Consider the following 60948-nt stretch of genomic DNA (forward strand, 5'->3'; position numbering starts at 1 on the left):
CTATATACATGTATAGAGCCATGATAGGTCCACTTTAGTTATCATGATATAAAATAATGGATGTGGGGGCATTTTGGTGGGCGTAATTTTTTTTTGGGGGGGCAGCATTTCATTCTTGGTACCAGGCAGCACAATGTCTTGGGCCGGCACTGTGTAGAAGTTATAGTGTACGGACCAATGAATCTTGGGGCAAACTTCAGAGAAGGAACTCAGAGCTTGATGTTCCTAGTGGAGTGCCAGACTTTGTCCCCTGGCTGAAAAGAAGGCGGTTTGCACCTGCGGCGGTCGGCAAAGCCTTTGAATTTGTCAGCAGCTGGTCGGAGGGAATCATGAACGTCACCCCAAATAGAATTGAAAGACTCCTGAGCCGTAGCCAAAGCTGGAATATCTGGAGAACAGATCATGGGAAGAGGAAGTTGAGGGTGTTTTTCATAAACTGTGAAAAAAGGGTGTCTTCTGCGAACTGGTATTACATGATCGTTATGAGAGAATTCTGCCCATGAGAGTAGAGAGGACCAATCGTCATGATAAGCAGAGACTAAGGTGCAAAGGAAGACCTCTAACTCCTGATCAACCCTCTTAGTCTGTCCATTGGATTGAGGGTGGTAAGAAGAGGAAAAATCCAAGACAATATTGAGGGATTTGCAAAAGGTTCTCCAAAAACGAGATGTAAATTGAACACCCTAGTCGGAAACAATATGAGGAGAAACCCCATGGAGGCGGAAAATTTCTCGAACAAAAATGGGAACCGAGGCAGGAGCAGAAAGAAGGCCAGGAACAGGAACAAAATGAGCCATCTTGGAGAACCGATTGATTACCACCTAAATGACGTATTATTCTCTGACAGTGGAAGATCTGTGATAAAATCCATGGCAATGTGAGACCAGGGCTCCTTAGGAATGGGCAAGGGCATGAGAAGACCAGCAGGGGTTTGGGTGGAGGATTTAGACTGAGCACAGACATGACAAGCCTTAACGTAGACTTTGACATCCGAGCAGAGATTAGGCCACCAGTAGTGACGACTGATGGGCAGGAAGGATCGGAGGAACCCAGCATGACCTGCCACCTTGGAGTCATGTCCCCAACGAAGGATCTTAGCTCTTAGCTCAGTGGGGACAAAGGTCTTGCCAGGAGACATTTTTGACTCCAGGGTGGTAGAATGGGCAACAATGCATGAGGTCAGGACAATCGGCTCAAGTTCAGGGGTGAACTCCTCGTCCAAAGAGCCAATTGACCTAGAGAGCGCATCAGCCAGACCGTTGCAGGAACCAGGTTTGTACATAATCGTGAAATTAAAACGGGAAAAGAAAAGAATCCACCTCAGTGTCCATTCGTGCCACCTCATCAGTGCCTACCAGTACAGCCTATTAGTGTCAATCGGTGTCCATCAGTGCCACCTCATCAGTGCTCACCAGTTCAGCCTATAAGTGCCACCTCATCAGTGCCCACCAGTGCAGCCCATCAGTGTCCATCAGTGCAGCCTATCAGTGCCCATCATTGCAGCCCAATCAGTGTCCATCAGTGCATCCTATCAGTGTCCCTCAGTGCAACCTCATCAGTGCCAACCAGTGCCACCTCATCAGTGCCTACCAGCACAGCCCATCAGTGCAGCCTGTCAGTGTCCATGAGTGCCACCTTATCAGTGCCTACCAGTGCAGCCTATCAGTGTCAATCAGTGTCCATCAGTGCCACCTCATCAGTGCCCACCAGTGCAGCCTATCAGTGCTCACCAGTTCATCTTATAAGTGCCACCTCATCAGTGCCCACCAGTGCAGCACATCAGTGTTTTTCAGTGCAGCCTATCAGTGCCCATCAATGCAGCCCCATCCGTTTCCATCAGTGCAGCCCATCAGTGTCCATCAGTGCAGCCTATCAGTGTCCATTATTGCCACCTCATCAGTGCCCACCAGTGCAGCCCATCAGTGCCACCTAATCAGTGCCCACCAGTGCAGCCCATCAGTGCCACCTAATCAGTGCCTACCAATGCAGCCCATCAGTGGAGCCTATCAGTGTCCGTCAGTGCACATCAGTGCAGCCTATCAGTACCTATCAATGCCACCTCATCAGTGCCCACCAGTGCAGCCTAACAGTGTCCATCAGTGCAGCCTAACAGTGTCCATCAGTGCCACCTTATCAGTGCTCACCAGTGCAGCCCATCAGTGTCCATGAGTGAAGCCTATCAGTGTCCATCAGTGCCCACTAGCTCAGCCTATCAGTGCCACCTCAACAGTGCAGCCCATCATCGCAGCATATCAGTGTCCATCAGTGCAGCCTAACAGTGTCCATTAGTGCCACCTCATCAGTGCTCACCATTGCATCCCATCAGTGTCCATGAGTGCAGCCTATGAGTGTCAATCAGTGTCCAGGAGTGCCACCTTATCAGTGCCCACCAGTGCAGCCTATCAGTGCCCACCAGTGCAGCCCATCAGTGTCTTTCAGTGACACCTATCAGTGTCCACCAGTGGAGTGCTCCCGGCTCCGTCCTGACCCCTTTCCTGGCCACAGACAGAAGACAGAGCAGTCCGAGTGGCTGTACTCTATTTGGCCACTTGGGCTGCTCTGTCTTCTGTCTGTTGCCAGGGGAGGGGACGGAGCCGGGAGATTGCCCAGAACTCGCGGTTGTCTGGGAGCCCATAGCCAAATGTGGGAGACTTGGGATGCCTGCAAAGAACTTGGGTCTGTAAAGCACATGTGGGGTTTTTAGTAACACTACTCCAAGGGGTTAACTCAGCCAGGACAAGAAGAGGAGTGTAGTTGCTATGGGTAACCAAGTAAAGGAACAAGCTACAAGAAACCAGTTGCTAGGCGTGGTAACTGGTAGGTGACAGATCTTCTGGTTCAGATCTTCTGGCTCAATGTTCTGATTCCCTCCCTAGCTTTCGGTATCCAATATCAACCGGATCTGAACCTGCGTTATGGAGATCGAGGAGTAAGATAAGTGATGTACAATGCACTATTTACATTTAATTCTTGCCTGCAGTTGGGCTACTTGGTGTCTGGGCCGCCCACAATGTACCCATACGTCGCTGCCTACTTCCGGGTTTGGGGCACGTATGCCCCCCCCCCCCCCCCCCCGGCCACCATTGTGATTGTGTACACAGCGGACAATGATTCAGAGGAACTGCTGATCGGCTGTGTACAATCACAGCCCAGAGCTCTGTGTTGGTAAACAACACAGAGCTTTGTAGAGTGGGAGCGATCTGTCAGTTTCTCATCCTTGCAAAGCAGCACACTATACAATTACACATAGTTATGCACATATTTAACCACTTGATTGTCTTAGATGTTAACCCCTTACAAGCCAGTATCATTAGTACAGTGACAGTGTATAATATTATCACTGATCACTGTATTAATGTCACTGGTTATATCAGTGGCAGTTAGTCAGTTTCCCCAGGGTCAGTTAGTGTCAGCTTGGCCGTGGCACTATCACAGTCCCATTATAAGTCGCTGATCGCTGTTATTAGTAGAATTAAAAAGTAAAAATCCCAGTATATATTCTTTAGTTTGTAGATGCTATAACTTTCACCCAAACCAATTAACTTACACTTATTAGGATTTTCTTTAAATACAAAGGGCCAGATTCACAGATGAAATACGCCGGCGTATCTACTGATACGCCGGCGTATTTTCAAATTTCCCACGTCGTATCTTTAGTTTGAATCCTCAAACCAAGATACGACGGCATTTGGGTAAGATCCGACAGGCGTACGGCTTCGTACGCCTTCGGATCTTAGGATGCAATACTTCGGCGTCCGCTGGGTGGAGTTTGCGTCGTTTTCCGCGTTGGGTATGCTAATTAGCTGTTTACGGCGATCCACGAAGGTACGCGCGGTCGTCGCATTCTCTTACGTCGTCGCTAGTTGGCTTTTCCCGGCGTAAAGTTACGGATGCTATTTCAATGGCTTATATTTAGACTAGCCATGTTAAAGTATGGCCGTCGTTCCCGCGTCGAATTTCAATATTTTTTTTTTTTGCGTAAGTCGTCTGTGAATAGGAAAGGACGTAACGCACTTTGCCGTTCAAAAAATTACGTTGGTGCGACGTCATTTCGCGCAAATCACGGCGGGAAATTTCAAAACGGAGCACGTTCGGCGCGGGAACGCGCCTAATTTAAATGATACACGCCCCATTTGAATTAGGCGGGCTTGCGCCGGACGGATTTACGTTACGCCGCCGCAAGTTTACAGGCAAGTGCTTTGTGAATCAAGCACTTGCCCGTAAAACTTGCGGCGGTGTAACGTAAATGTGATACGTTGCGCCGTCGCGGATTTACGCGATTCTACCTGAATCTGGCCCAAAATATGTAGCAATATTGGCCAAAATGTATTAAGAAATTCGTTTTTTTTTTTCATATGCTTTATAGCAGAAAGTAAACAAATATATATATATTTTTTTAATGTTTGGTATTTTTTTGTTTATATCACAAAAAAAATAAAAAACCCAGTGATGATCAAATACAGTAAAACCTTGGTTTGAGAGTAACTTGGTTTGAGAGTGTTTTGCAAGACAAGCAACATTTTTAAATACATTTTGACTTGATATAAGAGTAACATCATGTAACAACTGAGTATAAAAGAGAAGAGAGGCGCCTCTAAGTGTAGAAATATAAAATTACATTTAATGCAGGTACAACATCTTGCAACATATTGCTACACTTAGACGCACCTCTCTTTATACTCTGTAGCGCCTACTGGATTTTGCTTCTAATTCCCTTGTGGAGGCTTCCATTTATGGATGGACATTTTATGGTTACACAACCTATCACATTGCTATAATTTTTTGATATGGACAATAAACTGAAGGACTTATGAACAAATGGTTGTGGAGCGAATCATTTGAAATTACATTATTTCTTATGGGGAAATTCGTTTTGATATACAAGTGCTTTGGATTACAAGCATGTTTCTGGAACGAAATATACTCGCAATCCAAGGTTTTACTGTACCACCAAAAGAAAGCTCTATTGGTGTGAAAAAAATGAAATAGATTTAGTTTGGGTATAGCAACGCATGACCACGCAAATACTAGTTAAAGTAGCGCAGTGCCGAGAAGCAAAAAATGGCCTGGACATGAAGAGGTAAAATCTTCTGGAGCTCAGGTGGTTAAAGAGAAGTATGTTTTTTTGTCCATTCATACTTACCTAGGTGGATGCAGCATCGCTCCAATGCTGCATCTGTCCCCCCGGACCTCTACACTGAGAACGGGGCAATCGAATACCGCTCGCTCGTTTCTCACAGATCCCCGAGCGGAGAGCTGCTGACTGTAAATACACAGCTCTCTTCTCTGTTCCTCCACGCTCACTGGAGCGCAGATTCTTCTCTGCTGTTTACTTTCAATTTCTAAGGACTACACATCCCATGGTACCTTGCTGCCTGCAGGCAATGATTCCTGTAATGACTCAGCCTCCTGAAACTTAGAAGGCAGGTGTTCTGTCAGATTAGGGAACCCATCAGATCAGCGAACGGAAGTGACGTTCTATCAGCTGACTGACCAAAAATACTCACTGTACATACGTTTCATTGCTAGCAGGTTTGCTAATCTGACAAAACACCTGCAGTCAGAAGGCGACAGAGTGACACAACAACACCTATTCAAAGGGCATGGTAATTATGTGTCGCACTTCAAGGAAGTAAATGTATAGGGATCTTTACAAAGTAAGTTTACAAACTTTAAGATTGTTAACATTAATAGGAGTGGGCCAGAAATAATTGAAATACAATGTAAAAATCAATATATAATTTTACATTTTGATCCATAGATACACTTTAATTACTTCCTTGACTTCTGGCTAAAGGGACATCTAGTGGCCAAAATAGGAATTACTATGGGCTACCTCTGTGTCCTACCTTACACTTTTATTCACAGATTTATATATTTATACAGCTGCAGCATGTCTGCTGTACATATATATTGTGTAAAACATGTCTTGTCATGGCCTGTCAACCTGCTGCTAACCTTTGATTTGCTGGATGACTATTTTGTATCACCCAGGATGCAATACACGGTTGGCTGCCTTGGCCCCTGCATTTTATCAGATTACTTTCGGTTTTAATCTTTGTTTTTTGTTTTCTTTTTCAGTCAGTTTCAGTTTGACAGCTGTTGTGACTCAGTAATGCTTATCGGATCCAAGAACCTGGTATATGTCCTGTGAGCACCTATGTAATAGACAAAGGGCCAGATTCTCAAAGGAGATACGACGGCGTATCTCCAGATACGCCGTCGTATCTCTGAGTCTGGGCGGTCGTATCTATGCGCCTGATTCTTAGAATCAGTTACGCATAGATTTCTATTAGATCTGACTGGCGTAAGTCTGTTACGCCATCGGATCTTAACTGCATATTTACGCTGGCCGCTAGTGGCGTGTACGCTGATTTACGCCTAGAAATATATAAATCAGCTAGATACGCGAATTCACGAACGTACGCCCGGCCGACGCAGTACAGTTACACCGTTTACGTTAGGCTTTTCCCGGCGTAAAGTTACCCCTGCTATATGGTGGCGTACATGCGGCGTTCCAATGTTAAGTATGGACGTCGTTCCCGCGTCGAATTTTGAATATTTGACGTCGTTTGCGTAAGTCATCCGTGAATGGGGCTGGACGTCATTTACGTTCACGTGGAAACCAATATGTCCTTGCGGTGTACTTTGGAGCAATGCACACTGGGATATTCCACAGACAGCGCATGCGCCGTTCGTAAAAAAACGTTGATCCCGTCGGGTCACAAGTTATTAACATAAAACACGCCCCCTGTTCCAAGTTTAAATTAGGCGGGCTTACGCCGGCCTATTTACGCTACACCGCCGCAACTTACGGAGCAAGTGCTTTGAGAATACAGCACTTGCCCATCTAAGTTGCGGAGGCGTAACGTAAATCGGATACGTTAAGCCCGCGCAAAGATACGCCGATCTACGAGAATCTGGCCCATAGTATTTTAAGCATGCAGGAAAAGTGTCTGCTAAACACTGAATGCCACAACTGTGATATAATAAATTCAGAATTTTAAGACTACCTGGAAAGCTCCAGGTCTGGCTCTTGAAAAACTCATGTTGGTAAACAAGTATAGTGCAGAACAGAACATAAAACTACAGTGCAAACTTCCTACCTATGATTCTAAGCATTCTCTGTTTCTCTTTTCATCTTTGCTATTAACCTTAAAAAAATCTTGTTCCTTTAATTCCCCGTACACACGATCAGTCTTTTGCCTGGCCAAACTCACATCAGAATTCCAACAGAATTATATCGGAGTAAAAGAGAACATGTGCTCTGTCTAAACTCTGATGGAATTCCTCAGAATATCAGATGGAAAAACTCAGATGAGGCATACACACGATCGGAATTTCCGATGGAAAAAGTCAGTCCCTATATGAACTGATGATGGTAATCATGGCTGCTGATCCATGATACCATGGTCAGTTTATGTGCCTCCGTCTTACCCCTGTCTTAGTCTCTCCTCTCTCCCCCTCCCTCCCTGCCTGTCAGTTCCTAGTGTGTGAGCAATCTCCAAACCTGCCCCTCCCCTCCTGCTGCTATTTCATGTTGCAGTAAAGTCAGTAAATAGCATTAATGCCAGTGCCAGCCCCTCTGTTATAACAAGGTATAAACAAAAAATAGCAAAAAAAAAAAGGACAGTGAAATACCAGAGAAAGCACCCTCTGTTATAATAAGGTATATTACACACTGTCAATGTTCTTTTAAAAATTATGCCACTAAATACCTTATTTCAGAGCGCCACTGTGCTGTCACGTGACCACCCACAGATTTCTTCCCCCGATGCAAGGACTACAGCGGGAGGGGCTAAGCAGGAAACACAGCGGTCACGTGACCTCCTGGCTGATGTCAGAGGGAATCTCAGCCCCTCCTGCTATAGTCCTTAGATCAGGGGAGGAGAGTGGCGGAATGTCATGTGACTGTACAGCGGCGCTCTGAAATAAGGTGTTTTAGCAGCATAATTTTTAAAAACATCGAAACTGTGTATTATACCTTGTTATAACAGAGGGTGCTTTCCCTGGTTTTTCACTTTCCTTTTTTTTCTATTTTTTGTTTAGTACTTTTGGAAGCACTTTGTTTTAAATGTTTTTTGTGTTTTTTGTCACTGTAGCCAGTGTTTTCTTGGCAGAACTTTAAAATGACATTGAGGGATATTGTAAAGCCTTATTGTTTGGAGGGGGGTGAGAAGATGGAGAACAGCAGTAGCAGTGAGTGTTGATAGTCGATGAACCTCCAAAACCCAAAAATAATTTCTGGTAGCTGTGTTCGACAATACAATATCCTTTAGCTGGAGCAGTTTTGTGTGATCTGAGCTGTCATAGAAAGATTTTGTCAATGTCTGGTCAGGGTTCCCTTTACAATTGTCACATAATAACAGGCTCACCTATCTGCACACAAAACTAGGGTCCCTTGAGTAGAGATAGCATGGTTTTCCAAGGTTTGCTACTACATTAATTACGTAGGGCAGTGATGGAGAACCTTGGAACCCCAGATGTTTTGGAACTACATTTCCCATGATGCTCATGCACTCTGCAGTGTGGTTGAGCATCATGTGAAATGTAGTTCCAAAACATCTGGGGTGCCAAGGTTCGCCATCACTGACGTAGGGGGTAGCTCTGGTTTACAGTGGGTGGGGTACCATCATCCCTAATTCCCATCTATTTTTCTTCTTCTGTAACAATAAATATTATATTTTTTTTGCATACACCTTAGACGTCCGCTCTTATAGTGCCCTTATAGTCCCATCCCTAGAGGGTTTTCTTCTGTTTCTACATTAATAACAGGCCTGGCAAAAAGAACACTAAAGTGGTTGCCTTAGGTGGCTGGCTACTGGAATATTCACATTGGGGAATAAAGAAGTTCTTGGAAAATGTAGAGATTTGCAACCTCATCGCCGAGGTAGATTGAAATAGACCATGTCCTATGGAACAGTGGTGTCTATGCCTTCTAGAATAGGGTGACCAGACATCCCCGGTTTCCAGGGACAGTCACCGGATTTAGGGGGGTGCAAAATCATTACTGTGCCCCCTCCCAAGTGTGCTGTGTTGCCCCCCCACCCAGGAACTCCTATGGTCCAGCCTGTCTCCCATGATCCCTCGGGTGCGGGTGTCCCGTGTGTGTTTGAACGGTGGAGGGGAGGGGCAGTGCAGAGCATACGGCGGCTATTGGAGAAGCTCCTGGCAGGGGATACTGAGGAGCGTCTGGGTGTCAGGAACAGTACCTGGTGCTGGGGAGAGCCCTGCTCCGATGGATGATCATAGAGGCCATCGAGAGGTGAGCAAAATCAACCGATCTACACTGTTCATGTAGGGGGTATGAGTAGTGCAGGAATCAGGTAGGTCAGTGAAGTGGTCAGTATAGAACTCAGGTAGGTCAGTCAGTGTAGTGGTCAGTATAGGAATCAGGTAGGTCAGTGTAGTAGTTAGTGTAGGGATCAGGTAGATCAGTGTAGGAATCAGGTAGGTTAGTGTAGTGGATAGTGGATGAATTAAGTAGGCCCAGTGTAGTGGTTAGTGTAGGGATCAGGTAGATCAGTGTAGGAATTTAGGTAGGTTAGTGTAGTGGATAGTGTATGAATTAAGTAGGTCAGTGTAGGAAATCGGGTAGGTCAGTGTAGTGGTCAGTGTAGGAATCAGCTAGGTTAGTACAGTGGTCAGGTAGGTCAGTGTAGGAATCAACTTGGTCAGTACTACTGTACTAGTGGAAGGGACTCAGGGAGTGCTAAAAGTCTGGCGGGGGGTGCAAATTTCTTGCCTTGTCCCGGGCGCTGACTACCCACTACACCACTGACTGCATATATAATTTGAGGAAAATATACGTATAAAATAGTTTACCATTTGCCAATCAAAAAAAAAAATGTCCCCGGATTTAATTTTAAAAATCTGGTCACCAAATTCTAGAAAAAGACAAAGGTGAAGGGTAGATAGGATGTACCATGGTGTCAATAGAACAGACTGATAGTGAAATGCGATTTTTTTGTTGCAGAACCATGCTGCCTGATTGTTTACGGGACTAACATGTACATAGTACTGTCTAGGGAGTGGGAACTCATACTGCAGGTGCTCCTGGACATTCATGAGGGAGCAAACCATTGGGAGGCTGAAAAAACTGTTAATTGAGCCTGGGAATTCATATATTGCTTAATTAAACCTCAATGGTGAAAAGTGAAAGCACGTGCCCACATATTTCCTATTTGTTCTTTATCTTGGCTCCTAATTCTTGCACACAATTACAATGCAACAGCTGAATGTTTATCCAGCTTGAGCCATATTATGGTTGGCTTTTGTACACTTAGAGGTTATAATCTCCAGCTAACTACATTTCCAGACAGGCAGTGGCATTCATGTGCTTCTCCATAGATTACAGAAAAAGGCACATGGTCCCTTTCCAGCTTATATTGCTGTCTATATTAGTTTGCTAAGCTATTTCCCCAGTGGTTATGTCTAGCTGTTTCATGTTTGAAAGAATGCTCATAAAACAGGTTTAGTGCACAAGTCTGCTTTCTAGTCAGTACTATTACCAATAATATTTCATTTATAAAATAAGAGAAATACTAGACCCTGCCTTCTAGATCAGTGTTTCTCAACTCCAGTCCTCAAGGAGCCCCAACGGGTCATGTTTTCAGGATTTCCCTCAGATGAAACAGCTGTGGTAATTACTAAGGCAGTGAAACTGATCACATCACCTGTGCAAAATAATGGAAAGCCTGAAAACATGACCTGTTGGGGCGCCTTGAGGACTGGAATTGAGAAACACTGTTCTTGTAAGCTCTACCGAGCAGGGCCTTCTGAGTGCTATATTGAATTGTATTGTAGCTGTATTGTCTACTCTCATGTTGTAAAGTGCTGTGCAAACTGTTGGCGCTAAAGCCTGTATAATAATAGTGTAATGCATAGCAATCAAGCAGGATGTGTTCATGATCTAATCCAGTGATCTCCAAACTCCGGCCCTTGGGGTGCTTTTTTATTCATTGGCACCAATGATGGGGCAGAATTCCTCCCAATGACCCCAATGATGGGGTAGAATTCCTCCCAATGACACCAATGATGGGGCAGAATTCCTCCCAGTGATGGGGCAGAATTCCTCCCAATGGTGGGGCAGAATTCCTCCCAATGATGGGGCAGAATTCCCCCCAACGATGGGGCAGAATTCCTCCCAATGATGGGGCATACTTCCTCCCAATGATGGGGCAGAATTCCTCCCAATAATACCAATGATGGAGCAGAATTCCTCCCAATAACACCAATGATGGGGCAGAATTCCTCCCAATGACACCAATGATAGGGAAGAATTCCTCCCAATGATGAGGCAGAATTTCCCCCAATGATGGGGCAGAATTCCTCCCAATGGTGAGGCAGACTTCCTCCCAATGATGGGGCAGAATTCCTCCCAATGATGGGGCAGATTTACTCCCAATGATGGGGCAGATTTACTCCCAATGACACTAATGATGGGGCAGAATTCCTCCCAATGATGGGGCAGAATTCCTCCCAATAACACCAATGATATGGCAGAATTCCTCCCAATGACACCAATGGTACGGAAGAATTCCTCCCAGTGATGGGGCAGAATTCCCCCCAATGATGGGGCAGAATTCCTCCCAATGATGGGGAAGACTTCCTCCCAATGATGGGGCAGAATTCCTCCCAATAACACCAATGATGGGGCAGAATTCCTCCCAATGATGGGGCAGAATTCCTCCCAATAACACCAATGATGGGGTAGAATTCCTCCCAATGACACCAATGATAGGGAAGAATTCCTCCCAGTGATGGGGCAGAATTCCTCCAAGTGATGGGGCAGAATTTCTTCCAAAGACACCAATGATGGGGTCCAATGACACCAATGATGGGGTCCAATGACACCAATAATGGGGGATTTTGTACATCTAATGGCCACAGTCCGGCCCCCTTAAAGTCTGGAGGACAGTAATCCGGGCCTTTGTTCAGAAAGTTTGGAGACTCCTGATCTAATCGGACAAGTGGAATGTATCTCTTATTTAGCTTTGAATTTCACTTGTCTGTATAGTCTAAAAAGTTTTAAGTGGAGTTCCAGGCAAAAAGACAACTCGGTTTTAAACAATTGTACACCCCACCCCCCTCAATTTTGGATATATATAATTATTATTATTTTTTTTTTGCTTTCTAATACATTTTTCTGCGTTTTTTTTCTGGACTTCCGTCCTATGTCGTCGTGGCAAGGTATGTCATTTTGACACAACACATCATGCCCTCCTCCTTCCCCCCCTACTGCCCTTTGGGACCTGTGTGTCCCAGAAGACGACGGAACCATTCAGAAAGCGCTGCGTGACTCGTGCATGCGCACTAGGAAACCGGCTGTGAAGCCTTAAGGCTTCACTGCTGGGTTCCCTTACTAGCAATGACGGCCCCTGCACCCGGAGCGGATGGCTTGGGTTTCCGACATTATGGGCTCCCTGGAAAGATAAGTATCCTTATATTAAAAGTCAGCAGCTACAGTATTTGTAGCTGCTGACTTTTATAAAAAAAAATCCCCAGGCTGGAACACCGCTTTAATTTTAGCTCTTTTTGAATTCCCATAGATATCTGCTTCCTCACGCTCATGGGCATGTATAGGATAGGATAATATACAGTATGTGAACATCAGGTGTATACCATATTAGCAGGTTATTGAAAAATTATGAGCTAGAAGCTTCTTGTTTCAGCAATTAGCTGAAGCATGGAGAAATACATTGCATGCCTTTTATCATCATGGAACAGGAAGAGAACACAAACGAGTGCATTGAGCATAGATAGACAAAACATCCTGTTATATCATAGAATATAAGAACTATACACTATAATACCACAGCGCCACCTGCTGCATAGATAGGTATAATGCATACAGTATTGTCAGTTTATTAACAACTTTACATTACATGTTGTTGTTCTTCCAACATACCAGACACAGTAAAAATCTAATTAGCAATGATAGCTAAAGTTTTCCAGGCACTACTTAAAGTGTAACTAAAGCCAAAACTTGGTTTTGGAAAAAGTGGGAGAGGGTTATAATTTTTTGCTGTGTCCCTGCTGGGGAGATTCTTGTTATTTGTTATGGTGACCATTGCCCAAAATCACTGGAACAAGTATAGAGAAATCTTCTAATGTGGACATTTGTTCTGGTAACAGCTGTCTAAGGCCCCATACACACGGGAGGATTTATCCGCGGATACGGTCCAGCGGACCGTTTCCACGGATAAATCCTCTCGAGGATTTCCGCGGATTTCTATGCGATGGCGTGTACACACCATCACATTGAAATCCGCGCCGAAATCCTCTGGCGATGACGTGTCGCGCCGTCGCCGCGATTATGACGCGGCGACGTGCGCGACGCTGTCATATAAAGAATTCCACGCATGCATCGAATCATTACGACGCATGCGGGGGATCCCTTCGGACGGATGGATCCGGTGTGTCTATACAGACCAGCGGATCCATCCGTTGGGATGGATTCCAGCAGATGGATTTGTTTGGCATGTCAGCAAATATTCGATCTGCTGGAATCCATCCCAGGGGATAAATATCCGCGGAAACAGATCCGCTGGAGTGTACACACCATAGGATCTATCCGCTGAAACCCATTTGCTGGGATTTTTCAGCGGATGGATTCTATCGTGTGTACGGGGCCTACGAGAGGGTTTCCTTCAGTTTGGAGAGATTTCCTCTCACTTTCTGAAGAGCCTGTCAGGAAGCATACTAGCACAGTATGACTTAAACTGCCCAATGCTTATTTTTTATTTATTTTTTGATTCGGTTTACTACCACTTTAAGTAAAGTGGTCTGTAAATATAACCACACCGTTTATTCATTGACAGGCTGTTCAAACTACTATGTTATGTTCGACCTTGCTTTTCGGGGTCCTATGGTCCACAGAGCCTACAAAAGAATTTGGACACACTCTGACTTCCTAGATTTTTAAATTGGAATGATGTGCCGGAAGACAGTACAGAGCCTAATAGGATGCAATTCCCCTGGAAGACCCAACTACTGTGGCGATCTCCTCCCCAAATGCTACCAGAGTACTGCAGTTTCAGTGCAGTAACCCTTTGTGCTTTAATCCTTCCAGCCATTCACCTGTGTTACCAGAGCTGCCCTGGAATTTACCAAGTAGAATGCTGTTTATAAGGATAATCACAAGCAGCTCTTTGTGTTCTCTACACTTTTACTGAAGTAGTGATTCTTAGGGGATTATTTACTAAAGCTGAAGAGTGCAAAATGTGGTGCAGCTCTGCATAGAAATCAATCAACTTCCAGGGTTTATTGCCAAAGCTTAATTGAACAAGCTGAACTTAGAAGCTGATTGACTACCATGTACAGCTGCAGCAGATTGTGAGTGCACCAGTTTTAGTAAATCTCCCCCTTAGTGTCACTCTCTGTTGTTGTGGAGTCTTAGGCCGCGTACACACGGCCAGACATGTCCGCTGAAACTGGTCCGCGGACATGTCCGACCGTGTGTACGGCCTACCGGACAGGTTTTCAGCGGACAAAAGTTTCTTAGCATGCTAAGAAACTTGTCCGGTGGAAACCTGTCCGTCGGACATGTCCGATGGTTAGTACACCTAACCATCGGACCGAAATCCCCCGCATGCGTTGAAGTGATTCGACGCATGCGTGGAAGCATTGAACTTCCTGGTTCGCGCACGTCGCCGCGTCATCGTCGCCGCCACGTCACCGCGTTTTCTGTCCGCGGGGAATTTGGTCTGATGGTGTGTACACACATCAGACCAAAAGCTCCCAGCAGACATGTCCGATGAATACGGTCCGCGGACCGTTTTCATTAGACATGTCTGATCGTGTGTACAGGGCCTCATAGAGACTATGCTATGTTGCACTGATTTAATCAGGAAGACTTTTCTACAAAGGTTCAATGTTTGTGCAGCTTTCACATGTTTGTGCAGGTTTCATGATGTGTTTTGTATTTTACCGCAGTGTATTAATTTTTTTTGTACCATCCTGAATCTGTTTAGCATCACTGCTCCTAACTTTGCACCTCCTTAGTAAACTGCAAGTTCGTTTCTCTCTCTCTGATCAATTGTCTGATTATCTGTTATGTTTAAAGGGTCTAAGAACCTGAACTGATTTTTTGCATGGCATGCAATCAAAGTGGGCCGCTGCTGCCGCCAGGGATGGTGAATAAGCAGTGGACGGGTGGTTTCAGCCTAGGATAGGGTGACCAGACATCCCCAGTTTCAGGGGACAGTCCCCTTATTGAGGACACTGTCCCTGGACCAAGTCTGTCCCTGGTTTTGTCCCCGGATTGGATTTAATAAGGGGCAGGGGCAATTTCAAAGACAGTCAGTGCAGAATTCAAATAAAAAAAAATTGAATTACACCCCCCCGCTCCGCCGTGCCTACTAGCATAGGGGGGGGGGATGTATTTTTCCCATTATCTGTGCCCCTTTCTGATGATCATGTGCTGGTCGGAGCGGAGGGAATATTTCTTCAGTTTCGGGCGCATGTTCTTCTGCCTTGGCTCAAATCCTGGCCAGCCACCTGCCTATCTCCTTGCTTTCCCTGGCGGAGTGATCTTCCTTTTGGGCCCGGAGAGTAAGACTTGAGAGGCTGTGAGGCGGGCGGCGACAGGCAGAGAGTCGCTGATTGTTGCCATTACTAGTAAAGAAAAAATATGTCCCCGGAATTTCATTTTAAAAATCTGGTCACCTTAGCCTAGGATAGTTTAGGGGATGGGCCAAATTAACTTGGATTTTATCTTCTACTACAGTACTTCCTGTCCAGATGGGTGGAGGAGACAGAACACAAAGAAACCAAAAATCTCTATGGAGAAAAAGACATTTAAAACCTGACAGGAAATCTAAACCTTCCAATTCTGTCCAAAAGCGAAATAAAAGTTTTGACTGGGGTTGTTCTCGAAATGGGGAAGGATATGCATTGAGATTGTATGTTCTCTCCGTGCTTAAATGGGTTACCTCACAAACTGCAAAGACATGCTGGTAGGTTAATTGGCTCTTGTAAAGTGGCCCTAGGTGTGTTTATGCATATGACATATGGACCTTAGATTGTAAGCTCTTTGAGGGTAGAAACTGATGGGAATGCACAATTTATGTGCCGTATACATTTCCGGCTCTATTTAAATACCTGTAATAATAATGAATACAATAATGTACACAAATGCATCGTATTGGCTGAGTCTACATGTTTTTGGACTGAACGTACTCCCCTGAGGTCTCCCAAAGTCAAGAAACCATAGTGATCCTCCTGAAAACCTCATGATTAAATGATTGATGAAGTGTGTCTGCTGATCCTGCCATGATTATTAAAGTTAAAGCTGGATACCTAAGTACTACATACTTTATGGATGATAATAGCTTAGCTGTGTGATTCAAAGCTACCTCCATTCCCCTGTGTTTGATTGCAGGCTTTGCAGCAAATGTCAGTGAATAGGACTGCTGCTCAGGTCACTGAGACCTGCAATTATTTAAAAGTGATTGTGCAGTATCATAGTTATTCCAAATTTATTGCAAGTTCCAGCAATCTGTATAGAGGTCATATTCATTGATTCATTCATCATTCATTGACCTGCTGTATGCCACAAAACCACGGAAGAGTGCCAGTGATTACTGATTATACAGAATCACATAATTTTTCAGGTTCTGAAAAACGAAAAAAAAAAAATTCGACCATGCTCACCCATACACGTCACTGGGTGACCCCGGCTTTTCCACTTGTGTCAGAGGAGGGGCGGGGTCACGTGACAGGTGGCCCCGCCCTCAGCTACATTAGAGCTGTCAGACTGAAGCGCGTCATTCGTTGGGTGCCTCCCGTGGAGGCAGGATCGTGTGTGTCGTATCCTCCCTGGAGATTGAGAATGGATTACATTGCTGGAGATTGTGAATGGATTACATCGCTGGAATCTTGTTTTTTTTTCTATAAAGGACTTGTCCCAAGCTGTCTCCTGTGGTTTTAACGTTTTACCCCGTTACCAATTCACATGGGGGGGGGCTGGGATCTGGAGATCCACTTTGTTAAAGGTGGCTTCCAGATTCCAATAAGCCCCCCGCCCACAGACCCCCACAACCACCGGGCAAGGGTTGTGGGGATGTGGCCCTTGTCCCCATCAACATGGGGACATCCTCCCCATGTTGAGGGCATGTGGCCTGGTACGGTTCAGGAGGGGGGGCGCTCTCTCGTCCCCCTCTTCTCCTGAGGCCTGCCAGGTTGCGTGCTCGGAAAAGGATCTGGTATGGATTTTGGAGGGGAACCCCACGCCATTTTTTTTTTTTTTTGGGGCAGGGTTCCCCTTTAAATCCTTACAAGACGTAAAGGGTCTGGGATGGATTTTGAGGGGGACCCCGAGCCATTTTTTTTAATTGCCGCAGGGTTCCCCTTAATATCCATACCAGACCTGAAGGGCCTAATATGGAATTTGGGGGGGACCCCCACGCATTTTTTTTTTTTTAATTTTGTTTCCTGGTTTCCCTTAATATTCATACCAGACCCAAAGGGCCTGGTAATGGACTAAGGGGGGACCCCATGCTGTTTTTTTTCCAATGACTTTTATCTGTATTGCCGAGACCTGTCAATTCATTATAGCCGTGAGTAGTTTTAAATGACTTTTTTTTCCTTTAGAAATGTCATTTTGTGCAGGGACTGTTATAAACATGGGAAACATGTGCTACTTTACAGGCATACTATAGACATCCCCCAGGTACGAAATTTAAAGGAAACTTTTATTGTTTCACTTTAAGCATTATTAAAATCACTGCTCCCAAAAAAAAACGGCCGTTATTAAAAGTCATGTTCGACTCTGACATAAAGCTCATCCCTACTGGAGAATATGGAAGTGCCTGTGTGAGCGGCCTGTGAGAGCGGTGGCAAACATAATTTGGTGAGTCTGCCATAATGTGCTAAAATATGGTGCATAAAGCTACTGGGGTCCATTTAATAAAAGAAAATGGCAAAGTTTACATCTACTGTAATGCCACGTAAAAACGTAGTTTTTCAGCATGTCGAAAAAACAAAGTTTTCCCAACTTCATCATTAAAACGATGTTGCCTACACACCATCGTTTTTAAAAAATGATCTAGCAAAGCGCGGTGACGTACAACACATACGACGGCACTATAAAGGGGAAGTTTCATTCGCCTTTGGGCTGCTTTAGCTGATTCCGTGTTAGTAAAAGACGATTCGCGCTTTTTTGTCTGTTACAGCGTGATGAATGCGCTTACTCCATTATGATCGGTAGTTTTACCAGAACGAGCGCTCCCGTCTCATAACTTGCTTCTGAGCATGCGCAGGTTTTTTCCGTTGTTTTAGCCCACACACGATCATTTTTTACAACCCGAAAAACGACATAGTTTAAAACGACGTTAAAAAATGCAGCATGGTCGAATTTTTTTTTTTTCGTTTTTCAGAACCTGAAAAATTATGTGAAGCCCACACACGATCATTTTAAATGACGTTTTTGAAAAACAAAGTTTCTTTCATGCCGAAAAATTATCGTGTGTACGCGGCATAAGCCTTAAAAGCAGTGGGCGGACATATATGCAGAGGCTGTAATGCAAAAATGATCTCCCCTGACACACTTGGAAGGCAGTACCACCTACAGAACATTACCTATTCACCTGAATAGCGCCATGCCACAACCACCCTGAAACCAGTGTTGCCAACCGCATGTAAATTTCCAGGCATCTCGTAAATTTAAATCTCTGGGCTGCCTGTAAATGCCTGTTACGGACAGCAGCCACCAGTGAAAAATATGTCTGTGGGCCGACATTGGAACTCCGTACGTCCCCATCCGTCCATGGCGGATCGGATCTGGTGAGATCTGATGAAAACGGACATGCTGTCTGTTTTCATCAGATCTCTTCATAGAAATCAGCGGCGTTGCACAAGCCCCTCCCCGCTCAGTGAGCAGAGAGGGGCTTGTTATCCGCCGGCTCAGCGGAAATCTGGCGGACTCTGTAGCGACAGAGTCCACCTAGTGTGAAAGGAGCCTAAGGTAAAGCCATGCTTCCATCATTCTTAAAGCGGTGGTTCACCCTCCATAGCAACATTTTAGCATAAAATTAGGCATAGTAGCGCGAGCTACAGTATGCCTGTCTTGATATTTTTAGCCCGGTACTCACAGTGCAATCGTACATTGAAGATTCCGACTCCCCGCGGGGAATGGGCGTTCCTATCCAGACGGAGGATGATTGACGGCCGGCTCTGGCACGTCACGCTCCCCGAAGACAGCCGGAGTAGGTCTCGGCTCTTTGCGGCGCTATACGGCGCCTGCGCACAGACTATGCGCAGGCGCCGTGAAGAGCCAAGCCTATTTCGCCTATTTCCGGAGAAGCGTGACGTGCCAGAGCCGGCCGTCAATCATCCTCCGTCTGGATAGGAACGTCCATTCCCCGCGGGGAGTCGGTATCTTCAATGTACGATTGCACTGTGAGTACCGGGCTAAAAAAATCAAGACAGGCATAATGTAGCTCGCGCTACTATGCCTAATTTTATGCTAGAAGAAAAAAAAAAATGTTTTTGTTTATAGGGTGAACCCCCGCTTTAAGGTGGTTGTAAAGTGGTTGTAAACACAGAGATTAAACAAATCCTCCTAAATAAGTTACATCTGTCTATCTGCAGTATTCTCTTCTCTGCAGGGGTCAAGTCCTGGTGTAAAAAGTGTGGGAACTCCCACCCAAGATCCACTCCCCCACCAAAAAAAAGAAATTATACGCTCATATGCATAATTACTAAACTGCATGTTTTTTTTTTCTTTTTTCCGATTCACTGTACCTTAGTAATCTTTTATGCTACTGGGCGCTTCCTGTATATGGATTCATCGGGTAGTGCGTGGGTATTCCTCGATCGAGGAAGTGATGGAATACCCGCACACTACCCGATGAATCCATATACAGGAAGCGGCCAGTAACATAAAGGATTACTAAGGCCTAGTACACACGAGAGGATTTATCCGCGGATACGGTCCAGCGGACCGTTTCCGCGGATAAATCCTCTCGGGGATTTCAGCGGATTTGGATCCGATGGAGTGTACTCACCATAGGATCGAAATCCGCGCCGAAATCCCCTCACGATGACGTGTCGCGCCATCGCCGCGATGATGACGCGGCGACGAGCGCGACGCTGTCATATAAGGAATTCCACGCATGCGTCGAATCATTACGACGCATGCTGGGGATTCCTTCGGACGGATTGATCCGGTGAGTCTGTACAGACCAGCGGATCAATCCGTTGGGATCGATTAAAGCGGATAGATTTGTAGACATGTCTACAAATTTTTATCTGCTGGAATCGTGAAATTCCCACGGATAAATATCCGCAGGAATGTACACACCATAGAATCTATCCGCTGAAACCGATCCGCTGAGATTTTTCAGCGGATGGATTCTATGGTGTGTACGGGGCCTTAGGTTCGCCTGCCCCTGACAGTGACTCGAGCTGGGCATCGCCGATTAGTGAAGGATTGGCTCGGGCGGCTCGGCTGCTCTAGTCCTGCAAAGGGAACTGAGTTCCTGCTGTGAAAAAAATGCAGGAACTCCGTTCCCACGCGTTCCCGCAGGACTTGAGCCCTGCTTCTCTGCATCTAAATTATAAAGCTTGTGTGAGTTTGCAGAAAAAAGGGGGGCAGGGAGCTGAAGTTACACTCTGCAGAACACAGTGACGAGAGCTCTGAGAGTTAATTGGAGGGAAAGGACACACCCCCTTCACACAGCTCACAGGAACAGAGCTAAGGCTGTCAATCAGCTGGAGGTCCTTACCCTGTCACCATTTTTCTTTTGGTGTCAGTAAAACTTGTCAGAGGTGACACATGCTGAGGAACAAAAGTGACACTCTTTCACACTGAGGCGGCTTTCAAAAATAGTCTCTGAAAAGCACCTCCCATTCGTTGCAGTGTGTCTTTTCACACTGGGGTGGTGCGCTTGCAGGACGTTGAGAAAAGTCCTGCAGGCAGCATCTTCGGGGCGGGATGGGAGCACTGTAAATGGCACTCCCAAAACGCCCTGGCCATTGTAATCAATGAGAAGTGCTTCCAAAGCGGCTTAAAAGCATTTTGAAAGCCCTGCAAAACTGGACTTTTTACCTTGTTTATAAGGCAAAAATTATCCGCTAGTGTGCAAAAAACACTCCTAAAACAGCGCTAAAGCGAGGAAATCGAACAGCGTTTTAGCGCTAACGGCTGGGCGCTGCAGCGTGAAAGGAATCTTAGGGGTTGATTTACTAAAACTAGAGAGTGCACAATCTGGTGCAGCTGTGCATGGTAACCAATCAGCTTCTAACTTCAGCTTGTTCAATTAAGCTTTGACAAAAACAACCTGGAAGCTGATTGGTTTCACCCCCTTCCTGCCCACACCAATGTTTAGCTTTTAGCGCTGTAACATTTCGAATAACAATTGTGCGGTCGCGCAACGTTGCACCTAAATTTAATTTTGATACATTTTGATAATTTTTCCCCCACAAATAGAGCTTTCTTTTGGTGGTATTTGATCACCTCTGCGTTTTTTTTTAAATTTTTGCTAAATATCCTATTTAAAAAAAAATCCTATTCTTTGTAATAAGCGTATATTGATTGGTTTGCACAAAAGTTATAGCTTCTACAAAATAGGGGATACATTTATGTCATTTTTATTATAATTTTTTTTTACTAGTAATGGCGGCGATCTGCTATTTTTATCGTGACTGCGAGATTATGGCGGACACATCGGACACTTTTGACACTATTTTGGGACCATTGTCATTTATACAGCGATCAGTGCTATAAAAATGCACTGATTACTGTGTTAATGACACTGGCAGGGAAGGGGTTAAACACTAGGGGGTGATCAAGGGGTTAAGTGTGTCCTACGGAGTGATTCTAACTGTGAGGGGGCTGGGCTACAAGTGACACGACACTGATCACTGGTCCCGATGACAGGGAGCAGTAAATCACTATCCTGTCACTAGGCCTCTCCACACGGCAATCGCGGCGAACATCGAGTTTGCGGGACCCGTGGGCACACTGCCTAGGCGTGCACCTGCTAGGCGGCAAATTCAAAGCAACGTGCAGGTACATTGCTTTGCCTGCCTGTGCCATTCTGCTGACATATATCGGCGTTAGCCGGTGGGCAAGTGGTTAATTGAGACAAGTACACATTGTAGTAGGATATGCTTTGTTCATATTTAATGTTTAAAGTGGAACTAAACACATTGATTTAACAGTTTCTAAAAACAGGGAACATGCTGGGGATGTAACTGTCACATTGGTTGTGCTCTTAACCAAACTGTCACACCATCAAACAGCTGGAGTCATAACTGTTACATACAATATATGGCTGAGACTTCCAGCGGTCAGTCAATTTGTGTTTTCTCAATAATACTCGGTCTCCTGCCTGTAAGTCTTGAATCCTGACTTTCAGATCAAAGTTCCTATTATTCCTCTGCTCCCGTTTATCTGAACTGGCATGGGCCTTCTCATAAGCTGTCTTGAAACTTCTGCTTAGTCGGTCCACATAACCCTTATGGGAAGTTACGGATGTATGATCCAGGGATACTCCAAAAGCTAAGTCAACTGGCAGTCGGGCTTCCCGCCCAAACATTAAACGGTAGGGTGAGTATCCAGTTGCATCGTTCGTGGTGCAATTATATGCATGCACAATGGCAGCCACATGCTTTCTCCAGTGTTGCTTCTTTTCTGAGCTCAAAGTTCCCAAGAGAGTCCTGTTAAATCGTTCAGGCTGGGCATCCCCCTGAGGATGATAGGGAGTGGTTCTGGTTTTGTCTATTTTCAGCAAATCTAACAGCTTCTGTATCAACCTGCTTTCAAAATCTCTCCCCTGGTCTGAATGGATTCGTTGTGGTAGCCCATAATGTACAAAGAATTTTTCCACCAGAACTTTGGCTACTGTCGAGGCCTTCTGATCCTTAGTTGGATATGCTTGAGCATACCTAATGAAATGGTCGGTTACCACGAGAACGTTTCCTACACCACTCAAGTCAGGCTCTAGGCAGAGAAAATCTATGCACACCAATTCCAATGGACCTGGACTTTGAAGATGGCCCATTGGGGCAGCTTGATGGGGTAAAGTTTTCCTTTGTATACACCGAATGCAAGAATGGCAATATCCTTCAACTTCAGCCCTCATGCCAGGCCAGTAAAACCTGTCTCTGACTAGCTGGAAGGTCCTTTCAGGGCCTAAGTGGCCGTGCTGGTCATGAAGTGCAGCTAGGGCGGTCCCTTTGTGTTTACTGGGCAGGAACATTTGCCATTTCTTTTCGGGACCATCAGAGGGGCCCCTTCGGTAGACCACCCCTTGATGGAGCTGCAGCCTGTCCCACTGCTTATGCACCAGCCGTGCTTCCTTGGAGGGACTGGTAAGGAGTACACCTGGATCTTGGTCTTCCAGAGCTTCTAGGACCAACTTTCCAAGGGAATCTTTCTTCCTGATCTTTCCTGAGATCTTTTTTTGACAACTTGGGTAGGCCTTCGCTCCCCATTTCACATTACAGTAGAACTTTGGTACTCCCACCACCAAAACTCCTATCTCTTCAGCTCTGGGCCCCCCTCTTATCTGTAGCTCTGTTCCTTTGCACAGAGCACGCACCCCTTCAGAGATTGAGTCCACTCTTTCTCAGGAGCAACTGACCCATGGGGCCTTCTGGAAAGAGCATCTGCATCTCTGTTCCCCACTCCTGGTCGTTACTTCAGGCTGAAATTGAATCCTGAAAGAGCTGCTAACCATCGGTGTCAAGTGAGTGGGTTGTTGTCAGTTCTCACCATGAATTCGGCCCCATATAAATAGTCTTTGAGTTTATCGACAACTGCCCATTTCAATGCCAAGAATTCGAGCTTGTGGGTGGGATAATTATTTTCAGAAGAAGTCAAACTTCTGCTCACATAAGCTACCGGGCGTAGGTGACCATCGTGTTCTTGGTACAACACCCCTCCTAATACTTCTCTACTGGCATCCACGTGCAACTCATAGGGTTTGGTGGTATCTGCATAGGCCAGCACGGGTGCAGTAGTTAAATTCTTTTAGATTCCATTGGTCACAGATGGACTCTTTGGACTTCCGAGGTCCCGAGTTAATTTTTACCGGCCTTTCTGACCCAGAAATATCATCTTCGTTTTCCATCTTTAACAATTCGTTCAGAGGCTTGGCAATTTTTGCGAATCCCTCCACAAACCTCCTATAATAGGAGCAGAACCCCAGGAATGACCGTAATTCCGTCACATTGGTGGGCCTAGGCCAAGAGGTAACTGCTTCCAACTTCTCTGGGTCTGTTGATATCCCCTCTGTGGAGACAATATGGCCAAGGTAGTGAACTGATGACTGGTAGAACTGACACTTTTCTCTGGAAAGCTTGAGGCCTTCGTCATGAAGCCGTTTCAGTACTTTCTCCAACCTTTGCTCATGTTCTTCCAGAGTTCTTCCAAACACAATGATGTCGTCCAGGTACACCAACACTTTAATCAAGTTCATGTCCCCCACAGTCCTCTCCATCAGCCTCTGGAAAGTGGTGGGGGCCCCTGACAACCCCTGTGGCATGCGGTTGAATTCAAAGAAACCCACTGGGGTAATGAAAGCTGTCTTCTCTCTGTCTTTTTGGTGCATTTGAATTTGGTAATAACCACTCTTAAGGTCCATTACACTGAACCACTTGGCTCCTGTCAGGCTCTGGAGTGCATCTTCAATCCGAGGTATGGTATATTGATCAGGTATGGTGCGCGTGTTGAGGGTTCTGTAGTCAATGCATAACCTCAACGAGCCATTCTTCTTTCTCACCACCACTATAGGAGAAGCGTAAGGACTTCTGGACTCTGATGGTCCCAGTCCTCTTTAGTTCTGCTAATTGCTCCCTGAGGTCTTCCAAATCCGTCAGGGGGACTCTTCGGACTCGCTCTCTGAAAGGTTTGTCCTACTTAAGTCGAATCCGGTGGGTGGCGCTCTTTGCACATCCAAAATCAAACTCAGTTTTTGAAAATATCTTCTGCCACCTGTCAAGTTGAGCTTTCACTCTCTCTCTCCACTCCGGTGGGAGTTCAGTGCCATCAGACTGATGGCTCTCTTTTAAGTCTTCTATCTTCTTGTCTTCCTCTAGATCTGAGGGGGCAACTGGGGTGGCTTGGTGTACCCGGCCCAGTAGCACTCTGGCCGGCACCTCCACAGGGCTAGTGGTAGTGTTCCTGATGCTGACGGACACTCTTCCACGATTCCTCTCCAACACCTTTAATGGGATCACTTCAGGGATTACCTCTACTCCTCCCGAGTGTCAAACCGAGTCAGGTTCTAAGACGAGGAATGGGCCTGGCTGGGACCAAGTAAACTTTACTGAGGCCCTCAAACAAGTCACTTCTCCTGGGTATAAGGTCTTCACGGTCTTTCCCAGCTGCCAGATCTTCCCCACTCCTTCTTCAGGGGCCTTCTTCTCCATCACCAACTGGTGGTAGACCCTCCTTAACATCGGATGGACCCCTTGTGCGGAAGTCTCTGCTACCTCAATTAGGGGAGCCAACAGTCTTCTGACTAAATCCGTATTCGTCCCTATGATGAGGGAGCTCTTGTGGGCCCCTGGTGGCTGGGGGCAGACTATCGCCAATGCATCAAAAGTCTCTGCTGCCCCTGCTACCGAAGGGTCAAAGGTTAGACGTATTGGTAAGTACCCATCTTAAGGGAAACTCTGAGTTCCGATGCCCCATATTTCCAGCTCCTCCAGCTTTTTTTTAAAGGCAAATGAGAGAGATATTTATCATAGAAGTCTCTATACAGATGAGTCACTTGAGCTCCGGTGTCCAAGAGGGCTCTGGTGTAAATCCCTTCCACTTGGATGGGAACTAACGGGGAAGGCCCCACTCATTTTTCAGGAAAATTCCGAGTTGTAGCTTCCCGTTTTTTTCCTGTAACCTGTACCCTCACTCCTCCCTTGTGGAATTTCTTCTTTGTTTCCACTCCACTGTGTGGGAGAGGGGCATAAGGTGGTCTTGAGAGAGGTCTTCTTCCCTTCATTTGCTGTTCTGCTTCCTGCTTCATCTTGGAGTTATCTACAGTAGGCGGGCACCCGGTTGACTCCTTCACCGAGGCCCTCTGAAGTTTTCCGCCGGCTTGTACATTGGTTGACTAGCCTTAGCTGGGCTGGGACAAACTTCCTCTATGTGTCCTACTCCTCCGCAATTGAAACAGACTGTAGGACTTCCTGGCTGGTCATATAGCCCATAGGCAGGTTTCCCGGGCTCTTCCCTCCGGGTTTGGTAAGGGGGAAACCCTGCTTGACTGGTTAAAACAGCCACCATTTCCGTCAGTTGGGACACTTGCATCCTCAGGAGTTCGACTTGGGTGTCACGGTCCTCTGTGGCCACTACTCGAACTCGAACTGGGGTTTCCGAAAATTGACACCTATTCTTTTGATCTAATAGGACTTCCTCCTGCCGGATGATGCGTATCAAGTCAGGGTAGTTCAACACTCCGTTCCCTTGTTGACTCCGTAACTGAAAAGCGATGGGATCTATGGGTTATGGGCTCCTCTTATGACCTGTTGGACCCGGGTTTCATCCACTGCCCTGGGATCTATTCCCTTCTTCAAAAGTATCTGGTGTAGGATCTTATCTAGGCGGCCAACAAACTTGGATAGCTTCTCCCCTTTCTTTTGAAAGCAATGCTCTAATTGGGAGTGAAGTTCACTGATGTTTTCAGTCCTCCCGAACACATTCTGCAAGATATCTAGATAGTCTTGCGCAGTGCAATTATCTTTGCTGAGCTTCAGGTTACGTATGGCCTCCAACACTGGCCCTCTGAGACTCTCCATGATCCTTTGTTTTTTATGTTGCTCGGGAACTCTCCACTCTTCTAGAGCCTGGGTGGCATGATCCATCCATTCTTCAAAACCATCCTCCGAGGATGGTACAGGATGTCTCCCTGAAAAGGTTCTGAGCTTCCTATATCCTGTCATTGGGTAGTCCGGGGAGTCCTTCTTGCACTGGGCCACAATTTCTCTCAGAACAGCACATAACTCCGGGCTTATGTCCTTTAGGGGTGTGGTGTTAGACCCCTTTTCCTTTTGTCCTGTAACCCCTGTGGGTGACAGTGTACTAGAAGAAGTAGGACTGTCTTGCTCTCCGGTTGGGTGTATCAGAATAAGTTCCACGCTATCTATGGTCCTTACACTGGGGTTTCTAAAACAGTCTGGAAGTTCATTTCTCCATTCGCATAGGGCATATGTGTGTGGGTTGGTGTTATCTACCTTTGTGTCTATCACCCAGAACTTCTTGTCTGTGGATAAAGTTTTCAGGACTTGGAATAGTTTCTCTTCGGTCCAAACTTCTCCCTTGACTTCTATCACTAGGCCAGTCTCCACTGGAACATTTTCATCTTCACACCACTTGGATGCGGCAGCTGCATCCATGGCTGATCTTGGTGAGGGTAAGGGTCAGTATGAGGGGAATTTTTTTTTTATTGAGAAGTAGAATCCCGGATGAGCCCCCACGTGTAGCGCTACCCCCGGAGAAGCCGCTGATTAGATTTGGGATCGGCGTATTTAAGTTACCTCTATACTGTGTAGAGGTCGACCGATATATCGGCAGGCCGATATATCGGCCGATATTTGGCCGTTTTGGAGAAATCGGCATCGGCCGATTTTTATCCAAAATTAGGCCAATATTTAACATGGCCGTTAGCGGTGCCACGGCTCCGGAGCTAGGCCGAAGCCCCGGCCTTTCCTGATGCTGTGCGGATTGCCGCCGCGGTCACAGCATCAGGAAAGGCCGCGGCTTCGGCCTAGCTCCGGAGCCGCGGCCATCTTGGTACACCCAGCGCGGCAGCCAACCAGAAGGCCCGTAACAGCCAATCGGCGGCCGCCGCTGCCGACATCCTCCACTGTAAAAAAAACGTCCCCTGACGTGCTGTGCGCCCTGCCTTTGCCTACAAAGCCCAGAATGCAGTCCAGAATGCAGCGCGGGCCGGTAACTGGACTTTGTAGGCAGAGGCAGAGGCAGGGCGCGCAGCACGTCAGGGGACCTTGTTTTTCAGAGTGGAGGATGTCGGCAGCGGCCGCCTCCGATTGGCTGTTACAGGCCCGCTCTGCATTCTGGGGATTGTAGGCAGAGGCGGGGCAGCACTCAGGGCCAGGGACAATGGAGCTTTCTTGTGCTAGAAGATGCCTGGAGCGCTCCGCTGGTGGGCATTGATGAGGTGGCACTAAATGACATTATGCTGTACTGGTGGGCACTGATGTGAGGCACTGATGAGGTGATGCACTGGTTGGGACTGATGAGGTGATGCACTGGTTGGCACTGATGTGGTGATGCACTGGTTGGCACTGATGAGGTGATGCGCTGGTGAGATGCACTGGTGGGCAATGATGGGATGCACTGGTGCATTGGTGGGCATTGATGAGCTGCACTGGTGGCCATTGATGAGGTGGCACTGATGGGCTGCACTGTTGGGCACTGATGAGGTGGCACTGATAGACACCAATGAGGTGGCACTGATGGACACTGATAGGCTGCACTGGTGGGCACTAATGAGGTGGCACTGATGGGCTGCACTGGTGGGCACTAATGAGGTGGCACTGATGAGCTGCACTGGTGGGCACTGATGTGACACTGACAGGGTGCACCCCACCTCTCCACCCTAAACAATTATCTCCTCCCCACCTCTCCACCCTAGGTTTTTTGAGATGAGGGAAAAAAAATAAAAAAATCGGCCTAAAATATCGGCCGCAAAAATCGGCCACACATATCGGCCATCGGCCGCCTCGATTTCCAAATATCGGCATCGGCCAGAGAAAAACCCATATCGGTCTACCTCTAATACTGTGTCTAGGGGTGATGATGGTGCTGAGAGCAGTAACAGAATGTCCATACCATTGGCTGCGGTTTTCAATGCTTTATTTTCTGGTCAAACACGACCAACATGTCAACTTGAGGTAGACAGGACAGGTTGGTGAAGAAAGAGCAACTTCAGAGAATCAGGCTATGGATAGTAAAGGCAGTCCTGCCTTCTATAATTGTATTCGTCTACGTAGCCACTCCAGCCGGAGTGGGTGAAGTGCCCCTGGACAGTCCTCTCTCACAGGCCTTGCAGCCAGAGCGCCACTTAAAGCTTCTGGGAGGAACAAGTCTCTGCCACCGACTTGGCTCTAAATAAATTGAGATGCTAGATGAGACCTCTGCCACAGGCCTAGTGCTGAAAGTTGTGAACGATAGAGCAAATCCTCCCAGTATGTCTTTTGGGGTTACCGACTGACAGTCTAAATGTACCCTGTCAGTGTCCGGTCACCCAGATCCCAGATGGTTCATTCAAGCCCTGTTGGATCACCTGCCTCCGGGTTCTCCTCAGACCGATCACCCACGAACAGCACCCAGCTTGGGATCTCCTCAATAGAAGTGGGGACCCAGTAGGTCACTGGGGCCCCTTTGTAGCATCAGTTGCTCCGGGCTATGAGAGCCCAGAGTCAGGAACTTCACATAGCACGCGACCCCTGGCCTGGTAGGCCATAGTGGCAGAGGCCGTTTTTCGGGGTTCTTCGCGGGTTCCAGGTGCGGCACCCACCTTTAGGGTGTGCGCACATCACGGGCCCCACCAGACACAGTATAGAGGTAACTTAAATACGCCGATCCCAAATCTAATCAGCGGCTCCTCTGGGGGTAGCGCTACAATGGCATCCCAGTCTTAGTCCGTAGGGTTCAATATTGAGTTGGCCCACCCTTTGCAGCTATAACAGCTTCAACTCTCCTGGAAAGTCTGTCCACAAGGTTTAGGATAAGGTGACCAGATTTTTTAAATGAAATCCAGGGACATATTTTTTTTTTACTAGTAATGGCAGCAATCAGCGACTCTCTGCCCATCTCCGCAGCCGCCTGCCTCACAGCCTGTCAAGTCTTACTGTCTAGGCCTCGGCTACTACTGGGTGGGGTGCGGAGGAAGATCCCTCCGCCAGGGGAGGCAACGAGATAAGCAGGCAGGCAGCAGACCGGGACTTGAGCCAAGGCAGAAGAACATGCGAGCGGAACTGAATGGGCATGCACCCAAAACTAAAGAAAAAAATATTCCCTCCGCTCCGACCAGCACATGATCATCAGAAAGAGGCACATGGAAAAAATACACCCCCCCCCCCCCCAAGCTAGTAGGAGCGGCAGAGTGGGGGTGTGTAATTCAGAATTATTTTTTTTTTTAATTCTACACTGACTGTCTTTGAAATTGCCCCAGCCCCTGTTCAAATACAATCCGGGGACAAAACCCCCCGGGGACAGATTTGGTCTGGGGACAGTGTCCTCAATCCGGGGACTGTCCCCTGAAACCGGGGATGTCTGGTCACCCTAGTTTAGGAGTGTGTCTATGGGAATGCATGACTATTCTTCCAGAAACACATTTGTGAGGTTAGGCACTGATGTTGGAGGAGAAGGCCTGGCTTGCAGTCTTTGCTCTAATTCATCCAAAGGTGTTCTATCGGGTTGAGGTCAGGACTCTGTGCAGGCCAGTTAAGTTCCTCCACCCCAAACTTTCAACATGGCTGAGCACCAGTGCACAAAGCCATAAGGACATGGATGAGCGAGTTTGGGGGTGGAGGAACTTGACTGGCCTGCGCAGAGTCCTGACCTCAACCCGATAGAACTTCTTTGGATGAATTAGAGTGGGGACTGCGAGCCAGGCCTTCTTGTCCAACATCAGTGTCTGACCTCACAAATGCTTTTCTGGAAGAATGGTCAAACATTCCCATAGACACACTCCTAAACCTTGTGGGCAGCCTTCCCAGAAGAGTCAAAGCTGTTATAGCTGCAAAGAGTGGGCCAACTCAATATTGAACCCTACAGACTAAGACTGGGATGCCATTAAATTTCATGTGTATGTAAAGGCAGGCGTCCCAATACTTTTGACAATATAGGGCCAGATTCACAAAAGGGATACGACGGCGTATCTGCTGATACGCCGTCGTATCCCTGTTTCTATCTATGCGCCTGATTCATAGAATCAGTTACGCATAGATATCCCTAAGATCCGACAGGTGTAATAGTTTTACACTGTCGGATCTTAGGATGCAGTACCGCGGCCGCCGCTGGGGGGAGTGCAAATTAGCAGTTAGGGCGATCCACAAAACTTTTTCCCGTCGTTACGTCGCCGCAAGTGTTAGTTTGCCGTCGCAAAGATAGGGCACCTTTTACAAAGTGTAAAATTAGTACACCATGTAAAAGTATACCCGTCTTTCCCGCGTCGCTTTTGAATTTTTTTTACATTTTTTTTTTTCCTGGCGCAAGTCTTTTTTTCACGTCGCAATTCACAAAACGTCGGCGCGTCGTAATTTCGCGCAAAGCACGTCGGGAAATTTGCGTCGGGAGCATGCGCCGTACGTCCGGCGCGGGAGCGCGCCTAATTTAAATGATACCCGCCCCATTTGAATTGGCCCGCCTTGCGCCGGGCGGATTTAGGATACAACGCCGCAAATTTCCAGGTAAGTGCTTTGTGGATCGGGCACTAAGGTAAAGGAAGTCATTTAGGGAATTTTTGTTTTACCTTTACAACCCCTTTAAGGCATTCCATGTCTTAAGATAAAAACCTTCTGTGTGAAGTAGCCCCCCCCCCCAATACTTACCTGAGCCCATCTCGATCCAGCGATGTTGCAGGAGAGACTCGGCTGTCCAGGACTCTACCTCCTGGCGGGCACCATTGGTTCCTGCTGCTGTCAATCAAAGTCAGTGAACCAATGAGGAGAGAAAGGGGCAGGGCTGAGCTGAGGCTCGGGTGCTCATGTAGCAAGCCGCTTGCTGTGGGGGCACTCAGCAGGAGGGGGTGGCAAGGAGCACCAAAGAGGGACCCCAGAAGAGGAGGATCCGGGCTGCTCTGTGCAAAACCACTACACAGAGCAGATTAGTATAACATGTTTGTTATTTTAAAACACAAAAAAACAAGACTTTAGTATCACTTTAACCCTTTGATTGCCCCTGATGTTGACCCCTTTCCAGCCAGTGTCATTAATACAGTGACAGTGCATATTGTTAGCACTGATCACTGTATTAGTGTCACTGGTCCCGAAAAAGGGGCAGTTAGTGTCAGAATGGCATAAATTTATTTAAAAAATTTTTTTTTTTTTTTTCATTTGTTATTGGATGTGTTTTATAGCAGAAAGTAAAAAAAAACTAAAAAAAAAACTTTTTTTTTTTTTTTAATTGTCAATCTTTGTTTATAGCACAAAAAAAAATGCAGAGGTGATCAAATATCACCAGAAGAAAGCTGTATTTGTGCGGGGAAAAAAAGGATATACATTTCAGTTGGGTAGAGCGTTACACGACTGCGCAATTGTCAAAGTAACACAGTGCCGTATCGCATAAAATGGCCTGGTCCTGAAGGGGGGTAAATCTTCTGGAGCTCAAGTGGTTAAAAAAAGTATGGCATGCTGCATTATTCTGCAGCAGAACGCACCGCTAACAGGTGTAAATGCAACTTAGGAGAGAAAATAAATTGAAATACTGGGGTAGATTCAGTAACATTTACGCATTTTTTACGTAGCAAATTTACTGCGCTACCCGCGATTCACGGTGCAGTAGCTCCGTAAATTGCGTGTGCGCTCTTTAAAATTTCCCGGCGTAAGTGCGCGCAATTTAAATGATCCCGTAGGGGGCGGGAATCATTTAAATTAGGCGCGTTCCCGCGCCGATCGTAGAGCGCATGCTCCGTCGGGAAACTTTCCCGACGTGCATTGCGGCAAATGACGTCGCAAGGACGTCATTTGCTTCAAAGTGAACGTGAATGGCGTCCAGCGCCATTCACGAGTCACTTACGCAAACGACGTAAAGTTCAAATTTCGCGACGCGGGAACGACGGGAATACGTAACATTGGCTGCCCCTGCTAATAGCAAAGGCAGCCTTACGCGAAAACCGCCGTACGCAAACGACGTAAACTGCGTACGCAGGGCTCGCGTAACGTTGTGAATTGGCGTTAGTATGCAATTTGCATACTATACGCTGAGCACAACGGGAACGCCACCTAGCGGCCATCGCAAGAATGCAGCCTAAGATATGCGGGCATAAGAGCCTTATGTCACGCATATCTTAGGCTGCAGTCGGCGTAACGAGGTTCCTGAATCAGGAGCATTCATTACGCCGGCGCAAGTAAGCAATTGCGCTGCGTAACTATGGTTACGCAGGCGCAATTGCTCTCTGAATCCGGGCCACTGTATTTATCGGCGTATACCGCGCACTTTTTTGCCCTGAAAATCAGGACAAAATCGTGGGTGCGCGATATACGCCGATACCCACGTCGAGTTTGAACCACTGCGCCGGCATGTACCGAGCGCAGTACACTCATGTCCTCGGTCATGTCCTGGACGTACAGGACGTGACCGCGAGAGGAGCCGAGCCTGCCCGACTATACCCGAGTGTACTGCGCTCGGTATATGCCGGCGCAGTGGTTCAAACTCGGCGCGGGGATCGAGCGGGGAGGACACCGCAGAAGGACGCCGGACCGACGAGGAGGACACCACCGAAGCCGCAGACGGACGCCGGACCCGACGAGGCCGCCGATGGACACCAAAACTCTAAGTACTAAAATGTTTTTTTTTTACAGGAATGTGGGTCCACTTTAGGGGTGCACGCTATACGCCGGAGCGCGCAATACCCTGATAAGTACGGTAGGTGGAAAGAAAAACAAATTGAAAAATGGTGGTGTAATGATCCCCATTATATAGTTTGGGACGAGCCTACTGACTCTGACTTCTCCCTTTCCCAGCTTCTGTACGGAAATCACACACAGGGATCTGCGATCCTGCAGACAGCCATGTAAACAATGTCCTCCCATTGTGTGCCAAGTCTGCACTCCGCACAAGTTTGTTATTCAGTGTTGTGCTATATTGCAGAGTTTGGAGGGGAGTGGCAGCGGGCGGGGTTTGCGGCGATGTGGGCGGGGCCAGGAGAAGCTTGCAATGAATGTAATAGTGTGAAGCTCTCAGGCTGGCTGTGTACACACACTCCACACTCTTCTCTCATAGACACATGCCAGGTAGCTGCTGGGTGTATGTCTGCACCATACTACACATCGCCCGACAAGCTGCATCCACACACCATGATGAACGGCTTCCCCTCCGAGGACTTAGCCCGGGATAGCGGGGGAGAGGTCACCTCCCCGACAGCTGCCATCCCCGCCGGGGCTCTGGGTCCCCTCAACGGGCAACTGTGCTGTCTGCGGGACGAGGGGGAGCGCTGCACCCGGCCTGCGGGCAATGCCAGCTTCAGCAAGAGGATCCAGAAGAGCATCTCCCAGAAGAAAGTCAAGATCGACCTGGACAAGACGGTAAGTGGCCGTCAGACCTCTGCCATGGCATGCTGACACTCAGTGCTATTGTGTAGTTCGGGCTGCAGAGGAGGCCGGTGTGCGATCGGGGACAACAACAAACTAGACAAGTCATCCGCATTGCATGACTGATGAGATCCACACAATGATCACTCTGCACTACACCAGCAGAGACACAATGATCACACACACTGCACAACACAAGGATCACTCTGCACTGCTCAGCAGACACACACTGCACTGCACAACACAATGATCACTCTGCACTACACCAGCAGAGACACACAGATCACACACTGCACAACACAATGATCACTCTGCACTACACCAGCAGAGACACACACTGCACAACACAATGATCACTCTGCACTACACCAGCAGACACACAATGATCACACACTGCACAACGCAAGGATCACTCTGCACTACACCAGCAGACACACAGATCACACACTGCACAACACAATGATCACTCTGCATTACACCAGCAGACACTGCACAACACAATGATCACTGCACTACACCAGCAGACACACACTGCACTACACAATAATCACTCTGCACTATACCAGCAGACACACAATGAACACATACTACATATCACACAAAGATCATTCTGCACTACACAGGACACACACACACATCAATCACACTACACAAGACACACACCAATAACACACAATGATCACTCTGCACTACACCAGCAGACACACACCGATCACACACTGCACAACGCAATGATCACTCTGCACAACTCCAGCAGACACACACACACACACAATGATCACTGCACTACACCAGCAGACACAATCGTCATTCTGCACAACTCCAGCAGGCACACACACACTGCACAACACAATGATCACTCTGCACTACAACAGCAGACATAATGATCACTCTGCACTACACAGGACACACATACACATCAGTCACACAAAATGCTCCCTCTGCACTGACACAAGACACACACAATGGTCACTTTGCACTACACCAGACACACTGATAACACTTTACACATGATCTACACACTGCACAACACAATCCACACTACACCATCCATACACTGATCACACTCTGCACATACATCAGACACACACACACAACACCAGACACACACTTTACACATGGTCTACACATTGCACACACAATGCCATGCCTGGATCGCACACACAGCTGCTTCCTGTCATGTGAAACTTCATGCGATGGCTGTGTGCAGTGTGCTTAGTGCTGTGTCTGCTATCACTGCGATGTAAACATTCGGCATGGAGTTCCTCTTTGTGTGGATGTCGGTGATACGTGGCGGCTCCCCGGGAGGAGGAGGAGGGGGGATCGGGTGTACAGTGTGTGGCGGGGCCGGGAAGGACTTTGCTTTTGTTCTGCTGCCTGCAATCAGTCAAGTGGCAGGTTGTTGCCTGTTAGGGACAGAACAAGTGTCAGCCATGGAGGGGACATTTCCTGCACCGTCCACACTGAGAGCAAAGGACAGGCGGGAGGCTACACCACGGTGCATGACATGTGTGTACACTGAGGGGACTTGTATACACTGGATGCAGCACAACACCACCTCTGTGTACATGTGTCTCCTCCACCACTACAGGGACTGGGTTGTCCTCTGTGTACACCAGGGCTGGGGTTTCTGCTCAGTCTGGAGGAAGCTGAATGTGCAGCATGAGAAATGACATGTGCTCATAGGTCCTCTGTGTACATGGTGCCTCCAACCAGTGCTGGCATTTCTTCTGTGTACACGTTTCTTCAACCAGTACAAGGACTACTGTGTGTGTGTTAGTGGCTTATACACCAATATAAGGACTGCAGTTTCCTCTGTATACAGGGCTCCTCCACCAGTATAGGGACTGGGTGTCCTCTGTATACAAGGCTCCTCCACCAGTATAGGGACTGGGTGTCCTCTGTATACAAGGCTCCTCCACCAGTATAGGGACTGGGATGTCCTCTGTATACAGGGCTCCTCTACCAGTATAGGGACTGGGATGTCCTCTGTATACAGGGCTCCTCCACCAGTATAGGGACTGGGATGTCCTCTGTATACAGGGCTCCTCTACCAGTATAGGGACTGGGATGTCCTCTGTATACAGGGCTCCTCCACCAGTATAGGGACTGGGTGTCCTCTGTATACAAGGCTCCTCCACCAGTATAGGGACTGGGATGTCCTCTGTATACAGGGCTCCTCCACCAGTATAGGGACTGGGATGTCCTCTGTATACAGGGCTCCTCTACCAGTATAGGGACTGGGATGTCCTCTGTATACAGGGCTCCTCCACCAGTATAGGGACTGGGATGTCCTCTGTATACAGGGCTCCTCTACCAGTATAGGGACTGGGATGTCCTCTGTATACAGGGCTCCTCCACCAGTATAGGGACTGGGTGTCCTCTGTATACAAGGCTCCTCCACCAGTATAGGGACTGGGATGTCCTCTGTATACAGGGCTCCTCCACCAGTATAGGGACTGGGATGTCCTCTGTATACAGGGCTCCTCTACCAGTATAGGGACTGGGATGTCCTCTGTATACAGGGCTCCTCCACCACTATAGGGACTGGGATGTCCTCTGTATACAGGGCTCCTCTACCAGTATAGGGACTGGGATGTCCTCTGTATACAGGGCTCCTCTACCAGTATAGGGACTGGGGGTGTCCTCTGTATACAGGTCTCCTCCACCAGTATAAGGACTGTTGTATACAGGGCTCTTCTACCAGTATAGGGACTGGGGTGTCCTCTGTATACAGGGCTCTTCCACCAGTATAGGGATTGAGGTATCTGCTGTATACAGGGCTCCTCCACCAGTGCATGGACTGGGGGTGTCTTCTATGTGCAGGGCTGCTCAGCCAGTACAAGGACTGGGGTTCCCTCTGTGTACGTGGCCTCTACACCAATATAATGACTGCAGTCCCCTTTGTATACAGGGCTCCTCCACCAGTATATGAACTGATGTATCTTCTGTATACAGGGCTACTCAACCAGTACAAGGACTGGGGTTTCCTCTGTGTATGTGACTTCTTCACCAATTTAATGACTGTGGTTCCCACTGTATGCAGGGCTCCTCCACCAGTATAGGGACTGAGGTATCCTCTGGGAATAGGGCTCTTCCACAAGTACAAGGACCAGGGTGTCCTATGAGTATGTGAGTCCTCCACCACTACAGGGACTGGGGTGTCCTCTGTGAACAATTAAGTAAAATGTTTCATTTGCAAATGCTTGTGGAGAAGGTTTGCAGCAAGTGTGTGCTGTAGCAGCTGTCAGCTGGAAGCCGGTATCAGCATGTGTCAAAGCATATGTCACCAGCACACCATAGATCTTCAGGATGGCATCCAAATGCCTGATAAAGGGGTCCTGAGTGGCCCCAGAACATCATTTTATTGCTGTCATGTGATCACTTTTTTTAAACTTTTGGACACTGTTCTGAAGATCTGTGGTGTGCTGGATATGCATTGACTCTGTGTACAAGACTCCTCCACCAGTACAGAGACACTGGGATTTCTGCTCTATACGTGGCTCTTCCACCAGTACTGACTGGGTTATCCTCTGTGTACAAGACTCCTCCACCAGTACAGACACTGGGATTTCTGCTCTATACATGGCTCTTTTACCAGTACTAACTGGGTTATCCTCTGTGTACAAGACTCCTCCACCAGTACAGAGACACTGGGATTTCTGCTCTATACATGGCTCTTCCACCAGTACTGACTGGGTTATCCTCTGTGTACAAGACTCCTCCACCAGTACAGACACTGGGATTTCTGCTCTATACGTGGCTCCTCCACCAGTACTGACTGGGTTATCCTCTGTGTACAAGACTCCTCCACCAGTACAGAGACACTGGGATTTCTGCTCTATACATGGCTCTTCCACCAGTACTGACTGGGTTATCCTCTGTGTACAAGACTCCTCCACCAGTACAGACACTGGGATTTCTGCTCTATACGTGGCTCCTCCACCAGTACTGACTGGGTTATCCTCTGTGTACAAGACTCCTCCACCAGTACAGACACTGGGATTTCTGCTATATACATGGCTCTTCCACCAGTACTGACTGGGTTATCCTCTGTGTACAGAACTCCTCCACCAGTACAGACACTGGGATTTCTGCTCTATACATGGCTCTTTTACCAGTACTAACTGGGTTATCCTCTGTGTACAAGACTCCTCCACCAGTACAGACACTGGGATTTCTGCTCTATACACGGCTCCTCCACCAGTACTGACTGGGTTATCCTCCTGTGTACAAGACCCTTCCACCAGTACAGACACTGGGATTTCTGCCCTATACATGGCTCTTCCACCAGTACTGACTGGGTCTGGATCTCCAGGGGATGGCTTGGGCACGTGGGTGCTTTAGTAGCTGTCAACTGGAAACCGGTATCTAGAGGCCTAGCACACCAGGGAATAGCATCCAAATACCTGATGAAGGGGTCCTGCGTGGCCCCAAAACATCACTATTTTACTGCTGTGATGTGATCTTTTATTTTTTCAAAATTTTGGACACTGTTCTGAAGATTTATGGTGTGCTGGCAATCTATCCGGTGACTTTGTGCATATGGCTCTTCTACCAGTAAAGGGACTGGGGTTTCTGCTGTATACATGACTCCTCTAGTACTGAGAATGGGTGTCCTCTGTGTACACCAGGACTGGGGTTTCTGCTGTATACATGACTCCTCCAGTACTGAGAATGGGTGTCCTCTGTGTACACCAGGACTGGGGTTTCTGCTGTATACATGACTCCTCCAGTACTGAGAATGGGTGTCCTCTGTGTACACCAGGACTGGGGTTTCTGCTCAGTCTGGAGGAGTTTGAATGTGTAGTATGAGAAATGACATGTACTGGGGTGTCCTCTGTGCCTCCACCAGTACTGGGATTTCTTCTATATACATGGCTTCTCAACCAGTACAAGGACTGAGGTGTCCTCTGTGTACATGGCTTATACACCAATATAAACACTGCAGTTCCCTCAGTGTGCGTGGCTCCTCCACAAGTACAGGGGCTTAAGTGTCCTCTGTGTACACAGCTCATTCACCAGTACAAGCACCGTGGTGTCCTATGTGTATGTGAGTCTCACCACTACATGGACTTGGGTCTCTGTACAATCAAGTAAAATATTCCCTTTGCAAACGCTCTTGGAGAAGGTTTGCAGCAAGTGTGTGCTGTAGAAACTGTCAGCTGAATACCGGTATCAACAACATGAGTCAAAGCATATGTCACCAGCACACCATAGATCTTCAGAATGGCATCCAAATGCCTGATGAAGGGGTCGTGGGTGGCCCTAAATCATCACAATTTACTATATGGTTTGATCACTTTAATAAACTTTAGACGCTATTCTGAAGACCCAATGGTGTGCTGGTGATATATGCACCTTTTGGGGGACGGTTTTCATGTACACAGCTCATCGACCTCTGTATATGGCTAGTACACCAGTACACAGTACAAGGACTGGGTTGTCCTCTCTGTATATGCCTCACACACCAATACTGTGCAAGGACTGGGTTGTCCTCTCTGTATATGGCTACTACACCAGTACAAGCACTGGGTTGTCCTCTCTATATGGCTCACACACCAGTACTGTACAAGGTTGTGCTCTCTGTATGTGGTTCTCATACCAGTACAAGCACTGGGTTGTCCTCTCAGTATATGGCTCGTACACCAGTACAAGGATTGTGTTGTCCTCTCTCTGTATATGGCTCGTACACCAGTACAAGGATTGGGTTGTCCTTCCTCTGTATATGGCTCGTACACCAGTACAAGGATTGGGTTGTCCTCTCTCTGTATATGGCTCGTACACCAGTACAAGGATTGGGTTGTCCTCCCTGTATATGGCTCGTACACCAGTACAAGGATGGGGTTGTCCTCTCTCTGTATATGGCTCGTACACCAGTACAAGGATTGGGCAGTCCTCTCTGTATATGGCTCGTACACCAGTACAAGGATTGGGTTGTCCTCTCTGTATATGGCTTGTACACCAGTACAAGGATTGGGTTGTCCTCTCTGTATATGGCTCGTACACCAGTACAAGGATTGGGTTGTCCTCTCTGTATATGGCTCGTACACCAGTACAAGGATTGGGTTGTCCTCTCTGTATATGGCTCGTACACCAGTACAAGGATTGGGTTGTCCTCTCTGTATATGGCTCGTACACCAGTATTGGCACTGAGGTTTCTGTTCACTCTGAAGGAAATTGCATGTGATGCATGAGAAAGGGAAGTTGTTTTGTCTGGTCTGCCAAGCCTGGATTATTTAGTGATCACACACAGCTAACCCATTCTCCAGATGGGATTTTCATTGTTTTATCAGTTTTACACTCTATTGCTTTTAGGCTTCTGGAATGCAATTGTCCAGCTAGTGTATAAATGGTAATAATGTAGCGCTAACTTAAGTAAAGTGCTAAAGTGAGCAGAATATATTCAATATTCAGTGAAGTCCATAATGAAGTCCAAACAGTGAATTAACAATCCAAAATTCATAAGATGTGCAAATGAAGTATATTCTGTTAATCCTAAATTCAAAAAAGGTGCTTGTGTAATCCAAAATATAAAAATGTAATTGATTGTAGATGTGAAAAAGTCCATCAATTCTTAAAACACTTGCTTCCATAATCCGCAATCCACCAATAGTGTGCCCCAACCTCTCACCTCAAATGAAGACCCCAGCGGATCTAGTAGGGCTTCTGGTAGTAATGATCCTTACTGGCGATTTCAACTCCACTTTTCTCTTTAAAGCGGGGGTTCACCCGTACATAACTATTTTTCCCCTTAGATGGATGCTCGTTTTGTCTAGGGGAATCGGCTAGTTGTTTTAAAATATGAGCTGTACTTACCGTTTACGAGATGCATATTCTCCGCCGCTTCCGGGTATGGGCTGCGGGACTGGGCATTCCTATTTTGATTGACAGTCTTCCGAGAGGCTTCCGACGGTCACATCCATCGCGTCACGATTTTCCGAAAGAAGCCGAACGTCGGTGCGCAGGCGCAGTATAGAGCCGCACCGACGTTCGGCTTCTTTCGGCTACTAGTGACGCGATGGATGCGACCATCGGAAGCCTCTCGGAAGGCTGTCAATCAAGAAGGAACGCCCGCTCCCGAAGACCCATACCCGGAAGCGACGGAGAAGATGCATCTCGAAAACGGTAAGTACAGCTCATATTTTAAAACAACTAGCCGATTCCCCTAGACAAAACGAGCATCCATCTAAGGGGAAAAATTGTTTTATGGGTGAACTCCCGCTTTAACGCACCAGAGTAAAGTAAAAAAGTAAAGCAGTGGTTTGAGGATATAAATAAAGTGTTCTCCCACTGTGCACAATACCGGAAGTGGCATCACTAATCACGTGACGTTATCAACAGCTTAATAAAGTCACGTCATTAGTGACTCAACGCGTCGGGAGGAGCCGGGTGACGCCACTTCCGGTCACGGCCGAGATCAGAAGTCCTTGATCTTATCGATGTTGACTGTTCCAAATTGATATGTAAATTTGCTGCTTTGATTATATTTTTATATATGTAATTACTACACTATGGAGATTATTATTCTACATGATTTTATATAGTGCCAACAGTTTATGCAGCGCTTTACAATGTAGAGGGAGGATAGCACAATTACAGTACAGTTCAATACAGGAGGGCCCTGCTCGTAGAGCTTACATTCTAAAGGGAGGGGGTGGTACAAAAGGTAAAAGCTGCAGAGAATGATTTGATGGGGGTGGCTCTGGGACAGTTGTTAGGTGGATTAGGAATAGTCTTTCCTGAATAAATGAGTTTTCAGGGCTCGCCTAAAGGTAGACAGGGTAGGGGCAGAGGATGGGAGAGGCTCTGGAGAAGTCCTGAAAGCGAGCATCGAAGGAGGTAAGAAGGGAGCTAAAGAGCAGGAGGTCCTGGGAGGAGCGGACGATTTGGGCAATATCTCCAGATGAGGTTGGTGATGTAGATGGGGGCGGTGTTGTGAATGGCCTTGTATGCTGTGGTTAGCATTTTGAATTTTACACAGTGGGGTAGGGAAAGCCAGTGAAGTGAGTGGCAAGGGAGATTTCCTTTATCTTTTGAGTCTTGAATGGAGGAGATTAACGAGGACGCATTGTGCACAGTGGGAGAACACTATTTATATCCCCAACCACTGCTTTATCCTTGCCTGGTCTGGAAGAGAAAAGTGGAGTTGAAATCGCCAGTAAGGATCATTACTACCAGAAGCCCTACTAGACCCGTTGGGGTCATCATTTGAGGTCAGAGGGTGGGGCAAACTATTGGTGGATTGCGGATGGTGGAAGCAAGCGCGACTACACTTTCTAATGCCGCATACACCCGATCATTTTTCGGCATGTAAAAAACGAAGTTTTTCAGCATATAGAAAAAACAACGTTTTTTCTAACTTCGTCATTAAAACGACGTTGCCCACACACGGTCGTTTAAAAAAAATGCTCCCACACATGATCATTTTAAATGACATTTTTTTAAAACGTCGTTTTTTTACATGCTGAAAATTGATCGTGTGTACGCGGCATACGAATTGATGTTTGTTTCTGCACTGGAATTTTTCACATCCTACTATCAATTTAATTTTTATATTTTGGATTACACAAGCACCTTCTTTGAATTTAGGATTAAAGGAATATACTTCATTTGCACATGCTTTTTTTGGATTGTTAATTCACCGTTTGGACTTAATTATGGACTGTATTGAATATATTCTGTTCACATTGGCACTTTACTTGAGTTAGTGCCACATTATTACTATTTATATAATCTGTTTGTGGGGACGCTTTTTCAATGTTAGCTTCCACTCCTTAAATTTTTATTTTTTGGTTTGCGCATTTAGTTTTTTCTTAATCAATGTCCAGCTAGTGGGCCAGATTCAGAAAGATCAGCGGATCTTTCTGCTGGCGTAACGTATCTCATTTACGTTACGCCGCCGCAAGTTCTTCAGGTAAGTGCTTTATTCACAAAGCACTTGCCTGTAAAGTAGCGGCGGCGTTTTGTAAATCACCCGGCGGAATTCAAATTTGGCGGGTATCATTTTAATGATGCGCGTCCCGGCGCCGAACGAACGGCGCATGCGCCGGCCGCGACTGAATCACAGTGCACATGCTCCAAATGACGTCGGCAAATCATCATGCTTTCGACGTGAACGTAAATTACGTCCAGCCGTATTCGCGAAACGACTTACGCAAACAACGTAAAAATTTCAAAACTCGGCGTGGGAACGACGGCCATACTTAACATAGGATACGCCGCACATACCCCTCATATAGCAGGGGTAACTTTACGCCGGAAAAAGCCGAATGCAAACGACGTAAAAAAAAAAAGCGCCGGGCGGTCGTTCGTTTCTGAATCGACGTAAATACTAATTTGCATATTCCTCTCGTAAACAAACGGAAGCGCCACCTAGCGGCCAGCGTGAAATTGCAGCCTAAGATCCGACAGTGTAAGTCACTTACACCTGTCGGATCTTAGGGATGTCTATGCGTAACCTGATTCTATGAATCAGGCGCATAGATCTGACGGCCGGACTCTGAGATACGGCGGCGTATCAGGAGATACGCCGCCGTATCTCTTTTCTGAATCCGACCCAGTGTGTTTTTATTATGTACAGTATGTATATGCACACACCTTGTGTATCCAAATAGTCCCAAAGACAAGGACAGCTTTACGGTAATACACGTTTCTTTTTGGGCTACAGATATGCTAGTAATGCAATAAAAACACATATAGGGATACATTTTCTAATAGTTCATGAGATGGTGAAATACAATCTTTCTGCATTTTCTCAAATGTTTTTCATTGATGTTTTTAATTACCAAATATTTTACAATTATTTTGCATATGGTTTAGTATTTTCTAAACATTTAAATGCACTTTTCTGATGTATTATGACGGGGATGAATTCCCCCAGCACCTGGCAGAAGGTTCTAGCAGTAGCTGAGAGTCTCCAGTACAAGCTATCAGATGTTAGATCTCAGCAGTGTAGGCAGTACAGCCTGGAAGTTGTTTGATTAGTGCCTGGGGTTATTATTACTAGGGTTGTCACCTGGTGGGTAGACATCAGACTAGTTGGCAATATTATTATTAGGAAAGAGATCATAAAGCCAGTGTTTTTCCCTAGGAAAGGTGGCAGTCCTTTGTTATTACACTCCATCTCTCTTACACTTTAAAGGGCTTGTAAAAGGTTTGTTTTTTATTTTCTAAATAGGTTTCTTTAACCTCCCTGGTGGTAATCCCAAGTCTGGCTCGGGGTGGAAATCCAGTACCATTAGTGGTATCCCCGAGCCAGACTCGGGATCGCAGCATAGGATGCATTAAGGTGAAAAAAACAGGAACCTTTACAACCCCTTTTAACTCTTTATTCTTTTCTGGCAATAACCTGGTCTGGGCAGATTTCTGCCAGTCACAGGCTGTCTCGCACCCCTCCAGCCTGTGTTTTAGAATAATAGGATAGTGACACCTCCATCAATCAAGATGTAATATCCTGCCATCAGTGTGTTAAAGTGGTTGTAAACCCACTTTAACCTACAGGTAAGCCTACATTAAGGCTTACCTGTAGGTGCAACAAATATCTCCCAAACCTAAAAGGTTTAGGAGATATTTGCAGAAATGATAGGCGCCGATGTCTACGGCGCATGAGCGCCATAGCCAACGGCGTAGGCGCACTGAAAGTTCAGTTTTTGTCAATCGCATTATCGGGGTTAATGCCGTGATTTCGCACATGCACGGGAGTGACATCATCGCCACTCCGGCCAATCACAGCGCCGAAGCGGCGATTAACAGGAAGAAGATGCGAGGAGACATGGTGGCGGAAGGGAACGAAGAGGACTTCGATCTCAGGTAAGTGCCACATAATGAGCTAGTATGCTATGCATACTAGCTCATTATGCCTTTTCTCTTGCAGGTTATTCCCCCCCCCCCCGTTTTTCGGGGGGGGGGGGGTTTACTTCCTCTTTAAGCTGGTTAGTGGGCATGGAGGAGGGAGGGAGTGGGATGTCATTTATCACTGTATATGCTCACATGTGGGATTCTATAATCACATGGGCTGCTCAGATGTGATAGGGAGGAAATGCTCAGCTTAGAAACTCACTGAATGAATATACAGCTGCAAAATCCCTAGCTGAATTGGAAACATGGACAGAAGGGGAAATAGAGAACAGCAGGATCAACCATTTTTTTTGCAGATCGCAGAAAACAAATCCCATAGTGAATGAATGAGTATGAACATCATGTAATACAGCATCTATTGATCCTTTTTAATGATATGGGTTTTATGCCAGGAATACATTAAGGTGAAAAAAAAAGGGGGTCGAGGAATAATCTGTAATAATGTACCTTGTTCCTTACTCGAGTCTAGTGGGATTCCGAATCGCACCTTTTCTGTCCTGTGTCCCGAGTTGTGGGCAGTCTGCACAGCATGCATCATAGAGGAAGCCTGCTGGAGCAAGGAATACATGAAGTCTTGTAGCTTACTCCTGTACCCCTAGACTTGACAAGCATTTAAAGGGAAAGTTTGTGTTTTAATGAAAGGACACCAATATCCCATAAGTAGGGATCCATTTGTAACAGCCTACTTACTCATACAGCATACGCTTTCTCTGTTTTTAGGCAAGGCATCTTTATATTTGTGACTTCCACAAGAACTTAATTCAGAGTGTAAGGAACAGACGGAAACGGAAGGGTAGTGATGATGACGAGGGGGACTCCCCAGTCCATGACACTGATACTCCCGAGGTATGCTTTTCAAATTTATGTTTTTATCTGTGTACTATTGTGACCGAACTGTGTATTTATTACTTTATGGTTCTGTATTTGTAGCAAGCCTTTAACCACTTCAATACCAGGCACTAAACCCCCCCCCCCCTCCCCTTCCTGCCCAAGCCAATTTTTAGCTTTCAGCGCTGTCACTTTTTAAATGGCAATTGCGCGGTCATGCAACACTGTACCCAAACAACATTTTTATCATTTTGTTTCCACAAATAGAGCTTTCTTTTGGTGGTATGTGATCACCTCTGCTGTTTTTTTATTTGTTTCTAAACAAATAAAAATTAAAAAAACAAAATTCTAGATTTTATAACAGAAAGTTTTCTCCTTCACTGATGGGCACTGATGAGCTTCACTGACGGGCACTGATATGCAGCGCTGATGGGCATTGATAGGCTGCACTTATGGGTGGCACTGATAGGTGGCACTGGCAGGTATTATATGCACTAATTGACAGCTGCCTGGGCACTGATTGGAATTTCCCTGTTGGTCTAGGGTGGCATATCTGTTGGGGTTCCTTTGTGGACATCCCTGGTATTTCTGGGTGGGCATCCGCGGGGGGGACTGTGCTGACAAACAATCAGCACAGACCCCCTTTGTCAGGAGAGCCACTGATTGGCTCTCCTCTACTCGCGTCTATTAGATGCGAGTGAGGAAAAGCCGATAAACGTCTCTTCCTGTTTACCTAGTGATCAGCCGTGATTGGACATGGCTGATCACATGGTAAAGAGCCCCTGTCAGAGGCTATTTACCAAAATCGGTGATGCAGTGTGTCAGACTGACACACCACACCACACCACTGATCGCCACGCTGCGCACCCCCACGGGCACACGATCGTGGCATATCCTGCTGGACGTCATATGACACCCAGTCAGGATAACTGAACAACTTCCCAGCCGTCATTCTGCTATAGGCCGGGTGGGAAGTGGTTAAAGGATAGTTTATTGAGGCATTTAAAAAGGGAACTGTTTTGCCTTTTAACGTGTAACTAGAGGCATTTTTTTTGTTTTAGATTTGGTGGAGAGGGATTAGAGAACCCGTCCGGCTCTTATAGATGTCTGCACCCCCGTTAGTGAGATCCCCCCTATATTTGTCATATTTACTGTGATCATCAAAATGAAAGTAAAATAAATTCCCACATTTTGGGTTGTCCCCAGAACAGCAATAGAGGGGAAGACTTCCCGTGGGGACACTAGTTTGGGTGACAACCAGGGATTACATCTCCTTGGAGGGATTTCCTCTCTTGCTGTTTTTGCTGTGGGACAGGAAGGGAAGGGAAATCCCCCCCTCCCCCCATGGGAAATGGATGGCCAACCCTCCCTTTAGGCTCCATTCACACTAATGCTTTTTTTGATGCATTTTGCAGAAATGCAGGGACACTTTTAATTTGTAATAGAATTCAATGGACCCGCATCCAAAACGCAAATGCCGCGATTTGCGTTTTTTTTTTTTTTAACCAGTTTATAGCTGGTTATTAAAGGAAATGTAAAAAAATAAAAATTGATGTAAAAAAATTAGAAACGCAAATCGCGGTAAAAACGCACGTCAAAAAAATGCAGCAAGCACCGCAAAAAGCACTGCAAAAATGCTAAAAAGCAACATGCATAGGTGTGAATCGAGCCTAACACTATCCAAAATGAAGAAGAGAAAAGTTTTGACTTTAGTTCTACTTTTAAGTAATATGTCACTCTTGCTATCCCATCTAACCGTGCTTGTGCATTGAGTCAGTTGTAAGCTCTTTATTGCTCCCTATCTGATGGCATATCTCTATTAATAACTACATACCCGCTGTGAAAACTCTGAAAATCTGACTTTTTGGCCTCTTTCACATGTGTGCCGACAGCTGTACACCCCAGTCCTTGTGCCAGGTATACAGCAAAAATCCTAGCCCTGTACTGCATGTACTTATTTAGCTGGGAGGCACGCATGCAAACTATCAGATGTATTGTTACACGTGTACAGCCGCAGCAAGTTAGTGATTTATATGGGTGGTTGTATGCAAACACTGTCCTTCATAGGCACCTTCCAGACACACACACATGTGCCCTTTTCACGTTGTATGACCCTCTGCAGCCATGAGAATGAGACCTCAACGTATAGTCAGGGTTTACACAGTTTTACTGTGTACAGTGACATCATTCCTCCTTTCCAGATTGGCTGGAACAATTCTTTTATTTTCTGATGGCTAATAGAAAAAGTCTGTGACCCCCTCCCACAGCTGATTTTCTTTTTTTTCCTGTGTAGTCACTGGGACAGAAAATCAAAGCATGTTTCCCCCCAACGGAGGCAGACTCCAGTAAATTTCTTTTTTAAAGAAAAGTTTTTTTTTTTTTTTAGTTTTTGTTTGTTTTTTGTTTTTTTCGCTGGAGTTTTTTTTTATAGGTTAGTGGAGGAAATAGGAACCATTCTGTCACATGAACGTTAAATCTTGCAAAAGGAACTGTGCAAAATGATTCTCTTCCTCCTGGCTTAAACAAGAACCACTGTTTGCTTAGGGGCAGATCCACGCACATCGGCGCATATATCCGCCGGGCGCAGCGTATCTAAGATACACTACACCGCCGGAACTTATTATTTTTTTTTTAATCCTCAAAGAATTTGCGCCGTAAGTTACGGCGGCGTAGTGTATCTTTGGCGGCGTAAGGGCTCGGAATTCCAATGGATGGGATGGGGGCGTGTTTTATGTAAATACGTCGAGACCCGACGTAAACAACGTTTCTTTTTGAACGGCGCATGCGCCGTCCGTGGGGGTATCCCAGTGCGCATGCTCGAAATTAAACCAGAACAAGCCAATGCTTACGCCATACTTAACATTGAGTAAGCCTCATAATAGCAGGGGTAACTATACGCCGGAAAAAGCCCAACGCAAACAACGTAAAAAAATGCACCGGACGTACGTTCGTGGATCGCCGTAACTAGCTAATTTGCATACTCGACGCGGAATTCAATGGAAACGCCACCTAGCGGCCGGCGGAAAAATGCATCTACGATCCGACAACGTACTAAGACATACAGTAGGTGAACCCGATTTTGTGTCAATCTCGCTCTCTTTCTCGGCGAGATTGAGCACCTACGAGCCCCATCGCGGGAGCCAGCGCCGAGCTGGCTTGCCGCGATGGAGACAGAGCCGTCATAGAAGCGACGGGAGATCCGACTTGGATTCCCGCCAATTCTACACGTGTGCGGCATTTGTTATGAATCCTGAGGGGGAAGTCCCCGCCGGATTTTAAATAAAAATCCGGCATGGGTCCCCCCTCAGGAGCATATCGGGCCCTTAGGTCTGTTATGGGTTGTAAGGAGAGCCCCCCTACGCCGAAAAAACGGCGTAGGGGGTCCCCCTACAATCCATACCAGACCCGTATCCAAAGCACGCTACCCGGCCAGCCAGGAAGGGAGTGGGGACGAGCGAGCGCCCCCCCCTCCTGAGCCGTACCAGGCTGCATGCCCTCAACATGGGGGGGTTGGGTGCTCTGGGGCAGGGGGGCGCACTGCGGCCCCCCACCTCAGAGCACCCTGTCCCCATGTTGATGAGGACAGGGCCCCTTCCCGACAACCCTGGCCGTTGGTTGTCGGGGTATGCGGGCGGGAGGCTTATCGGAATCTGGGAGCCCCCTTTAATAAGGTGGCCCCCAGATACCGGCCCCCCACCCTAAGTGAATGAGTATGGGGTACATCGTACCCCTACCCATTCACCTGCAAGAAAAGTGGTAAAAACACAAATAAACCACACAGTGTATTAAAATATTTTATTTTTCTGCTCCGGAGGCCGCCCCCTGTCTTCTTTATTAGCTCTTTTACCAGGGGGGGCTTCTTCTTTGACGTCTTCGGGTGGGTGGGGGCCGCCGTCTGGTTCTCTTCCACCGCCGGGGGGGGTGGCTTTTAAAAAAGCCCCCACCCCCCCGGCGGGTTTCCTCCGGCGTCTTCGGCGGGGCTCTTCTTCTTCCGCTATCCCGACGGGTCTTCTCCGCTATCCGGGGGGTCTCGCCGCTCTCCGCTGTTGACTCGTCGCACCCCGGTTCTTCGTCTCGCAGTCCGGTCCCTTCTTCCGTGCTGTACGTCTTCTTCCGCGCTGTGACGTCATGTTCTTCACTTCTCTTCTTCTCCCGATGTTGACTCGCCGGTCCTCCTCGTTGAAATGACGGATGCGCGCCTTGCATCGGACCTATATAGGCCTCACAGTCCCATCATGCTCTGTACCTACCCATGTGATACCTACCACATGGGTAGGTACAGAGCATGATGGGACTGTGAGGCCTATATAGGTCCGATGCAAGGCGCGCATGCGTCATTTCAGCGAGGAGGACCGGCGAGTCAACATCGGGAGAAGAAGAGAAGTGAAGAACATGACGTCACAGCGCGGAAGAAGACGTACAGCACGGAAGAAGGGACCGGACTGCGAGACGAAGAACCGGGGTGCGACGAGTCAACAGCGGAGAGCGGCGAGACCCCCCGGATAGCGGAGAAGACCCGTCGGGATAGCGGAAGAAGAAGAGCCCCGCCGAAGACGCCGGAGGAAACCCGCCGGGGGGGTGGGGGCTTTTTTAAAAGCCACCCCCCCCGGCGGTGGAAGAGAACCAGACGGCGGCCCCCACCCACCCGAAGACGTCAAAGAAGAAGCCCCCCCTGGTAAAAGAGCTAATAAAGAAGACAGGGGGCGGCCTCCGGAGCAGAAAAATAAAATATTTTAATACACTGTGTGGTTTATTTGTGTTTTTACCACTTTTCTTGCAGGTGAATGGGTAGGGGTACGATGTACCCCATACTCATTCACTTAGGGTGGGGGGCCGGTATCTGGGGGCCCCCTTATTAAAGGGGGCTCCCAGATTCCGATAAGCCTCCCGCCCGCATACCCCGACAACCAACGGCCAGGGTTGTCGGGAAGGGGCCCTGTCCTCATCAACATGGGGACAGGGTGCTCTGAGGTGGGGGGGCCGCAGTGCGCCCCCCTGCCCCAGAGCACCCAACCCCCCCATGTTGAGGGCATGCAGCCTGGTACGGCTCAGGAGGGGGGGGGGCGCTCGCTCGTCCCCACTCCCTTCCTGGCTGGCCGGGTAGCGTGCTTTGGATACGGGTCTGGTATGGATTGTAGGGGGACCCCCTACGCCGTTTTTTCGGCGTAGGGGGGCTCTCCTTACAACCCATAACAGACCTAAGGGCCCGGTATGCTCCTGAGGGGGGACCCATGCCGGATTTTTATTTAAAATCCGGCGGGGACTTCCCCTTCAGGATTCATAACAAACGCCGCACACGTGTAGAATTGGCGGGAATCCAAGTCGGATCTCCCGTCGCTTCTATGACGCGCTTGCTGGGATGTGCTGTCACTATTCCAGTAAATGCAAGATGTCGGCGAGATCTCGGCACCGTGTCGCCGAGTATCAGCGCGACGCTGTCGTGCTAAAAGCACAATATCACAAACACCTACTGTACGCCTGTCGGATCGATCCGAGATGCAGTTGTATCTTGTTTTGTAGATACAAAACAAAGATACGACGCAGGAAATTTTAAATTACGCGGCGTATCAATAGATACGCCGGCGTAATTCTTTTGTGGCTCTGCCCCTTAGTGTTTAAAGGAAACCTATACTGAGAAAAGTACTTTGAGTAATAGACCAGGAACAGAAATGTAGATCTTTTGGGGATTTTCCACTTAACATTGACTGAGAAATCATTGAGGCCAAAGGCAGCCAGGCAATGATCATTTTTTATTATTTTTGTGTGAAATAACTTACAGATTTTACCAGAACACACACAAGATGAATTTTGAATGATTGGAAGCATAAGAGTGCAAAGACTTCGTTGGCCACCCAGTGTTGGGGCAATAGTGTTTGGTGATGGTAGATTTCTTTGACTTGGGGCCCTTTTTCACACGGATCCGTGATGATCCGCTCCGCGAACCTCCGCTTGCTCAGCGGGGTTCACTCCGCTGAGCCGGCGGATGACAGGGCGGTCTCGCACACTGTGCAGGGACCGCCCTGTCAGATCTCTGCTCTCCCTTTACAACTCCTTTAATGATTACCTGTTTATTTCAATTGGCTGATCGATATTGTGGTTAAACTCACTATCTATTAAAGTAATTTTAAGGCCTCATGCACACTGGATGTTAAAATAACGTTATAAAAACGCTAGTAGCTTTGCAGTGAGTTTTTCAAAGTTTTTGCAATAGTTTTTTTTTTTTTGTGTGTTTTTCCGGTTTAGCGTTTTTTTTTTTTGCGTTTTTGATCCATTGAAGAAAAAAACATGCTAATAAACGCAGTGTTTTTGAGCGTTTATTAGCGTTTTGTTTTACGTTTGATCATTTTTACAGCTCAAAGCAGCTTAAAAACTCCTCAACCCACTAGTTTACTGCCATCCACTTCCTCATCACAGTGTTTGACAGCAACAGGAGCCAATATCTTCCACTGAAGTCTCCATGTCCTGTGAGGAGGGAAAGAGAGAAAGCAGTGCTATTGCTCTCAGGTACAGTGCTGCTTAGATAAGTATTTAGGGGGGTTTGGGGGGAGCTGATCACAGAAGAGTTTTTTTGGGAATAGTCTTACCTGAGAGAACTTTAGAGCAAACATGTTCTTGGTATTGGGAACCGTCTAACCTGAGAGAACTTTAGAGCAAACATGTTCTTGGTATTGGGAACCGTCTAACCTGAGAGAACTTTAGAGCAAACATGTTCTTGGTGTTGGGAACCGTCTAACCTGAGAGAACTTTAGAGCAAACATGTTCTTGGTGTTGGGAACCATCTAACCTGAGAGAACTTTAGAGCAAACTTGTTCTAGGTGTTGGGAACCGTCTAACCTGAGAGAACTTTAGAGCAAACTTGTTCTTGGTGTTGGGAACCGCCTGGCCCAGAAGAAAGACCTGAACACCCTCTTTTGGCACTTCTGTGTACAAAGGCCTTCAAGAAATCATTTTGCAGGTACTCTATGGCTTTTCAGTCATAACAGATAAATTATATAAAACCGCCTGCTATCCCTAGACCTGTATTTTTCAATACTGTTTTATAGTCATATAAAATAGAGAATCTATCTTGTAATTTATGCTATAACATCTTATCTCCCGTTGTGTGAACATCTGTGGTGAGGAAAACAATTTTGTAGGAAACTGTTTTGAAGGCCGTTTAAAAAACTGAAAAAATAAAATAAAAATTCAGATGGTATCATGTAGTTAGAAGTCGTAAAAATAATCCTTGCAGCAACCTTGATTTTTATATAGCTTTTTAATGTTCTAGGTGGACCTTTTCCAGTTGCAAGTAAACACATTAAGAAGATATAAGAGGCATTTCAAACTACAAGCACGGCCTGGACTGAATAAAGCACAGCTTGTTGAAGTAGGTTTTCTGAAAATGTTGAAGTATGCTGACAGTTGCATAGTATATTTGTATTCTTGAAAGAATTGTCATCACATTTTTAATGCAGTTTGTCCTTGTGATATTACAGGTTTATTCAACAAAAGTAAAAACGCTGTAATGTGAAGTAAGCCATATAATCCAGTCTAAGAATGGATTAAAGGATGAGTGCACGTTCATGGCCTGCGCACTTATCCTATCTGTGCCCCCTGAGCTAAAGTAGCCCACCCTTGCCTGCTCCAGATGTGTACTTAATTATATGTCCTGGTCGGCTGCAGTGTTTACATCAGCTGTTGAAATGTTTTTTGCCGGGCAGTGTCTGTGCATTTGATCCCCATAGACGTCTATGGAGTCATCTTCCAGAGATAAGAGGCGGTAGACAGCCCCATAGATATCTATGGGAATCGATTGCGCAGGTGCATGTAGCACATAGATGATTTCCCCATGATATGTAAACATTGCAGCAGGCTGTGGGATGGGATAAATATTCATTTGCATCATGCAAGGGGTAACTACTTTATTTGAAGAGAATGCAGAAAGGATATGTGCCCTTTCTGTGAAATTGTATTTATCCTGCTATGAGAAGCAGCCACTTATAAAAAACCTTTCCTAAAGCACGTTGTTATATAAGCCATAAATGGTGCCTGAAGATCCATTGAACTGTTCTTTAAAAAAGCTTTCTCCATAATAAGGAAATTCCACCTTTTTCTATTTTCCTCCTGAGCAAAGTTCCCAAGTGTGTGCACAGAGCTTGTCATATCAAGAGCACACAAAGATTTGCTAGTGATAAATACAAGCAGGAGATGGGCTTTACATAACATCTTTTTTTTTTTAATGTGATCCTATTTTCCTACAATATATGTACAGTGGGGAAAACAATTATTTGATCTTCTGCAGATTTTTTATGTTTGGCCACTTTTAAAGAAATTAAGTGTGTGTGTGTATGTGTTTGTATATGTACGATTTTATATATATATATATATATATATTTATCATAGGTGTATTTTAAATTAAGTTGCAGTTTGGTGAGTAAAATAATTATTTGATCCCCAAACATGACTTGTTACTTGGCGGAGAAACCTTTGTTGGCAAGCACAGAGGTAAGATGTTTTTCAGGTTTGCACACATCTCAAGAGGGGTTTTGGTCCACTCTTCTTTACAGATCTAAATACTTAAGGTTTCTTAGCTGTCACTTGAAAACTCAAAGTTTCAGCTCCCTTCATAATTTTGTTTATAGAATTAAGGTCTGGAGACTGGCTAGGCCACTCCGTGGTCTTAATGTGCTTCTTCTTGAGCTACTCCTCTGTTGCCTTGGTGGTATGTTTTGGGTCATTGTCATGCTGGAAGACCCATCCATGACCCATCTTCAGTGTTCTGGCTGAAGGAAGAAGGTTCTCATCCAATATTTTACAATACCTTGCCCGTCCATTGGCCCCTCCATGCGGAAAAGTCAACCTGTACCTTTAGCCGTTATGTTTCCACCTCTGTGCTTGACTGTAGGGATGGCGTTCTTGGGGTCATAGTCAGAATTTTTCTTCCTCCAGACACAGTAAGTCCAGTTGATGCCAAAGAGCTAAATGTTGGTCTTATCTGACCACCGCACGTTATCCCATTTCTTCTCTCAATAAGTTAGATGTTTATTGGCAAACTTCAGATGAGCCTGTATATGTTCCTTCTTAAAGGAGGGGGACCTTGTGGGCGCTGCAGGATTTCAATCCATGACGATGTATTACGCTATCAATGGTTTGTTTGGTGACCATGGTCCCAACTGCCTTGAAATGCCATTCACAAACTCCTCCCGTGTAGTTCTGGGCTGATCCCTCCCTTTTCTCATGATCATTCTTACCCCATGAGGTGAACTCTTACATGGAGCTCTAGGCCGAGGGCAATTGATGGTTACTTTGTATTTCTTCCATTTTCAAATAATCGCTCCAAAACAGTAGTCTCCTTCTCACCAAGCTTCTTGCTGATGGTCTTGTAGCCCATTCCAGCCCTGTGCAGGTCTACAATCTTGTCCCTGATGTCCTTTGACAGCTCTTTTGATCTTGCCCATGATGGTGAGGTTTGAGTGGAAGAAAGAGATTCTGTGGACAGGTGACAAGTTGTCGTTAAAGCGGATCTCCACTCTAAAGTGAAGTCGCGCTGATCGGCACCCTCCCCCCCTCCGGTGTCACATTTGACACCTTTCAGGGGGGAGGGGGGTGCAGATACCTGTCTACAGACAGGTATCTGCACCCACTTCCGGCCCTACGATGCGGGCAAAAGACGGGTTTTTTCCTTGCATCCCGTCCGTCCCCCGTTGTATGCTGGGAACACTCGGCTCCCAGCACACAGCGGGAGCCAATCGGCGGGCGCAGCGCGACTCGCGCATGCGCCATAGGGAACCGGGCAGTGAAGCCGGAGCGCTTCACTTCCTGGTTCCCTCACCGTGGATGGAGGGGGGAGCAGCAGGGTGACGAGCGATCGGCTCGTCATCTGCTGCGATCGGCGCTGGACTCCAGGACAGGTAAGTGTCCTTATATTAAAAGTCAGCAGCTGCAGTATTTGTAGCTGCTGGCTTTTAATATATTTTTTTAGTGGCACATCCGCTTTAAGAGCACCTTCTTAAATTGACAGGACTGATCTGTCTACCACATGAGCACATACTATGTAGCCAGTCTGTGGGAGCCAGATTTATTGTAGGGCTGCAACTAACGATTATTTTCATAATCGATTAGTTGGCCGATTATTGTTTTGATTAATTGGATAATAGCCTTTTAAAAAAAAAAGATTGCATTTTTTTTAAATTATTTTGGGCCAATTTGTTGTTGGGCAGATTACAAAACACAAATTGCCGCAAAAACACATTACATGCTTTTCTGCAGCTTCTCCATTGAAGTATATTGAACCAAAAAAAAAAACACTGTTTTGCATTAAAAAGTCCTTGCCCTTTCCAAATACGCAGCAGCTGAAAAAAAATTATGGATGTGAATGTGTCCCATAGGAAAACATGTAAATGAACTGTAGTGTGTTTCTGCAAAAAGCACCAAAAACAGAGGTGTGACCCCACCTGAGATGTTTAGTAACATAATGGGGTTAAAAAAACAAAAATAAGTACAAAAAGAGCAAATAATCGCTACTGTAAGGGGTTAATTTTTTTTTTTTACTGTGGGACAGTGAAAGTAATATTTACAGTAGCGATTTTGCTTTTTTGTACTATATAGGGCTAATTTTTTTTTTTTTTTAACCCCAGTAAGTGGCCGATTAATCGATTATGAAAATTGTAATCGATTAATTTCATAATCGATTAGTTGTCGATTAATCGATTTGTTGGTTCGGCCCTAATTTATTGTTTGTTGGTAGCAGATTAAATACTGTAATTATTTTACTCACTGAACTGCAACTCAATTTATAACCCACTTCTTTTTTTTTTTTTTGTTGTTTTTCATTAATGTTTATTAAGAGGTTTACAGATAACTGAGATCCTACAACATAAGACAATTTAAAACCCCTTTATCGTGGTTTTTTTCTGTCTTTTTGGTTAATATTCTGTCTTTGTTATTTAAAATATACCTATGATAAAATGTATAGACCCTTCAGTTCTTTGTAAGTGGGCAATCTGCAGGGGATCAAAAAATGTTCCCCACTGTATATTATATAATTTGCATTCTAAATTAATCTAACTGGGGCTCAGGGGTTGACTTGAACGAACGAACGAACATGCATGCATACATACATTTAGAAATCCTAGCTGAACTTTGAAGGACTAGGTAGAGCTTTTTTACCCATTTTAAACACAAGTTGCAAACTAAAATGTAGCCGGCTGTCTTTAGCCAGTTTTTTTGCGGCTAGACCAGACTTTCCCTGCCAGGGTTTCTCATGAGGTAGTTAGGAGTTCCTTCAACAGTGAGCAATAACAAACTGATCTCTCACCTACACTGACCAACAGTGCAAGGGGGCACTTCTACACTGACTATGAAATAAAGGTGCATACCCGTGGTTGCAGGAAAGAAAGTCGCACCATCTATGGCCGGTGAGGGGAGATCTCCTCAGTGGGGTTACAGATGAACATGACAGGTCAAACCTTTCCACATTCTATTTAAAACTAAAACAATTGTTGAGACTGGAGTTGGGCTTTAACAGAGCACAGAATATCTTTATTGTAGACAAATACATTGTATAAAAAAAATGTGTTTAATTGTAAAGGTACCATTTGGCTTATTGTGGAATATGGGGAAAAAAACTCTTGTCAAGGCTATTTGTTTCATCTGACTATTTTTCCCGGTGTCAAATATACTCTCTTGCTGTTTTTGTTTAGATAATTGGAGGCCATTTCAGAACACTTCCAGTGAATGAAAAGGACACACTAACATATTTTATCTGCTCGGTGAAGAACGAAAAAAACAAAGCAGATCACAAATCAGATGGGGGACTCCACTAGAGAAAATCAGACATTTTATGGACAGTTTTGAGTTTGCGCGAGGCCTTGGAATGGAAGGACAGTTGTAAATAATTTTCAGTGTTATTTTAGTGCTTTCTGTGGAAAGGTTATTCATTGTCTCATCTAAAAATGTATCTCTACTTCCGAAGCCTGTAGTTGAGAAATGTCACTTTTCATGACATATAATCTATCATAAACCTGTTTTTTTTTTACCTGGTAGGCAGTACTTTAAGGTGGAAGGTAAACTAGAACTATATACCAAGCTTTATATATATTTTTTTTCATTTTGGATAGAGTGATTAAGGGTTATAACCACTGTCAGATTTATTTTTATTTATTTTTTTGTCATCTGTGTCCCATTGGAGAGATTTCCCTTGACTTCATGTCCAATAGCCACAACAGGAAGCAATAACAAATCCCTACAAATTATGGGAATCCCTTGGGGCACCCCAGGTCGCCAGAACTAGTGTCCACATTGGAAAATTTCCTCTCTATTATGTTTCTGGGGATAACCCAAAATGTAAGATTTTCTTTTACTTTCAGTGTGAATGATGATGGTAAACATGACAAATGGAGAGGTTGAATCTTTCTAACGAGGGCACAGGCAGGAATAAAAACCTAATGGGTGTTCTAATCCATCCCCACTCTCCAAGACTATAAAAAAATGTTTTGCCTTTTAGTTCTATTTTGACTTCCAAAACTTTATGTATAATATACATCTGGAACATGTGTTGCTGGACCTCATGTAGGAACAGTATCTGCGCCATCATGCCATTTCTCTTGCTGTTCCGTCTAACACCACGTCTGCTTAGAGGCTGTTGCAGGCAGTTTATAGCTCCCTCTCTCATACCACAGCTGTCTAGTAATCCTTAGATAGCAGCTGTGAGACTGTAAAAAATTGACTTGACTTCAGAAGTTAGATGTACAATGCCTGTCTAACAAATATACCCAAAACACAATGAAATCCCCTTTTTCTATAGGCCAGAATGACCGTTTACTTTTATATCCTAGATTTGTGAGCTGTCAACCAAAAGAAAAAATAATTACAGCCTATTGGCTAAGAGAATATTTTATCTGGACAAACTTCTGAAGGAGAAGCAGGTTTTTACATAGTTTCACAGCTGCTATCTAAAGATTTCTAGAGATCCCTTTCACACCTGAGCGTTCTGAAGCATCATTTGAAGCTTCACAAAAAAGCACTTCAGTGCTTGACACTAGGAGTTCTATTTTATTCAATGGTGCCTGTTTACACTTGAGTGTAGTGTAAAAAAAATTAAAAAGCCAGCAACTTCCGCAATTGATAAATTTATTGTAGCAGTTGAAGTACAAAATAATACAAGGTCTTGCGTGTTTCAACGTGTAGCCTTGTTCATAGCAATAGAATATTGTGTAGTGTGTCTTGAAGCTTATCTCTCAAAACTTCTGTTGGGAAGAGTCGTGTGTTTTGACCCCAATAGCATTCAATGGGAACGCTTGAAAAATGTGCATAACATGCATTTTGCAGACGTTATCTAGCGTTTTATTGGCTAAAAAAATAAAAAAAACAATATTAAAAATGCTGAAGCATGTCCAAAAATGCTTGCACAAATGCTAAAAAACATGACCAAAGTCGCACAACTAAAATGTAAATTGTTCCAGAGAGCTGTGACAGGAAAGAAGGAGCAGTAGGAAACTTACAACAGCGCTGTGCACAAGTACTGTTACTAAGGGTCATTTTAAAGCCGTTTTTTTCATTTAATTTTTTTTTACTTTTTAGCACTTTTATACATTAGGCCCACTATATTCTATAGTATATACAGTAGTAAAAGGCTGTGTCCAGACCGGCACATTGGAAGATGGAATACAAATGTATAAAGATGTATCATCTTGCTATTTTCAAAAGGACCTTTTGAAATATAATAATTTTAGTTGGTTTAATATAAATGATTTGATTTTCTATTAAACTTTATTTGACCAAAAATGCTTACTTTCCAAGCACCAGATGACCGTACTCTCAGATTGACCCTACAGTATGAACTTGGGTAGTAGGGGTGTCTTGCAATGGTTATTGTGATGCTGACTCTCGCCTAATAGTAAAGCCAGCTATTTCTTTGGAAAGGGGCAGCTACGTACAAAACAAAATATAACTTGTTTAAACCTAATTGATGAATAAGGCGTGAGTGACAGTATGGTAGCTCGCAAGTGTTCCATAAGACCTAATACAAGATTCCTTCACAATAGCAGCCTAGGGCTGCATTTCCAGCACATGAAATGCAGGGCAGTATTTTATAGATTTGCCAGCACTGTGCTGTTATGAGTCCCTTAAAGTGGTTGTAAAGGTTATTTTTTTTTTTTAAATAACAAACCTGTCATACTTGCCTCCACTGTGCAGTTAGTTTTGCACAGAGTGGCCCCGATATTGCTGCTCTGGGGTCCCACGGCGGCTCTCGTGGCTCCTCCTCGCAATAGCTAACTCCCTCTGCGAAGCTGTCTCCCGAGTGGGTTACCTTGCGGGCGCGCTCCCGTGTCATACAGTCGGCTTTCATAGACAGAGTTTATGACTCGGCCCCGCTCCCGGCAGCCGCGCCATTGGATTTGATTGACAGCAGCGGGAGCCAATGTCATGGGATGCATTAAGGTGAAAAAAGCATGAACCCTTACAACCCCTTTATAAGACGTGGTCTGCTTCTCCACAATGTCTCAGTTGTTTTTTTTTATGCATGAATACACAGAGAACAGTTGTAGGAGCACTGGTTCCTACACCACAAATGGTAGCAATCACATTTAATGTGTGCCCCACAGTAAAACTGATTTTATGAAAGCTCAAGAAAAAAGTAGACTTGTTTGAAGGCCTAACTGAGAGTTATTGGCAAATACTACTGCTGTTTGCAGCTAGGCGGTGTTTGGCGGATTTATTTTTATATATGATGGTGAGGAGTACTAATAGAAATGGAAGGAGTTTAGTAAGGAGGAGAAATTATGCCATCTAGCGTGGTCTTATTTCAACAAGACAAGGAGCAGTAACCATAGCAACCAACAAGACCTCATCTTTCATTTAATTGACAGCACTTAACTGCTGAAATCTTACTGGTTGCTCTGGGCAACAGCACATCATGGTTGCTCGTTGTACTGTAATATTTCTAGCATACTCTTTAAGGCACTTAAATGACAATAATGACGGTGTGTGTGTCGTGCAGTTAGCCTGCAGCAGCCAAACAGGCGTTCTTGCTTATCTGACCACTGTGCT

The 60948-nt window shown here is 46.0% G+C and overlaps 2 protein-coding genes across 2 annotated transcripts; one reads left to right on the forward strand and one right to left on the reverse strand.

The window, feature by feature from the left end:
* Positions 1–26448: 26448 nt before the first annotated feature.
* LOC120937663 (modulator of apoptosis 1-like) lies at positions 26449–27345 on the reverse strand. The gene has a single exon (XM_040351068.1). It carries the CDS (start codon positions 27343–27345, stop codon positions 26449–26451), a length of 897 nt encoding a protein of 298 aa, XP_040207002.1.
* Positions 27346–33857: 6512 nt separating this feature from the next.
* On the forward strand, positions 33858–60735 carry SAP30 (Sin3A associated protein 30). The gene is made up of 4 exons (XM_040333390.1): positions 33858–34224; positions 45811–45936; positions 53186–53284; positions 57600–60735. Exons 1-4 carry the CDS (start codon positions 33949–33951, stop codon positions 57720–57722), a joined length of 624 nt encoding a protein of 207 aa, XP_040189324.1. The 5' UTR covers positions 33858–33948; the 3' UTR covers positions 57723–60735.
* Positions 60736–60948: the final 213 nt, after the last annotated feature.

This window comes from Rana temporaria, chromosome 1 (assembly GCF_905171775.1).
Source record: "Rana temporaria chromosome 1, aRanTem1.1, whole genome shotgun sequence".
NCBI lineage: Eukaryota > Metazoa > Chordata > Amphibia > Anura > Ranidae > Rana > Rana temporaria.

Excerpts from the sequence above, each read along its gene's own strand:
- LOC120937663 (XM_040351068.1), bottom strand. The coding sequence starts at position 27,345 with ATGGATGCAGCTGCCGCATCCAAGTGGTGTGAAGATGAAAATGTTCCA.
- SAP30 (XM_040333390.1), top strand. The coding sequence starts at position 33,949 with ATGTCTGCACCATACTACACATCGCCCGACAAGCTGCATCCACACACC. Across the intron at positions 45,937-53,185 it reads ATGACACTGATACTCCCGAG|GTGGACCTTTTCCAGTTGCA; the intron begins GTATGCTTTTCA and ends TTAATGTTCTAG. Across the intron at positions 53,285-57,599 it reads ATAAAGCACAGCTTGTTGAA|ATAATTGGAGGCCATTTCAG; the intron begins GTAGGTTTTCTG and ends GTTTTTGTTTAG.